Source organism: Numida meleagris, chromosome 22 (genome assembly GCF_002078875.1).
Source record: "Numida meleagris isolate 19003 breed g44 Domestic line chromosome 22, NumMel1.0, whole genome shotgun sequence".
Lineage (NCBI taxonomy): Eukaryota > Metazoa > Chordata > Aves > Galliformes > Numididae > Numida > Numida meleagris.
This window is the reverse complement of record NC_034430.1, coordinates 1,566,352-1,638,440: the sequence shown is the minus strand read 5'-3', so window position 1 is coordinate 1,638,440 and position 72,089 is coordinate 1,566,352. Positions and strand designations below refer to the sequence as shown.

The 72,089-nt window shown below is 43.0% G+C and overlaps 1 protein-coding gene across 6 annotated transcripts; it reads right to left on the bottom strand.

Moving 5' to 3' along the window:
- On the bottom strand, positions 29,897-67,534 carry HNRNPR (heterogeneous nuclear ribonucleoprotein R). 6 transcript variants are annotated; one of them, XM_021375175.1, is made up of 13 exons: positions 67,377-67,517; positions 61,077-61,263; positions 58,730-58,848; positions 58,222-58,329; positions 57,541-57,654; positions 52,496-52,672; positions 50,879-51,014; positions 49,595-49,800; positions 48,752-48,901; positions 47,106-47,227; positions 44,238-46,913; positions 41,968-42,053; positions 29,897-31,161 (listed from the first exon to the last, which is right to left on the bottom strand). In XM_021375175.1, exons 1-11 carry the CDS (start codon positions 67,449-67,451, stop codon positions 46,301-46,303), a joined length of 2,007 nt encoding a protein of 668 aa, XP_021230850.1. In that variant the 5' UTR covers positions 67,452-67,517; the 3' UTR covers positions 29,897-31,161; positions 41,968-42,053; positions 44,238-46,300. The 6 variants fall into 6 exon arrangements, with proteins under 6 accessions (XP_021230850.1, XP_021230849.1, XP_021230851.1 ...); XM_021375174.1 differs by having other exon boundaries at positions 41,968-46,913; XM_021375176.1 differs by lacking the exons at positions 29,897-31,161; positions 41,968-42,053 and having other exon boundaries at positions 45,616-46,913; positions 61,077-61,245; positions 67,377-67,534.

Here is a 72,089-nt window from a genome sequence, read left to right as displayed (position 1 = left end):
GTGGCAGAGCAAATCCGGCCGTAGAGGCTTTGTTGGTGGTGCAGATGGTCCTTCTCCTGTCCCAGATGGTATTCTTGAGATGCAGTGCAAGAGAAAACCTCACTGCTGTTAGCTGCTGGCACCCAATTTCAATCTGAGTTGGACTGCTAGGCTGGCTTTATTTTGTTCATTTTAGAGGGTTACCTGAATATTCAGAAGTAGCCAAGTGACTTTCCATCAGGAGCAGGAGGCTGACCTGTCCCTCTGTATATCAAAGAGATCAGATTTACATAGAAATCAAACACATAAAGGTAGGTGAGATTAACACCACCTGCTGCAGGTGGCGCGAGGAATAAGCCATGTAAAGAACCGTGCAGCCATGTGATAAACCTGTATAAAAAATGAAACACCGGATGACAACATTTGCTTTTTCTGGCTTTGGAGTGAAAATCCACAGAGGCTGAATGCATTTCATGGAGTTTCCTCCATAATCAGGTGGGAAAAAGAGATGTTACATTTCAGTAGATCGGGGATAGTAGTGTTCAGAATATCATTCTTTTGCACACACTCTCAAGCCCTAATCTGCGTTGGAGCCTCACTCCCACAAAACTTTCTGATTCACTCTACTGCCAGTGGGGTGTGAATATTTTCTATGCAGTGCAAATGTTTTCCTGCAATAAGCCCATCCTTTTCTCTGACAGAGGATAAAAAAGAGAGGATCAGCTCAAATTAAATGTCAAACCCTGGAGTATCTCACTCTGAAACCAAAATGGCTTTAGTCCAAAAAGCATCAGGCTGTGAGCTTCGTAGAGTAGGAAATGAAAATGGGGTATAGCTGTGATTCCTTCCCATATGCTCTAATTCCATTAGGCATTTAATTCCGATCAGATGGGGAGATCCAGGTGCTGTATCACCCTACATAGTGCAGGCAAGGCAGCATTAGATCTAACAAGCCTATGCTAAATAGAATGACCACGTGAACCAGGGCAGTTGGGACACTTCTTGGTCCCTGTGGCTGCTCCATGGGCATTTTTTCAGGACAGCATTATTATTTAAATAGGAACAAATAGAAATTGAAACAGAAACATGGAAAGAGAATGGAATAGTTCAGTTGGAAGGAATCAACAAAGATCCCAAGTCTGACTGTTAGACTACTTTGGGGCTGACCCAAAGCTAATATCCATTATTAAGAGCAATATCCAAATGCCTTTTAATCACAGAAAGGCTTGATATGTCAGCAACCTCGCTAGGAAGTACAAAGTGTGATTCCTGAGACATTGTGAGGCCTCACTGCAATGACCCTGCCCCTCGTATTGATCAATAATGCTTTATTTATAAAGACATTACAGTAGCTCATCAATATCTGTGGGTGCCCAAAGGCTCTGTTTTGGTGTTCTTAATGCAGCAATAGGAGGTGAACAAGCAAATGTTCAGTGTTGTAAGAGAGGGATGTCTGTCAATCAGTCTGCTGCCCTTGGAGACAGCCATGGTTTCAACCACGCTGTTCTGGCAAATGCTGGGCATCAGCTCACTTTTCTGGAGGAAAACATAAAAAGTACCAATAATAGAACAGCCACTGATATTTTCCAAGGGCTGTGTCACCACAGAGTTTTAGGACATTCCCAGTACCTGAGTTAGCACACCAGCCTGGATCTTACTCTGTGCAGTCCCACTGCTCAGTAGGGTGTGCACCCATGGGGGCCCTGGCTGTATCCCACCAGCACCGTCCTTGTTGCACGGCTGGCAGGGCCCCTTTTGCTGACCTCTGAGAACACAGGTTTCTTTCATAACTACTGTTAAAAACAGACCACACACACACACAATCAGTAGTGTCAGTGTGTCATACAATCATAGAACTGCTCAGGTTGGAAGAGACCCTCAAGATCGTCGAGTCCAACCTCAACCTATAACCATACTACCCTAACTCTAACAACCCACTGCTAAATCATGTCCCTGGAAACTGCCATTTTTAAGCCACTTTGGCTGAGATAACTGTGGGTCCAAGTCCAAAGGCTAAAATAGAAGCTTTAATTATCCTTTTTAAATATAGAAAAACTGAAGCATGAGAGGTCATAGTACAGTCATAAATGTCAATGTGAGAGACTTGTGCCGCAAAAGACATGATAGCGTGGGATTATTGTGAGATAAAAGGAGACATGCTTGCCATTTACATGGCCCAGAGACCGATTGGTGGCATCTGCAGCCTCCACTGCTTTAGAGAACTGGGGTTCTCACCTCCACCTGACTTAAAATTTCCCTCTTCTTAGAGTTCATGAGCAGATGTCTGAGAGGAGAGGTGGGATTTTCACCTCTTTGTGAAACACGACTGCAAATAGAAGTGTGCACTTGGTAGACATGGGGCTGTCCTTGTTTTATCCTGAGAGGAGTCAGCTGGTGGGAGATCTATAGTGCTTTAATGCAGGAGAATTTTTGCAACATCCAATTCTGAATCAAATATTCCTCAGAACTCGTTTATTTTTCCTCTATAGTTTTGCAGTCTTCTTCCCACTGTTAAATGGAAAGATGAAGATGACTGCATCGTTTATATTAAAAATACATTGACCTTAAGCTTCCAATTTTACAAAAACCAATTTACAGAAAAGTTGTATTTTAATTGCTCTTCACCATGCCAGGAAAAAAAAAAGTATCAATTTTAAGTCAGTTCTAACTGCAGTTTTTCTCAGTGGGAGAAGTGCATGCCCACCTTTTGTCAAGGGTGCTAAGTTTCATGAAGATAGAGCTGTAGATAACCATCACTGACACTCTACGAGGAACACCAATGTGGAGAGGGCTTTGGCACAAAAAGAGCCACGAATGCAATCTTTTTGGCAAGGATTACCAGGGGAAAAAAAAAAAAAACCCAACACAGAAAGCAACATCCGTCACAGCCATGTATTCCTTGCAATTAAATGACTTAGGACTTCATTTGACACTTTAATAGCCAATTTATTACAATTCTTTTTGCTATTTGTTTGTAAATTGCAGAATAATATAGGTTGTAAGGGATTTCTAGATTCCATCTGGTCCAACCAACTTGCCTAAAGCAGTTCGCCACCTTTGAAGTTGGATTAATTTGGAAATTAAATCAAGTTACTGAGAACTTGCATGCCAGATATCTTCAAGAATGGAGTCTCCATAACTGGAAGAGGAGCCCAACAACTCCCAGCATGAAAACATTTATTTCTGATATTGGTATTTAGAAGCCTGGAGATGATCATCACCAAAGGACTGGACCTTTGCAAGGCACTTACAGTTGTTACTGACATCATTTTTTTTCATATTTTGGAGTTTTTTTCAGCACAAACCAGATGGCATACATCCAAATTATTAGTGTCAGCTTTTTTGGGGCAGCACATGTTAGCCGGCATTTCTTGCTGTGTTCTCTGGAGATGCTTGATATAGTCCTGAGTCCATGTGCTATGACTCATTCACTAGAAGAGGCTGGGAGAGCTGTTACTGCTAGCTGCTTTGTAAGTTCCTTCACTTCTTTAATTTATCTTATGTGCCTGTGAGCTCATCTATATGCAAGATAAGATATCTTTGATATGATTCCTGAAGGCCAGCCATATCTGTAAAGATGGAGACCAAGAAGTCGTTGAGTAACTCAGCCTTCTCCTTGACATATGTCACCAGGTACACTGCCCCATTCAGCCACAGGCCCACATTTTCTCCAGTCTGTCTCTTGGTGATGTACTTGTAGAAGCCTTTCTAGTTGCCCTTCATTAGATTCAGTTCCATGTGGGGTTTGGCTTTCTTAAACCCATCCCTGTCTGCTAGACCATATCGCTATACTCCTCTTGGGTTGCCTGCCCCTGCTTCCACCTCTCATGTGCTTCTTTTTTATGTTTGAGCCCAGGCTTTCTACTGCCTTTTTTAGATTTTCTTCTTTTGGGGATTGACCTTTTTTGAGCTTGGAGATTATCCTCAAATATCAACGCTAAATATCAACCATGTGTCTTGGAATTCTCTTTTCAACAGAGACACATCCTATGGGATTCTTCTAAGCAGATTCCTGAAGAGGCCAAATTGTTTAGCTGAAATCCAGGGCTGTGGCTCTTCTTTTTTGCTCTGCTTACTCCACACTGGATCCTAAACTCCTCACTGGATTCTAAACTCCATCATCTCATGGTCATTGCAACCAAAGCCACTTTTACCTCCACACCCCTGACTATTTCTTCCATGTTTGTATCTCATCTAGTAAGGCACTTATCCTTGTTGCTTCTTCTATCCTCTGTACCAAGATGCTGTTGAAATGCACTCTCTCCTTCTGGCAGATGTGGTGGTGTACAAATCCCCTGTGAGGACCATGGCCTGCCAACATGAAACTTCTTCTACTAGTTCAAAGAAGGCCTTATCTACTGCATCTTCTCGATTGAGAGATACCCATAATAAGAGCAACTGTGTGGACTATGAACTACCCACTAATCATAACGTATAAACCCTTGACTGGCTCCTGACTTGACCCCAGGTAGAGCTCCCCGCATACCCATTATTCCCTCATATAAAGGGCAGCTCCTCCTTGGTATCCTTTCCCATCCTCATGGACCCTGTGCCCACTTACTCCAGCCAACCCACCATGTTTCCATGACCCCAGTGAGATCACAGTTCTGTAACCACACACAAATTCCTAATTCCTCCTCTTTGTTCCTTATGGTGCTTGTATTAATGTGGAGGCATTTCAGAGAGGCACCCAAGCACACTGATTCCCCAGTACAGGCTTGAGAGCCTTATTTATAGACCTTCACGTGTTTTACCAAGTACCCATCTTTTATAGAATTAAAACATTTGGTTGAGATTTATTCTTTCTGGGTTGAAATAAACCAATAGCCCTTTTCCCTCAGAAAACTCTGACAAAAAAAAAAGTAATAATAATTGTATACTGAGTTTCTTTAATTCTAACTTGATGTTTTCAAGCCTAAGCCTCGTCCAAGCTCACAGCCAGAAAATCAGCTCAGCGGTACAGGAGCTTTGTGTGCTTTGTGAACTCCATCTCTGTGCTTGGGAGTGATGGTGCAAGTTATTTTAACAAAACAATGTATTTGTGGCAAGGAGAACAGGAAGGTAAGTGTGGTACTCAATGAGGAGCAGCTGCTCATCTTCAAAACTTATAGCTGCATTGTTTAAAGCCATGTTTTCTGATCTTCTCTTCATGAAAGTGTTCCTTCTGAACATCTGGGTTGAATTTTTCATTGGGTGCATTAATTAACCACACTGCCCAAAATTTTGCCTGATGACATCTAGGTGATGATTGTTCTTAGTGGGTTACACGGGGTTAGACACAGACACGTTTTTGGGGGTTGGATCTTCCCTTGTGGGATGCAGCCACCATGGGAACACTAGAATGAGAATAGAATCACAGAACCCTTAAGGTTGGAAAAGACCTCTACGATCATCTAGTCCAACCATCCACCTCCCACCACCACTGCCCACTATGTCTAGAAGAAGAGGATTTTGTAGCACAGATTATATTTGTCATAGTAGGTATGCAAGCACATACAGAAAAAGCAGTTAACGCATGACACATTTAGGTTTTCTATACATAGAGCAGATGAACTTTGTTATCCATGCATAAATATAGATCCAAATGCTGCATCATAGGTTTCTTTTCTGCTAGAAATCAGCTCTGCAAGACTTAACAATCGCTCAGGAAGATTTTTGCAGTCAAATGCATCTCTTGGGAACCAGTGGATGCCTTTGGTCTGCTGTCTACAGAGTGAGTGGGGCTTTATCCCCCTGAAGTGCTTTGGTTTCCTTCATTCAAAGTAAACCTGCTCTAGAGGGGATCAGTGACTCCACCCTGGGTGGGTGCAAGGTGGTGGCAAGCAGGCAGGTCATCTCCATAGGGCCCCATTCATCCTCGCTGACATCTGGGATGCTTGCGCTCTCAACCAGCAAGTCACCCAGGCTAGAAATGCTGGGAAAGGGGTGACAAAATGAAGAGGCAATCACCAGTTCTTTTTACCAAGGTACACTGCTGCTGCCCTGGTTCCAAGTGTCCCCAGCATACCAGGGTCGAGGTAGAAATGGTAAATTTTGCAGCAGGTAAATATGAGGGAAATATGAGCTTCCAAGCCTCAGCCCAAAGCTTTGGTTGGGCATAGCAACACTTGGGTAAGTAGATTCCCACACCTTTTTCTGAAACATCTGTCCCTATGTGGAGGGAACACAGGTATTTTAGTTCCACCAGCAAGGAAAAATAGAAACATTTATTTTGGAACCGATGAAGAATTGTTTGATCTGAAACATGGTGTTTGCTTTCTGCGTATCAGGGATGGGAAGGGACCGTCTCCTTGATACTGTCTCTTTTCTCCTTGGTGGTCAACAGCGAGCTGGGTCTGGGGCAGGTCTTTCACAGCCTTTAAGAGATTGTGGCCATTGTGTTTACTCCACTCTACATATATTTCAAAGTTCCCATCCTTTCTTTATGCCTCCTTCTTTTCAAGACCAGGTTGGATGGGGCCCTGGGCAACCTGGTCTAGTCCCAGATCCAGAGGTTGGTGGCCCTGCCTGTGTGGGGGGTTGGAACTCGATGATCCTTGGGGTCCCTTCCAACCCAAGTTGATTCTATGATTCCTCATTTTGGTAACTTAAAGCAGCCTTCCAGATAACTGGATGAGGAAGTCTACATGAGCTGTTGTACCTTGTTGCTATCTTCCTGTTGCTGGAGTGCAGGTGATCTGCTGAGCTCACCTGCATGCCATTTCAATATAGAAGACACATCGTTTACCAACTGGATCCCTTTGTTATCAGTACAACAATTAATCCTTGCCCTGGAGTTTCTTGTGGTGCTTTCATATGCGGGCAACTCCATTCCTACAGACCAAGCTGAACATTTCTATCACAAATCACTAAATCAGCATGTATTTCACAGCTGTCCAGACCCATCTTTCTCATTGTCTTGCTTTGACTCATCATGAAAGGGCAAAAGCTTCATAGCTGGGATGGAAAGATGTTGCCAGGAGGTCCTTAGAGAATTTCTGCTATTTGATTCAATGCAGCCTTTACCCTTTACTGTCAGAGTATCTCACATCTCTAATAGATGATGGCAGCTGATTTCCAAGCACTTGGTCCTGGAGCAATTATTTGTACATTCCAGCAAGTTTTGCCTTCCTCTAAGTAAAAAGCAATGCTGTAATCTGTCTGATGTGTTACCATCATTTCTGCTGACAGCTTCCTCTTTTAAAGCTTCAGCATGGAGCCTGTGTTTTACACCTCAAAAATCAAAAACCAGCTATGAGACAAAGTAACCCTGCTGATTCTTATTATCCCACTTATTCCCCATGTAGGAAACACGGAGCAGATATGCAGAGAGCACTTTGAGATCTGAGTTCTTCCAGTGAGATAAAACCACCGTGAATGTTTGAGTATTGCCCAGTTGTGCCCAGCTTTGCAACCCTGCACACTTCTGTTGGTCTCAGGAGTTGTTCCAGGGGCCACAGTGTTGGTATCAGTGATTTCCTCAACAAAGAAGACAAAAAAACCATCACTGATTCTGGAAAAGCAGCAAAGAAAAGGCTCCTCAAGGCATCTCTGTATAGCTCTGCCATTTAAATAGTTGCAATATCTATTACCTGGAGCGTAACTTTGCAAAACTGATGTCCTGCACAGCCCCTCACTGTCTCTCTCAGTAAATAGCTCTATCCTTTCCTGGAAGGACAGGCACCCTCCTACACCTCTATGCACGCAGATCTTCCTATAGCATCCTCACTAAGTCAAAGTATTGCACCTGACTCTCAGAAAACAAAACGCTTGCTTGATGGTGCCCTTGGGGGCTGATATTTTGTGTTTCTTGGGACTTCTTAACCACATTCAAAGGAGTTCTCAGATGGTTTGATTCAGTGACATCATAGATCTTCCAGGAAAGGATTCCTCATCTGGAACATTTTGCTAATAATAAATGCAGTTGAACGAATAGTATTAAATTTGGGCTATGGTTTGTAGAGTGAAAAAAATTACAGATTTTGGCTTGGATGTGTGGAAGGTTTCCTCTGTCATTTGGGCAAGTGGCCAAGTAGATGAAGTGGCCTCTCCAGTGGTCCCAAAGCCCTAAGACTGGTCCCTGTCAGCCTCTTCTGTCCCAAATTATCCTGCGATCCACTAAGCAATCCTTTGCAGTTGGTAAAATAAAACATCAGACGTTTTTTTGCCAGGGTTTCAAATGCTATCCAGAATTTGCAGCAGCCAAGTACTCATTAAAGCCAACGAGAGCTTTTGGTGAGTATCAGAAAAACAGGAACGCTGAAACCTTGCAAGCAGAAAATGCTAAAGGACACGGAATGCAAAACACGAGTGCTCAACTCAGAATGTGCTGTACTCTTTTCACATAAAGTAGCACTCGGAACCACTCTGACACAGCATTTTCCATGCAACTGGAGCAACGGCACAGAGTCAGCATTCCTGGATCTCTTATTACTTATCCTCGAGGCAGTCCTGGCCCTTGGGCCATGGGCAGCGTGTGATGCTTCAGACAGGACAGCCACCACCCAACACGCTGCCTCTATCTGCACTGACACAAAGGAGGCCCCTTCCTCTCACCAGGAGTTTGAGAGGTGAATCACATCACAAATCCCAAATCCCAGCACTTCTAGGTACCACCTCGGTACATCCTTCAGCCAAATGCTCTCATAAAGTCTCTATTGCTAATCATTTCATCCTGAAATGCTACCTGAATTGATATTGTCAGGAAAAGGAGAAACCAATTGAACCAACTGCTGGCAGATGATGGGGAGAGACCTCTACTGCCCCAGACGAGAGGAGAGTGTGTCTCAGTGAGGATCACTGAGACTTGAATCCCTTCAGGAACTGCCTCAATCAGCTCTGGAGCTGCTGTCACTTCTCAGAAGAAGAGGACACAGTGAGGAAATGCTCTTACCATAAAGTAATGGGACTCACAATACCACTGTCCCTGAAGAACCACCAAGAAATCAGGGCATGTACACCATCACCTCTGATTAAATGAGGGGTTCAAATATGCTTTCATGCTGTGGCTTTGCTTTTAGCCAACAGCTACATTTGACCTGAGGGTGCGTGTGACCATCTTCCTCATCTGGTTGCTCAGTCCTGCTGCATTTCAGCTGCAGAACATGCTGAGTTCCATTACATGGGATCACTGCAACGCAGAGCGTAGGCTTATTGCAACACATATGTACAGCACAGGGCACCTGCAGATGGTGCAGGACAGGTCTGGGTGACAAAAGAAGCATCTTGCCAACTTCCATCCGGCTTCCTCAACACTGGGGTGAGGAGCTGACAACCAGGATGTGTGCCACCGTGGCTGCTCCCATCTCATGGCCAGCACAGGGAACCTGCTGAAATACAGCAAAGACATGTGGCACAAACTGCATGCTTTAATTTACATTCTTATTTTGAGGCAAGGGCAGAAATACCTCACTTGGGTCCTCAGCAAGAGCAGAAGGCCTCCAAGACCCATTCAGTCTCCATTCATTTGACTTGCTCAATTCTGCAGCCTGTAGTCCCAACTTGTGTCTTACATCGTTCTTATTACCGTCATCTTGGCTTGAAAGCGTTGTTTTCAATAGCTTTCCCAAGCATGCAAAAATAAATTCAGCAGTTTTTCTGCTGCTTCTTGGGTCTCGTCCCCATCGGCATCATGTCATGGATACCACGATGTGGGCTCCTGACAAAGGGTGGTCTCACGAACAAGGCGAGAGGACTCGCTGGTGACGCAGAACCACTGACAGTGATCCCGGGGAGACATGCTAAGAAACACTGCCAGAGCACATCACAACACAGAGTGACAGCTGATGGAAACACCAGCTGAATTTAATTGGCAATGGATGCAGAAGTGACAGCTCTGAAGATCCGCAACGGAGTGAAACTCTTCACATGTAGCAGGAGGGGGTGGGGGGCAGTTTGCTGCAAAAATAGTGTCTTTGACTCAAATTTAAATGTTGGAGCTGCTAGCAGGGACAGATAACTATTACATGCATGTGCACACATCTTTGCTGGGTGGAGTTCTGGTACTCCTATTTCAAATGGATAAAAGGTCTTTGAAAGGAAGAACAAGGAAGTAGGTTTGCAGTAAGAGAAGGCATCAGACCATAGAATCATTCAGGTTGGAAAAGACCTCTAAGATCACCTAGTCCAACTGTCCTCCTCCCACTAACACTGCCCACTAAGCCACGTCCCTAAGGAGTCATCAGGTTGGAAGAAAAATGAATGGAAGACCACAAAGGTGGAGAAGAGAAAAGGAACCCATTAGTTCCCTCCTTGCAATTCACAGAGTAGAGGCTTTTCAGTAAAGCTGTTTGGTAACAAGCTTAAAACCAGAAACAGAGCGCTTTGCCAATGTAGTTGTAGAACTTATCACACTAGAAAAAAATATTATAAGACCAAGGGGAAAAAAGTGTTCATTGGATGCTAATAAGCTATGGCTGAATTTGGTCCTCATTCTTGAAGCACTGACTGCCAGAAGTGTGGAAAGGATTTAAGGGCTGAGATTTCTCTTTTGTGCCCTATTTCTCGTACTTCTTCCCTAAATATAGGATGCTTGTCTCTTCCAGAAGCAGTTTATTAGCTAGCAGACCTCAGTGCTCCTTTCACCCTCTTGAGTTCAGCTTCTTGCTGCTGGGTACTGAAGTATCCCCTCTTCTTCCCAGGTGGGAATGAAGGTTGTATGGAAGCTGGATAACTGATGCCCAACTTGTGCACTTCCACACATCGCAGCCAGGCAGGAGGCAGCAAATCTCAGACACCAACACAGATGGCATTCTTCATCTTCCAGGTCACCTTTCCTTCCTTGGCTAAGATGGAAGTGCTAACTCTTGCAGGAACCTTGCAAACAACCACTCATGCTGTATTCAGGAAAGCAACTCAGGCAGCCAAAAAAGGAGTGATGGAGCAGCTCCTTTGCTGGTAAAGGAGCAAGAGCCACGTGCTCTCATTCAGAGCACAGCACAGACTTGCTAATCACTTTGACCAGTGCAGACAAATAACCTCCTGCAGACAGCCAAAGGACAATCCCAGCAGGAAAAGCCAAAAATGAGCAGAACCCAAGTGAGACTCAGTCTAGGAGGTTAACGTGCACCTGCCCATGTATCTTCCAAGTCATGGTCCTTGTCTGGCAAAAGAGAGAAGGTTAAATGGGATTCCACTTTGCAGGGCTTTGAAAAATGTAAATATATACAAGGAGGCTGTCTGGATAGCAGGGTTAGGAGTTTCCTCTCCAGAGAATCCTGCACTGAAGATTAGTGGACAGCTCTACACTATGACTCCTCAGCCACGCTTGGGTTTTCCTTCAACCATATTTGTTCAGCAGAGACAGTAGAACTGGGACAACAGCACATTTTTTGCTGATATTGCTGCCAAGTCGAAATAAAATATATATTTTTCTAATCTTGCAGTCTGTGAATTACAGAGACATGAATTAGAATTAGCTCTAGAGCTTGCAAGGTGGGTCGTCTGAGAAATGGTTGATTTTTTGTGTCCTGCTGTGTTGTATGAGTGGAAGAGCGAGGTACTGGCTGAAATGCTGGGAGGGTGTTTGCAACAGGGCAGCCTTGGCAAGTCAAGCTGTCCTAAAGACAAACTACCTAGCTATCATCTAGTCATAATGTGCTATCTTCTTCCAGCCTGGCAGCAGAACAGAGTTGTATTGAACAAAATGAACAGGCAGCATCGCAGAGAGTACAGGGCTAGCAGATACTGAAGGTTTTTAATTTGTCTGACAGCATCTCCAACCCTGGTTCTTACCCCTTGAATGGAAGCAAGGGATTTGGCTGAAACACTGGGCACTTTTTTCTGCTTAAAATCTGTCTTGCTGGCATTTCGTGGGCAAACAGGATTCAATAAAGTCATATCTGATTCTTCCACCTGCAGAAATGGACTTTGTCTCTTCCTCCAACAGGAAATGAAAGGGAACATTTTGAGGCAGAAAGATGAAGGCCAGACCATGGACAAGATCAAAGACAAGATGTAACCATGAATGTCCTGTGCAGAGACGGCAGCAGTGCCAGTGGGTAGAAAATGTCACCAAGCAATTAGCAAACAGCAATCACTCCTTCATGCCTCTTGTGTTTTGAAAGAGCAGTCACAACCCTGGGAGTGTCGTGCCCCTGAACCAGAAAAGGGAGAGAGCAGCAGCTGGATCGTGGCTCTTCTTTAGGGTATGTTAGACAGGTTGGCAGAGAGAGGCTGAGCTAGCTAACCTAGAAGGCAAAGGATGACTCAAACCGAATAAATCTGTAGCTCATAGATAGATTCACCTTGGAAATCAACCAGTGAACGCCCCAACAGCCTCACTGTTGGACTGGCAGGAATAATTAGCACTGCTGGATCAAGGGTTTGACGAATAGGATGATGTGACACTGGTCAGCTGTAGTACTGAGTGGTTGGTCACTGAGATCTCTTTCAACACCACTGCTTTTGGACAGAGGCAGGACAGACCAGATTTGACAAGTGCCCTCAAAAGACACATCCTAAAACCACCAGCAGCATTCAAAGCTTAGGAAATTTCTAGTGGGTCCTGTTTCTTTTGGGTTCTATTTCTTCTGTGCCATTCTAGATATCAGCCACAGTTCAGCAAATAACACTGGGTAGATGGACAAAATCTGTATGTTTGAATGACTAGACATGGGTAATATCTTCAAATGTTCTAATTATGTTTAAAAAAAGAGAGAAATTTGACAGACAATTTTCCAGTAGACCTACTAAAGCTTTGATTTGCTTTACTACGGTTCTTGTATCTTCAAACATTTTCCTTTTCACAACATCTCTAGGCTGATGCTGATTATTTTGACTGCAGGAAAAAGCATGATTTACCCAGCTGGCACCCGGTGTTCACCCATTCTCCTCACTGGGAAGGGATGAGCAACTTCAGCCACCTATGGGACCCACGGATCAAAAAACAACCTGAAACTTCTCCTTAACTCCTTGGTTGTATGGGGAGGCAGAATCAAGTGAAGTGCTACTGCAAAGACTTTTTTATGGTGGTACAAAGGAAGAACCCAAAGGCAATCTCCAGAGCACTGAAAGCTACTGAAGGCATCCACTAGCTACAGGGAAGAAAGTTCATTTATTCCCAGTCATTACAGTAGGGATTTCTCCTAGCTGGGAAAAAAATAATAATAATAAAAATAAAAATCACTTACATGTCTAAATCCAAATGTTCTTTCTGTTTTGCTAAGCACAATGGTCAGAGCTGGGAACTGGTCACCAGTTCTCTTCCAACCCAAACCATTCTGTGACTCTGCGATGCTATGATTACAGAGTATTTCCTATTTTGCTGACTGTCAGCCACCCAGATCTCCTGCAGAATACTGATGTTACCCATCAGGGACAGAACTTTGGTGCTCCCAAACAAAGACCTGATTTTTGAAGAAAGGTTACAGAAAAGTTCAGCTTGAATACACTGATATCAAAGATATCAGCAGCAGGTTTTCTTGTTGACAGATCTCCTTCCCCGAAAGGCACTTCCCAAAATTCAACCACAGAAGGATGCTCTGAAATATTTTAAAATCATTTTGATTATAAAAGCAGCTCACCAGCAAGCTCTGGGATCCCAGAAAATTTCTGCCAGCAAAAAGCACAGGGAAAACTACTGCTTGAAACAGGAATACCAGATACCCTGGAAATCACTTCTATTAGAAGATGAGGACTCGCTTGCTTTTTCTGAGTCGGTGATGGGAACAGCCATGAAGGTGTCTATAATGGGAAAAATACCAACAGAAAATGACTGCTAAAACAATGACAGAAGGAAATACCTGCCAGGATGGCAACTGCAGACAGGAGCATCCTTGACGTGCACATCTGGATGCCTGGAAGTGCAGCTGGGCTCCTAAGAACCTGAAGATATCACCAACAAAAGGCAAAAGCCAAGAACTGCAGCAAAAACTCATTGTCTGAAAGGGAGGACGTAGGTTGGGGAAGTAACATTTTGTCTGAGATAATTGGAAATGCCATCATCTATTGGTTATCTCAGGCAAAGCATAGGAACAGGCTCTGGGAGCTGCTGTATGAGACACTGTTCACTTCATCTTTATCATCCTTTTAGATGAACCTCTCTGATGAATTTCTGCCCTTCAGGTTTACCAAGGAGAATACAAATGAACTAAGCTCTAATTTGAATACAGTGACCTAACTACCCATTTTTAATCCATTTGAAACCCCAAGAACTGTCCCCAAACCAGAGTGCATTCCTGACTTTTTCTCCTGACAGCAAAGACATCTCAAGGAGCACTGATCTGCAGATTTCCAGGACCCCTTATTTCTTCTTTCTTTGGGAGTTCCAGCGAACCCAGTTAGCATTTAGAGCTGCATTGATAAAATCATTTCGTACGAACAACAAAACAGAAAAGGAAAATTGGAGCCCTCACATGGACTGAAACAGTCTCTCTGACTGTAAGGCTCATTCATTAATTACTAGAAAGGGTGCTGTGAGTACAAAGAGTCCAAAACGCTTTACACAGGTGGGCGAGTCTCATGATGTGCTGCGAGGAGGGCTGATCTCTTGTTCTCTCTTGCTGAGAAAACAGAGAGGCATTTGGAGCCAAATCCAGAGCAAACTGCAGCACTGGTGCCAGGAGACATCTGGCTTGCTAAGCACTACCACGGAGTTCTGCTAAGCACTACCACGGAGCTCTCAGGAATAGGGTTTGCATGGCTCCGGAGATGCCGCACGTGGTGGCATTTGGTGAAGGTAACCAGGAGACCCTTCCATGGAAAACTACCTATGAAAGTTCTCTACGTCACCCAAACCTTGGTGCAGAGCTCAGGCTTGGACCCTATATCCCCTCTTAGAATGCTGCTTCTCCTCAGTGACCTTAGTGTTGAGCTTTGCCATCTCAATAACATCCCATAGGAATAAACCCCAGTACAGCACTATGCCAGTCATTATCCAGCAGATGTTATCACTGCATTTTTGTTACCATTTTCCTTTTCTGTCTCCTTAAACAGTTTTTATCTCTGTCTTAGCTCTGTCTTCCCCACAACTGATTGCATCACTTCTGGAATTTTACTGAATCGATGACATGGCTTAGAATCTTAGAATACCCCCATTTGGAAGGGTCCTGCAAGCACAGAGTCCAACTCCTGGCTCTGCAGAGGACCATGTAAAAATCAAACCGTACGTCCAAGGGCATTTTCCAACTCCATCCCACTTGGTGCTGTGCCCACTACCCTTGGCAGCCTGTTCCATGCCCACTGTCCTCTGATGCAGAACCTTTCCCTAACCCCCACCTGCCCCTCCCCTGACACAGTGCCATGCCACTCCCTATAGCCGTCACCAGTCCCAACAAAGGACGTCACTGTTGGACCCCTCTCAACCATTTACCAAAAGGTTTGGGGAGAATTGAGAGGTCTTCAAAGCTAGCTGAGGGGAAACCCACATAGAAGGAGGGCGCAAGAGAAGAGCTGGGAAGCTGCAGACCTGTTAAGACTAACCTCAGCCCCTGGAAAAGCTGTGGAGAAATTTGTCCTGGGGAACATGGAAAGGCAGTTAAGGAACAAACCATGTGCAGTCAACGTGGGTTCATCAAGGGTAAGTCCTGCCTAAGGAATGTGGTCTCCTTCTGTGATAAGGTCACTGCTGGGTGGATGAAGGGAAGGCAGTGGATGTCATCCTGGATTTCAGTAAGGCCTTTGGTGCCATCCCTCACATCACCCTTCTGCACAGATTGTCCAAGTGGGAGACAAACATGGTCGTGCTGTGCTGGGTGAAGAGGTGGCTGAATGGCAGAGCTCAGTGGGTTGTCGTGAGCAGGGCTGCATCTGCTGGTGGCTGGTCACTGGCAGCGCTCCCCACAGCTCAGCTCTGGGGCGAGCCCTGTTCAAGACTTTCATCAATGACCTGGATGTGGGAATGGAATGCATCCTTACCAAGTTTGCTGATGATACTCAACTGGGAGGTGCTGTTCAGTTTCCAGGAGGACGAGAGGACCCTAAATAGGCATTGGGCAATCAGCAGCAGGATGAAGTTCAACAAAGGAAAATGTTAAATTCTGCACCTGGGATGGAGCAGTGCTGGATTCAGGCACAGCGTGGGAGATGAGTGCCCAGAGGGCAACTCAGCAGAAAGGGACCTGGGGGTGCTGGTGACAGTGAGCTCAACATGAGCCAGCAGCGTGCGCTGGCACTAAGAGGGCAAATCCCCATTAAACACAGCACAGCCAGCTGGTCAAAAGAGGTGATTATATTTAGCGCTGGCACAGCCTCACCTTGAGGTAGTGTATGCAGTTCTGGTCTCCACAACAGACAAAGGATGCTGTAACGCGATGGAAAGCACAGCAATGACAGCAGAGCAGCAAGGACCCAGGCTGCAGCAAGTGAGGACTTGCTCATATGCAGCAGCCGTGGGCACAGAAACAAAGGAAAGAAGCTGCTTACCTTCAGAAGGCCTCAGGTACACAGGGATCCCCAGTGAGATGCCCTAGCCTCCACTGCCAGCCCTTAAATGAGGTGTGGGAAGGGGTGCATCCTGGCTCCACCCAGGGAGCCCGGGTTGGCCCTGCCTTCCCACCAGGTGCTCAATCACTGTTTCAGGCTGTGACTTAGCATCTCCACTACAGATGCAAAGGTTTTTAACAGCATCCAGAGGAGCGTAACAAAGCTGGTAACAGGGCTGAAGACATGACCTACGAGGAGAGGCTGAGAACACTGGGGTTGTCCAATCTGGAAGAGGAGGCCTCATTACTCTCTGCAGCTTCCTGAGGAGAGGAGGTGCACAGGAAGGTGTTGGTGTCTTCTCCATTATAACTGATGGCAGGACATGAGGGAACGACACAAAGCTGCACCAGGAGACATTCAGACTGGACGTTAGGAGAAATTTCTTCACCAGGAGGCTGCTCAAACACTGGGACAGGCTTCCTAGCGAGGTGATTGATGTCCCACGCCTGCCGGTGTTCGAGAGGCATTTGGACAATGCCCTCAGTGCTATGCTTTAGGTTTTGGTCAGTCCTGAAGCGGTCGTGCGGTTGGATCTGATAATCTTTGAAGGTCCCCTCCAACTGAACTACCCTACCCTACCCTACCCTACCCTATCCTATCCCAACCCATCCTTCTCCTTTTTGAGGGCTGGCCAAGGAGCATCTGGGATGTGCAGAGGTGAGGAGAGGCTGTCGATTGCTCTCCTGGAGCTGAACGTTAAGGCCTACGGGGAGCTCCACACAGAGACTCCTTAACGCTGTGCTTTGGCAAGAAGTGCTGGGAGATAGGAAATACCTGCTCTGAGGGTGGGACCAGATTGGAGATAAACCCAGAGAAGCTGCATATGGAGGAGCTGCCCAACCCTTGGTCCTTCCCTGCTGATGTCACATCCCTCAATTTCAGAGGATTTATAGGTGAGAATTAAAACCAGCAGCAACTCAGTGTGGGCCCCCTGTAAACTGTATATATAGTGCCATGTTTTCATTAAAAAAGTGTGGGCTTCAGTGGCATCTCATTGGTCTGGGAAACTCAACGTCCTGTTACAATGATAAAACTGCATCTTGCCATATAAATTACTGTTCTAGCATCTTTAAATGTTTCACAATCACCAATGAAAAGCAGAAGGAAGAACTGAATTTGCGTTCTACCCTGTTTTTAAAGATGGCCTGAAACAATTTAAAAAATCAATACATTTTCTGGCTTGTTCTCTCATTAGATATTCTGGCTCTGTCGACAGCATTTTTCCTGGAAGATGCTAAGGTCACTTGGAGAGCTGGCTGGACTGTAATAATAGAGATTTCATGCAAATGAATGACAAAAATACCGTCTCTAGATATTCATTGTTTGTGAGTTTTAAGTGTAATGAATCGGACCTCGTATTCAACTAAGGAACATTTTCTTAAGCACTGTGCTATTTCTGCTGCCACAATTGCTTACTCTGGTGCTGAAAAACCTGTATCTAACTTTGCACATCCTGTGATTTTCCTGAGGAATCAGAGAGACGAAGGGAAACAACAGATATTTTGCAACGATGGCCAAAGGGGCACGTTTCAAGCTCTCCTTCCTCCGGTGCTGTGGCTCCTGCCCGGACACCTTGCTCTGCCTGTTCACATGTGATAGAAGTGAAACCGCAGTACCTAAATCTAGGAAAACCAGCAGGAAATTTCCTTTCCATTGGTGACTTCTGACAGTAGAGACATCGAACGCAGTGTCATGTCGTCATGCCCCATCCCCTAAAGGTATCCATCCTCGGGCACCCGCATTTGAAGACTCTTCAAAAAGAACCAAAGTCTCTAAGACTCCATTCTGTCATTCTGGCTGTGTCCTGCCCTTGGTTTTATTGCTTGGGAAGGTGATTTGAAGTGTCTGTGCTTCAGCACGTCCAACTCAGTATTTTGACAGGCCTTGAGGCGCCCTGCGGTGGCAGAGCTGATGCAGCAGCATCACCCATGGAGCTCCACAGCTGCGTGCTCCCCGACCACACCGGCATCGCTGGATGGGTTGTCCCAGCACAACCCCACCATGGCACAAGCATCTCAGGGCTGAGGAGGGTGAGAAGCTTTGCTGCGACAGCTGTGGCTGTGCTGAGTCTGTCTGGGATGGAGTTACCTTTCCCCACCTCAGCCCATGCACTGCTGTGCTTTGCTCTCATGGCTTCCAATGGTTTTGGTATCACAGCAACCAACGCCGTTTCTTCAAGTCCCCACCCAACGGCTGGGGCAGGTTGGCCCACTGCAGGGCTCCACTACACCCACCCACCGTGACTGTGCATCTGACTGTGCTGAAGCTGTCCTTTTGGTCTCCAAACAGCCATTTAGAAAGACCTGCCAGAACTGAACCGCGTGCATCTGCCACTGGGCTCTCCTGTGGGCTGCTCAGGTCTTCTCTCTTTCCCCACTGCTTCCTCTGAAGAGTCAGCGCTGCCATAACACCTGGCATAGCCATAAATGCAACAGCAGGGCTGTGTGCTTTCTGCTAATAGCCCGACCCCAATGTTCAGGAACCTGACCAGGCCAGCTGCAGCCACTCCCTGCATGGCAAGAGCCCAGGGCATCACCTGAGAAAGAAAAGGGCCCCCAAGCAGCAGCAGCATCAAATTCCTGGCACCTCCTAGATGATAGAGGCACAAATGCCAAAGTATTTTCTGTAACAGGCAGCACTGTCAGCACGTGGCAGGAACCAAGTGCTCTGGGCTCGCAGAGCCCTTAGCTAGATTTAGCAAATGAACCAGTTTCTGCCTTCTTCTGCAGGGAAGATGCTGACACCCTCAGCGCTGGGCAGTAACACACATTCATGTCTCAGCAGATGGTGTTAGCCCCTGGCTAAAAGCAGCCCCACCCCCTATACAGGATTGGCAGTTCAGGTATCTTTTCCAGTTTGCAATGCAGAATTTTCTGATAGAAGAGTTTCATATCATTTTTCCTAGGGTTGCAACTACTGCTATGGAGGAGGACATCAGGGAACGGTGAAAGGGCAGCTGGGAGCAGGGTGCCTCTCCCAGTGGTCTTTCAAGCAATTGCACCTGAAAGCTACGTGACAACCTCCTGCCAAAGCCAACTGCCTCCTCCCCACCAGTCGAAGGATTCCCTTAGGTTGGCACAAATTAGGTGTACGCCAGCACTCAAACAGTAAGGGAATGCTGAAGGGCTAATAAGGGAGGTCAAGGCTCCAATGGAAAAGGGAGCTGTGCCATTTGCCGCAGTGAGGAGTGTGCCACAGACATCAGATAACCAGAGCTGGTGCACACTGGTGCCACCAGAGGCTGGGCAGGGCATGGTCAGGCAGGGAGGAGTAACAGATCTCAGGGATAATTCAGCTTGGCAGCCAGGAGCTCTACACGCAACACAGTGATATCAAACCCTAACCCACCATGGTCCTTGTTCTTCCCCAGGACCTGCAGTACAACTTGAGTTGGATCACAGACCTCTCTCTGCTCTCTACTGCAAAAGAGCCCCCATCAGTCACAGTGTTGGACAGAAAGTTGACTGTCCCTGTAAGCAGCAAAGCTATCTTCCAAATGGCCAACTGCCAGAGAAGAGATCCATCTCTAATCCACCCGCCCCTCTCCATCTTTGCGCTTTCCTCCACTTCTGTTTCACAAGCACTAGTCCTCTCACGCTCCCATGATCGAAGGCAATTAATTTTCCTCCAATAAAAAATGAGGATAAACTGGCGGAAATCCTTGGAGCTTGGCTTAATTTCCAGGAGAAATCCCAGGAGCCAAGAGGGATGCACCCGAGGAGCAGGAACAGCCAACACGGGCCTTCACAAAGGCTTTAATCCCACACTGGCAGCGATGGGAATAACAGGAAGAGAAGCAAGAAAGTTTGAGTTGAACCTCAGTTAGGAGGGAGAGTAACATCATTAATTAATTCAGCTGGAAATTATCAGGAGAGCAAGGATAAATTTGGTTTTTTTTGCTTGTTTGTTTATTTATCCACTGTCTTTACTAGCCAGGATGTGCTCCTTGCTGCTCACCATACAGCCCTCCCACAGCCCGTGCCTTCGGTCCAAGCCCCGTGCATCCCCAGGAGATGCAGCTGTTCCTGAGCAGAGATTACTGCGGCCTCTTTGAGATGCTGACTGTGGAGGAGCAGTGCCAAGTTCTGTTTCTTTTTCCCATAGAACCACAGAACCGTTCTGTTGGAAGGGACCTCAGAGCCATCCAGCCCCACTCCCTGCTGTGGGCTGGGTGCCCCCCACCAGCTCCAGCTGCCCAGGGCCTCATCCACGGCCTTGGGCACCCACACTGCTCTGAGCATCCCATCACATCTATCACCCCCAGGCATTTTTTTTATCCCCGTTTAGTCAGGTCTTCCTTAGGGCAAACTATAACCGAGCTAACCCATTCAGGGCTTCTTCACTTCGTCATCTCTTCATAACCTCTCCAAGCTGATAATTTTCCATTGTAAATGCCACACTCGGGCATTCCCCTGAGTGGAAATGTCTACTCCTATTTCAGAAGCGATCAGACACCAGACAGCACCTGAGGCAACAGAACTTCTTTGCAACATGAAATTGGTCAAGTGGAAAAACAGAGTGACCTCCTTCCTCAGCCAAACTCTTGAATTCTTTGTTTCTGAAGCCTGAGATTCCATCTGGGGATGCTTTAAGGAATGGGAACACCATTGTGTGCAAGCCCATGCCTGCCTAGGATGTGTGAACTTCTTACTCGTACTTACGTACGCTTCAGCATCGTTAGCGGCGAGGCTTTCCCCAACAAAAAGATGAAAGAAATTAAAAAACAAGATGAAAAAGACAAGGGACCTGTTTCCTAGAAACAAATCTCTTCTTATTTAATTACACGGGTCCAAAAACCTTAGTGCTACAAAACCAGCTTCACAGGGCACACATCCATGATAGTAATTCTGTACTTGCCTTGCTCTCGCTTGCTCAGGATACCAAACTCCCTATGGTCACTGTTGGAAAAGCTCCTCTCCACCTCTGCAAGCCCTGAGCAGCTCTCCCTTCTTTCTGAGCAACAGATCCAGCACTGCATTCCTCTCCCCACGTGGTTCATCGGCACAAAGTGCTCAACTCCAAAATGCTCCAGAAGTCTCCAGGATTGCCTGCACCCTCCCTCAGACACTGCTCTCCAGCCCAGCGCTTCCTGTTTTGTCTCTGTGCAGCGATTATTCCAGGGCCAGGATGAGAACAGGCAGTATCTCTGCTGAGCAGCATCCTGTTGCTTTCAGATAGATCCCCAGTTTGATCAGGTAAGCCCGAATTTTCAGCTTGTCTCTACAGTTCCTCCTAGCTTAATGTATTTGCCAAGCTTCTGTCTGCCCTACATGCCATAACGCCACTGGTTGTTCATGAGAGCACATAAAAGACAAATTCAACCAGGTTGCTTTTCCACGCACCCCTCACCTTCCCCTTTTCCTTCTCTCAGCATTCCCAATGTCCCTCTGCATCCTGAGTTGCTTATAACACTGCTCCTTCAGCTTAAATCCTGTAGTTTAATCTCAAGAGGGCTCTGTTATTTGTAGCACCGCTTACCTAACTTCAGTTTTTCATTGACGCATGGCACCACTCCTATACCAACACTGAAGATGCTGTGTTATATACCATGTATCCCAGTATTGGAGTAGGGCACCAAAATGACTTCCTCGCACCAGGTGCCTGTGTACTCGCTAATCACTTCATCTAAACCTCGGTTTTAGCATTTCCTTCTGCCACCTGCAAGAATGAGCCACTTCTAGGGCTACTGGGTGTTAGAAACAAAGCACCACTGCTCCTGCAACTTGGGATTCTGCGCAGCAGTCTCAGCTGGCCGCCTGTATCCCACCAGCTATCGCAGAGGCACCTGCTTCTAAACCAGCTGAGAGCTGAACAAAATCCCTTTGAGCTACAGCCATGTAAATGATGTCCACGGCCTTCTGATCCCTCCCCACTTCTCCCTTCCTCGTGCAGATCCGACAATTTCTGCAGCATAAGCAGCAGGAGATCTCCTCTCCACAACCGCCCTTTCATTCCTCCAGTGCAGGAAATCACAGCTAATGCTGCTCCATCAGTGCCTTTATCTCCCAACACCTGCAGCTTTCTATGCAACAATTAGCAAGAGTCAGCACTGCAACATCAAATATAGCAGAGCTACAAGCACCTGCCTGAGATGAGCACTAGCAGTTGGAACGTGTCGGTACTTAGATGCTAGAAGTCCTCCCGGTGCCCCCCAGGGCACATTTTGTTATTCCTTTCTTCATAGCAGTGTGCTATTCAGAAGGCACGGGCTGTCGAGTCAGCCCCATCTCCATATTTGTGCTAATGGTCCTGCAACAGCACCCTCAGAGGTGTACCAGAGGGTTCTGAGCGCACTGTTCACCCCAACTCTGTACACAACCTCCTGGCCATTCCTTGTACCTTTATCCTGCTCATATCTCAGTCTGTCCCACATGTCAGCCTCTTTCCATGGATGCAGCAAAACCATACGCTCCATGGATGCGTGACTGCGAGGCACCTCCCAGCCCAGCCTACAGGAGGGAGCACACACAACGGCCAGAGCAAAGACTGAAGCTCAGCAACAAGCTGTGCCTGGTGCAGGACGAGCAGAGAGGCGACAGGAACATCTGAGTTGTCCAAGAACGTTGGATTAAACATCCAACCTGCACTGCACTGCATTCCATTGTACTGCATTCCATTTGGGTCAGGGTTGCATTGCATTTTTGCTCAAGGCTGCGCTCCAGTTGCCCCCCAGTGCACGCGGCAGCTACAGGGCAGGGAAGTATTTTTTACATGTAACGTATCTGTAGCTGACTGCTGCTTCTTGCTTTCCACGTTAATTCTGAGGCCTTTTCTTCAGCCTGCCAAGTTTCATCTCAACAATAGCACCTGGAGATACATCACTGCATGGGAAAGGTTTACTCAGCCTTTCAATCAACTCAGGTACCCTCTTCACCATGCGTCAGATTTGCTTCCACAGCAGATAAGAGGCTATATACGGGGCAGAGCCTATGCCAATACTGATTCAGGCACGTTCACCATCCAAACCTTCCTGTGAGCTCCTTGGTTGCTTTCTGAGGGTGGCTGCAAGCATAAGAAACAAGCACACAGGCTCACAAAAAGATGGCCCTATCAGCAACCTCATAGGAAAGCCTTTTTTTTTTTTATAATTGTTTTCAAAAGCAGCTCTCAGGAAGCGTCACATCCCATGCTGAGGATGGTGCAGTCTCCCTATCCCCACAGAAGGGATCATCTTCTATTCTCACTCAACACATTTACATTTCTCTTAACTTCTACTCCTGCAGACCCCAAAATAATCCAATTCCTCCTCTCTAATGTGCAGTCTTCTCTGTACCACTCTCACCTGGATCCTACGCCACAACGCTTGATCAGAACACGCCAGGATTACACAGAGAAAGACCACCACGTGTCAGGCACTTTCCCTGTAAAATTCTTTTCCCAACTCACTTCATCCCAAACCACCTGGATGGAGAAGCAGAGGAGACACAAAGAGAAGGCCAACAATTCTCATAGGTTATTGAACAGCTCCTTTGTGCAATAAAAAGTGGGAAAAAGAAAAATCTATCTATCTATATGTGCTTTGTGGAGTTTCCAAAGCTATTGCCCTCCTTAGCCGCAGCAGCACGCTGGAGGTTCTTAATGAAAGGAGCCAGCGTTCTTATGTCTTAGGTCAATGGTCTTTGTCATTGTTGGGCAACAGCTACTGATGTGCAGCCTGTGCCAGCCCTGCACGCTTTTTACAGGAATAGCAAATGTGGGACACAGGCAGCAAGCCCAGTCTACATCCCCTCCTCACCACAGCATCTCACGGCCTTGGCAAACAGCACTGACCCCAGTGGAGCAGTGGCTGAGCCAGGTCCTGAGCGATGGCAGCCTGCCACATGATGGAAAACTGCACCACAGCTCAGTGTGCAGGGAGGGGGGTCCCTGCCTGAAGGCCACTTCTCCAGGCACAGCCACCAGACTTTCTGCAGGTAGCTTGCGTGTATCATCACTAGGTATGGACATCATATTCACCTCTCTGCATCTGCACATTGCAGGGCAGCCATAGTGTCTTTGCAGCACTCCATGCTGCCTGGTGCAACCAGGGTCCATGCTTCCCATCTCCAGGGAAAGTATCTTTCTTGCTAGTAAACAATGAAAGAAGAAAACCCCAGCATTGGGTTACTCCTATTGCCCAGAGGAGTGTGGGTGCCCCATCCCTGGAGGTGCCCATGGCCACAGATGGGTCCCTGGGCAGTCTGACCTGGTGGGGAGCACCCAGCCCACAGCAGGGGGTTGGAATGAGATGACCTTTAAGATCCCTTCGGACCCAAGCCACTCTACCCCTCAAATATTTCAACACGCTCAAGCTGCCCCAGGATTTCTAATCTTATCTGGGACACTTCGTGCCCTGCAGGAGGTACCCCCCATTTGCACAGGGGTGCAAGGAGCCCCAGCACACCCTGGGAAGGGGAAGCAAATGGCAGGCAGTGCCACGGGGTCCCATCAGGGCACAGCAAACGGAGATTTTCACAGAACATCAGTGTCGGGACCTTCTGCCTTGAAGGCATTGCAGGCATCGGAGTAGGAGGGAGTCGGGGAGAAAAACTGAAGTGTGGGAGGCAATTACAGCAGCCACGCCAGACAGATCATCACGGCAGATAATGCTCGGGTAGAGGAGCTGTCACCCAGACAGGGATGGCTGCACAAAGGGAACAGCGAGCTTTATTATGGTGTGAGCATCCGAGCACCACCAACAGTTAACTTCCAGTTAACAGTTAACTCCCAGTTAACCAGGGAAATTACACCAGCAGTGAATGCCACACACCAGGTGCAATGAAGAACAAGCATGTTTGTCTTCTAGCTGTTCTGAAGCTATTTACGAGTTACAGGCAGGCTAAGAGAGGCCTAAATCCAAAGAGGTACATTTGCTCAGCTAACTACAATAATTCTGGAGAAAGAAAAAGCAAAAACTTCAGTGAAACGTGTATGCTGTTGTCTTGCTACCTTTTCCACACACGAGCCTGTACTGCTAAGCTTGAAAATGAGAAAAGATCACACACTGTGAGTGAGGAAGTTAGAGCAGCCCATCCTCATTGCAATATGGGCAGAAAGAAGGCGACACTACACACGGGATTGTTAGGTCACAGATCTGCAGGCTCTGCTTGGGTTTCTGTTCCTTTCCAGTGGTGCAATACCCAAATGCCTTTCAGCCACTGCCGAGCACCAGGCTGCTGACTGCACAGAATCCCGTCCTAGAGCTGCAAGCTCTCAGTGCTGACCAACAACAGCCTGGACCAACCCTGCTGTCTCATACACCAAGTCAGAGCTGGTTTTCCCATCTGGCACAACTCCTTTTTGTTGCCCAGACCCTCAAATTCCAAAGTCTTCAGCCCAGTTCTCATCCCCACAACCCAGTATCCTCAGAAAACATGGTTGCCCATCTGCCAAGACCTTCTCCATCCCTGATCCTGACTTCTATAAGGGACACAGAACTTCCCTAACGTGGTTTTCTTTTTTCCATTCTCCAATTAGAAAAGCTCATTAAGGACCTTGTGAAGTGCCAGAAGTCTATCCCTCCCATACAGGCTGCCTTAATTATCAAAGCATCATCCCTTCTTGTGATCCATCGATGCCATCTGTCAGGCATTCAAGCCCCCCTCCTCTCCTATAGAATCACAGAATCGTTTGATTTGGAAGGGAGCTTCAAAGGCCAAGCAGTCCAACTCCCCTGCACTTGGCTTTGTTGAATCTCACACGGTTCCCCTGGGCCCACTGCTCAGCCTGTGTGGGTCTCTCTGGACGGCATCTTGTCCCTTGGGCATGTCAACCACACCACACAACTTGGCATCATCTGCAAGCTGCTGAGGGCGTGCTCGATCCCGCTGTCAGTGTCGCTGGTGAAGATATTAAAGAGCACTGGTCCCAGTACTGACCCCAGGGGACACCACTGTCACTGATCTCCATCTGCACATTGAGCCATTGACCACCACGCTCCGGGTACTATCTTGCAACCCGTTCCTCATCCATCCAACAGCCCACCCACCAAATCCATATCCTACCAACTTAGAGAGAAGGATGTTATGGAGGACTGTGTGAAAGGCCTCATTGAATTCAAGACAGACGACATCAGTGGCTCTTCCCTTGTCCACTGATGCAGTTACACATCACAGAAAGCCACTAGATTGGTCTGGGAGGACCTGCTCTTGGTGAATCTACACAGGTTCTTTCGTATGATACCCATCTCTCACATGTGTTTTAGCATAGTTTGCAGGAGGATCTGTTCTATGATCCTACCCAGCAGAAAGGTTGGGTTGACAGCTTGGTAGATCCTGATACTGTAGTACCACAGAAGTAGAAGAAGATAGGGTAGCTCAGAGAGCGGATGTGCTGAAGAAAGCTGCAGGTCAGATCTTCATTGCCTTTGAGGGTTTTTTGTTGGTGGTGGTTTTTTGTTTTTTTTTTAAACTTCATGGAGTGATAATCATAGAATCTTTTGAATTGGAGGGGGGCCTTTAAAGATCATGTGATCCAACTCACCTGCAATGAACCAGGACACCTACACCTCAATCAGGTGCTCAGAGCTTGGTCCAGCCTGACCTTGAATGTCTTCAAGGACAAGGCATCCTGTTTATATCCCTCCACTTTCAAAACCCTGAGCAGCACTTCGTGCAGCAACAGGGTTGCACAGAACCTTCCAAACCAGAATTTCCATTTTCTGATATCTGGCATCAAGGTATCAGCTTCAAATGTAAATGCAGACTCCAATTCACAAGCTTTGAAATTCAGGTTACGTGTGAGGAGCAAATTCTTCACTCAGAGGGCAGTGAGGCCCTGGCACCGCTGCCCAGAGCTGTGGGTGCCCCATCCCTGGAGGTGCCTGAGGCCATGGATGGGCCCTGGGCAGCCTGACCTGGTGGGGGGCTCCCAACCCACAGCAGGGGGCTGGAACTCAATCTTTAAGGTCCCTTCCAACTTAAGCCATTCTATGATTCTATGTTTTGTACATCCAGGAAGGTCACGATCTAAGAGATTTTATTATCACCACCATCATTTTATCCCAATATCCTGAAGGAAAACTGTGTATCCAGCTCAGGAAACAGCTTGGAAGGAGCTTCATCACGAGGTAGAAAAGTTGCATGCAGGAAGGAGTACAGGAAAAAGCAACAGGTACCAAAAAGTGGAAACAGTGAGGTCTGAAGCAATGAGAGTGATTATAGGATGTACTTCTAAACAACGACAGGTCACATCCACAGATCAGTGTAACTCAGCATGGCCACAATAATCCAGCTACAAGCTCTTTCGCCAGCAATCCTAAAGAAAAGATTGCTAGACAGCTTCTACAAAAAAAATAATCACTAAACATCAGCAACAAATCCAGGCTCAGACAGGACGCTGATCATTAAAAGCAGCACAGGTCAGAAAAAGCAAGAGTAATGAATTTTAACAGTTATTTTGCCAATTCCATTGCGAATCCCCTCCTATGTGAAAAGGAGCAGAACCTCAGACAATGCTCTCAGGACTGCTGCTAGTGTGACCTGAGCAAACACTGCCCCATTTCTCCTTGCACATGAACAGACCACGCAGAACAAGCTGTACCCTGCCTAGGTGTCATCTTCCCAGCAGCGAGACTCCCACACTTCTTCACATTTAAGACTTTTTTTTTTTTTTTTTTGTCAAAGTGGAATCTTCCTCCTTAGAAGGAAAGCTGACAAATACTTGGCTTCCGTGCTTTTTCTCTGACGGGTTAAAATCCTAAAAAGGAAATGATTGGACCTTGTCAGTGCCTGGGAAGAGGACAGATCAGCGAGTCCATGTTTCCTTATGCACATCTTTAACACATCTGCCCTCGCCCATACACATTTCACTTCAGCAAATATGTGATAATATGACAGAAAGCACATTTCAATTTAAATTCAGCAGATGGAAGCAAGAGGTCCTGTAAAGAGCTGTAAGGAACAGACTCAAAAGTTTCATGGCTTTCAAGAAGTGGGAGCTATGCATCATTAAGAAGTTTGGCTACATCTGATAAAGCCGAATTGCCAGAAGAAAAAAAAAATACTGAGATCACATATATTAAAGCCTGTCCAGTAGCAGGGGTAGGTACCTCCATTCCTCAAAATGTGGTAGAAACTTGAGCAACACCATCAACCCACGGCCCACAGAGCTAAGAATTATCCCCAGCTTTCTCGTTGCTACAGCATATAGCTTACAGCAGCAGACTAAGGGAGGAGCTGCACATTGAATGCATTCCCCTCAGCCCTTTCTTGAAATGTAATTTACACATAAGATTTAATTCCAATTCACAGGTCACTTTGGAAAGAGCAGGAATTCACACTGTCAACCATAAACATACGATGTGTTTATTCGTGCTCCCATGGGCTCCAAGGGCAGCGGATGGCTCCTCATCTGCGCTCAGCTAGCGATCCCTCCAGCCCTGTGCTCCGTGCAAAGCAGACCCTCTGCAACCCTAAGGAAGTGACATTCACAGGATGGTAATATTACAAGAATCAACCTAAAATGTTTTGGTAATCGGTCACTTAATTTAGGCTGAACGTAACTGTTAATCTCACCGTCCCCTCCTGCCTGCCAAGAGCTGCATGCAAACATTAGGTCACCCCACGCCCAATCCAGGTGGCCACGAAGGTATGTGTTTGTTTGAAGACAGAGCTGAGCCAAAATTCAGAACATCTGGACTTTTATTTTATTTCATGTGCTTAACATGTTTGGTACAGGATTAACTATCATTCTGCTTTCGTGGTCCTGTCTCCAAAACAATCTTGTGCCAGCTCCTGAACTCACATGTCTGTGGGAGCCGTTTTTAGGAAGCACTCGCTCCTGCTGCTCAGCAGGACTGACACACTGCATGTAAAAAGGAATAAGCATGGGGGGAAAAGAGCATCAGAGTGATTCTGGAAATGCCTGCACAGCTGAAATGAAAAATGAAGCCAGACTGAACAACATGACATGGCAGAATACTTTTCTAGAAGAAAGGAATTCTTCAGTAATTACACACATGCACACACACACAGATTACCACCTATGCCAGTACACAGGCCCACTTGCTCCTTAATGTCTGAAAAAAAATGAAGTGGAAGACTGCAGAGACAGAGAGGTGCTGCACATTAAAGACCACTGGGCGTGTTCTGCTCTTCTCATTCCTCCAGGGTGGGGGGATCTAACCAGCCAAGATTAAGCCAAACCCCTGTTATTCACGCAAGGGCAAGGCTACTCCTACATTCATACCACTGAAGTATCCTACAGGATTTGGCATTTCACAGGATGCTAAATTCTAATTTATCACTGCTTTCCAAACGTAACCTCAGTACGTTTTGCATCATGAGAAGTTTCTTCAAGTTTGCTTAAGATCGTTTCCCCTCTGCACAAGGGCTCTCCAAGAAAAGTCTCAAAACAGAAGATCTTTAGACAGAAGGGTTTGCATTCTGCCATGGCAGCTTAAAATAAAATTTCCACCCAACTGAAGCGATTCTGAATTTCTCCGCTCCTTTTCCCCGCATGATCCAAAGAGAATACATCCGTGAGGACTAGCAACACAAGAGAACACTCAGACCCTTGGAAAACACCCACAAAGTAATGACTTCAAAAGATATTTATTGGAAAAAGATAGACATTACAAAAGGACCAGGTAGGAAACAATTATACAATGCACGTGCAGTTCATACAGTACACTGTCTAGAGAGAAGACTTGATACACACGTAGCACACCCACCTGGAACTCCTCAGATCACTTGCCATGGCAGGCAGATGTTGGGGTTCTTCTGGAAGATTAGCTAATCCGTGGTACACTTTACATTACTGCAAAAGTATAGATTGCACACAATTTTATTGACAGTTTAAAAAAATATCATATTCAAGAACTTCTCCAACATTCTTCCAAGTTACAGCATTAAGATACTGGATCTCCTAGATTTTTTAAGTCAAGGTGATGCAGATTTCATATTTCCATGCTACGTATTTTTTCCCCCCATGAACTATAATACCTGTTGTCTACACATGGTTCTACTTAGCAAAGCACACCTGAGACTCTTTGCTAAGTTTCCTAAGGAAGGAGTCCAGGGAGCTAATTGTCTGTCAGAACAAGACTCAGAGGCAAGTCCTGACAACCCAAGTCAGGGAACTGAGACACAGCTAACACTTCCATTGGGTTTCTGAACAAACACAGTCTGAACTTGTATGAAAATAGGAGTATTTGTCTTTAAAGCACAGCTAATAGCCAGCAGCAGTCCCTCACCATAAAGCAAAGAGGACTCAGCTGAACTCTAAGACAGTAATTCTCAATCAGTAAAATGAGCAGAGAATGACACCGAACTGCAACTGACTGTTTAAAAGACAACAAATATAATTACAGCATATCCCATGTTCAAAGGGCCCAACTCCTGGCTCCATACAGAAACATCTAAAAATTCAACCACGCATCTGAGAGCATTGTCAAAAGGCTAAAAATCTTAAACTGATTTTCTCCCCAGTGCTAAAAACATGCCCTGCTTCTTCACGGTTTCAGCAGCTGCCTGATCAGTTCAACATCTGTCCACAGAACTCTAAGCATTGGGCCAGGAAAAAAAAAATCAGAACAGATTAAGGGCTTGGTTGTCCACCCCCTGCCCACACCTCTGAACTTACCTTCACTGCAGAACAGCTCTTGGACACGCTATGAAAACAAATCTTTCTATCGACATCGAAATATTCATCAAGTACAGAGGAATCTACAGCCAGAAGTCACACGCTGCACATACGCCTTCCCTATTTATGTCAGACTACGAGGACTAGACACAAATACCTGCCATCAGTTCACGTTGCAAATCATTGTTAGTGCTCATCACAGTCTCTGTCCTTCAGCATCTAAAAACAGACCAGAGTTGAAATAATTACACTTTACACAAGAGAAAATTGTTATAGCAGAGCTCAGGCACTCCAGTCCTACACCAAGGAAAAGAAGTGGGAGGTTAGCAGATACGAACGCAGAAACGTGATCTCTCAGTAAAAACAGTGTGTGTAAAACAGTTGAAAATCCCAGCAAAGACTCTGCTGTCCTCATCATTAATGTGATAAAGAGTTTTATAGAGATTGCTGGTAATACTATTATATAAATAGCCAATCAATTGTCAAATACACAAGCAGTTTAAGGGAACTGCAACTAGAGCAAGGTGCAATATAATTCTCCTGCCTCTCTGGGAGAATAAAGCCACAGGTAATTGAAATGAAGCACAACAGCTGTCAAATAATCTGAATTACTGAGGTATACTTGGGAAGATCTTGAGCAGTTCTTCAAAATAAACTGTTTCCATTTGCACAGACACCTATAAACTAAAACACAGGATTAAATCTGGAAACAAGAAAGCAGGCAGTGGTTACCCAAGTTACTGCTTCAGCTCACTAAAAGAAATGGGATATTCTTGCCAAAGCTGATTTAGGCTATTTTACACTTTACTACTTGAATACCAGTTTATCTGGGACTTGGTCCAGTGCAAGTAAATAAATATCCCCATTCTTCAGTTTCAGTGGTGAAGCTTTCTTCTTTTTAACAGTTCTTCCTACTCTACGTTGGAAATTTCTTTTAAGCACAGAATAAAGACAAATCCACTAGGAACAGGCAAAAGATGAGAGTGAATGCAGTGTATTCACAGGAATGACAACCAACCAGGCTTAGAAGGTTCCTTGTTGCCTACCCAAGTCTTAGCAATGCCACCTGCCAGAAAGGCACTGCCCTGACAGCATCTTCTGAACCTAATGGTAAAAGCAGCAAAGATAAAAAAAAAATAATTTGGGAAAAATGAAGAATTTTGAGATTCAGGAGCTACCTGGACATCTTGAACCCTAAGGAGATCAAGGTTTGCAGAGCCATGCACAACCAGGCTGATCAACCTGCCACGGCTCAGCAGAAGAGATTCAAAAGAAAAACTGTCACCTCAAGTGGACCTGACCAATGTTCCAAGCAGCAGCAATGGCTGATGGACTTTCACCATCAGCCTGTAGGGATAAAGCTGTAATGCTTGCTCGAACAAAGCTGAAATCTGAGTTAACTAGAAGAATAATCTGCATTAAGAAAAAACAATACTGATTACCATAGCTAGGAACCAGACAAGCGTGCAAAACCCCAATGCCAGTAAAGATTTGATATCATCTTCTCTGCTGTCTCCTGCATTGTTCTGCAAGATGGAGCTGTCATCAGGAGCATTAACAATTGCACTCCAGGAGCGTGAAGACCTGAGCAGAGCAGGAGGTATCACGAGTCACTGAAGCACACCCAAGATGTGCAGCAATGCCCCAAAGCTGCACCAGGCAGCTCCACCTCAAGGCCCTGTGAGCCCCATCAGGAGGTTCTTCAGCTGCCATGATCAGGAACCCACTGCAAGGAATGAAAGGACTCTCAGGCTTTTACTTTGTGTGAACGTGAGCAGGAGACTGGAAGGGCCATTCCAAAAAGAAAGGGTCACAGCCCAAATGGAGAAGGATCACAAAATATCAAGACGTAAAAAGCTACAAGCAAAGCTACTTGGTTTTGGTTGCAGATTTCTTGGTTAGGATTTTGGCAAGAGCAGGAAATATCCTTTCACCGAGCTCATGGGAGAAAGGCCCCACATGTACCAGGCTTTGCACATCTGTGAATGAAGCAGGAGCTGCAGGCAGAGGAAACTGCTGCAAATCTGAATTTCAGGTCCACCTTTCTCACCTGGCACAGCACAGCAGTACCAGTAGCCATCTGAACTCAGAAGAGAGCCAGTGCACAGAACAGACATAATGCTGGAAGGAAGGGATTTGAAACATGAATATATAGGAGAACAAGCAGACATTGGTGCTTAATTTTCTAGAACGTGTGTCACTGCTGTCAGAATCCACGTGACTGTAGAATTCCAGAAAACATGGAAAATCATTACTCCACGTAAGCATTCTTCCACTTCAGTGGAATCAGATCTTCAAGGTGTTCGTTAACACGCGCACTCAGCCCTCTCAGCAGTCAAAACATCAGCCATCCATCAGCCTTGTGCTGAGCCAGCTCAGAGCCAGGCTTCAGGAATCAAGCACAAGATGCGTACGACCTCATTGCTTGCAGGGTTATATCCACCCTGGAAACAGCTGAGACACTTCCGTGCACAACCCGACATAATACAAATTTATCAGAGCTGGAACATGATAAACCAGCTTGGTTGAAGGGGACCTCAGCAGCTCCACTCAGGGATCCCTGCCCGCTTCCCTTAATTACATCCCATAGGAACATCATTACTGAAGGAATCTCATCTTCTCATAACTTTCTAGGTACCAGGGTCCAATAAATTTATTAACTTCCTTCTCCAGTCTGTATGTTTGCCTTCCCCCTCCCCAGTACTTCCATCTGGAATATCATCAAAACACCAACACAAGAAACGCATGACAAAACCAAAACTTCCAGCACTGCAAATGGCACTAGGGCCAAGAGAGAGAAGTCATGCTGTATCTTACCAGCCTTCTGCTTCCAACTGCCTGCCCTTCTCTATCCAGAACTATGCAGTTCTTCCTTACATCAAGGATAAACACAATACCAGGGCTATTCTTTTGTTTTCCTTTGTCTCTCAACTCAAATCACGCAAAATAAATAGACACTGAAAACTGTGAGGTAAAGCATGATCCATTTTCATTTTGCTCTGCCTTTTTTTTTTTTTTTTAATCACACAGTATTATGAAGCCTCCCAATTACTGCACGTGAGCCTTGCAAAACAGCAGGTACCCCTCAGAAGGCACTGAAGTGACTCAGATGTCACCAAGTAAAGGTGTTTTCCTGCAAACACGTGGGCAATTACATAACCATTTCTCTATTTCAGCTCTACAAACTGCTAATTAAGGTCCAACTTCCTAAACATTTCAATGGAAACATCAGGAGAAAGTGAAATGTCATTCACTTCCTTATTCAGTTTTGCTGCTGTGAATGTCTGCATGGAGAATTAGTTCTAAGCCAAAAGATAAATGCAAGTCAAGGCTTCTGACTGCAGTGCATGACGAACCGCATGAGGGGCTGATAGGGACAGAGCCTAAGTCCAGGAAACCTAGAAAACACTTAGAAAAGAAAAATATTTTTAAAAACACGACAATAAATATTGAAAAGAAACTAGAGATTCCTATGATTTGCGTCCTCATTTCTCCACTTGACAGTTCCTTTTCATTGTGGTTTTTTTCCCCCCTTCGAGTTTGCAAACATTGAAAAGCCATCCTTAGCCATCCCAGAACACCCAGGGCTGACGCGACCTGCTACAGCACAGAACTTCTTAAACCAGGATACAACTGAAAATTTGTGTGCAGAACTGTAAAAAGCAATTAAAAATACTTCCAACAAGAAGTCTGCCTGAGCTATTTTCATGCAGAAAGCACCAGGCCAAAATTAGCCTTGATGTAACTGGTGAAGAACAGTTTGATTATACTGGGTATTATTCCAAGAAGGTTAAGAATGTGATACACAGCACACGAAACCATGGTGTGATTGGGATCAGTGCTCTCTTAAGCCCTTTCCCTCTCGTTTATCGTTCTGCAGAACACCAGCTGATGAGATGCATCAGTCAGAAGCTGAAGAGCAGCTCCACGCTGCAGGCCTGCCCGAGTTCTTCAGTATCACCCACAGCATTTCTGCAGGCTGGGATTCACCCACGGGTAAACGTGTTCCTTCTCATTTCTTCACACATTCAAAAACATTTCCGGGATTCGTTTCACTCGATGCTGCGGCACAGGATTAGTACCCTGCCACATCCACAGAGGTTCCAACACCAGAGCGGGTGTAAATGAAGTACTAGGAATGAAATGTATCCAAAAAAACCTGCAATCAAACTTCTGAAGTATAAAGACAATTAACTTACCAGCTTGCTCAATTCATATGGCGTCATGAACATTCTTCTGGGATAATGTGAGACAAGATGAGAATAGAAGCTAAAACATTATTAGTAGATAAAAGGGACCAGGCACTTATATACTGAAGATATAAAAAAAAGTTTTCTTTTTTTTTTGAGCTTAATTTCCAATTGCTGTGCAGACAAGTATCATTTCTAAAATGTTTTATTTGTGCGATTTACCAAAAAAAAATTTTACACAGCTCTGGACTTTTGCTTCTTCTTTCAGTTCTACCATCACTCCTCTTCTTCCAGACAGCACACACCTGCAGTGGCTGAATTGTTGTAATGACAGAACTCAACCAGGAATATAATTAGCAGAGGGTCTGAGTACTTAATCACATATTACATCTCGTTTTTCATCAGGTAGTCTTATCTCCATCAGTAACGAGTCTTTTCCAGTCTGTTGGTATTAAAGCCTGATAGTGTTTTTCTTTGAGACAAAAATTATGTAGTCTCAATTTGGTACAGAAAAGATTTACTGCTAACACAAGCAAAGGCTCTGTGTATCAGAAAGTCTGTCTGCTAAAAACCAGTGTGGTCTGTCTTGTTCTATGCTTCCCCCTGGAGGTCCTATCACAGATTTCCGTACTGCGGTCCCTACTGCACAGAAGATTCATAAATTCAGATACCATCACCTACCAACAAATTCAGCAAATGCCAGCAGAGAATCCATGTGAATTATTCTACATCCTTACTCAAGAGCAAAGCTCAGTCTCCAGACACAGCTGTATCCAGGACTAGATCCAGCTCAGTACCTGAATGATACACATTTTTATATATACAAAAAAAAGTTGAAGTACATTTGTGCCCTGTACTATATTAGTTTACTCACTACTGGAAGCTTCATAAGAAGTACAAGATGTTTAAATAGATAGGAAGCACGTAACTTGTTAGCATTTCAAGCATGCAAGATCTCAAGCTGAAAGGCATACAGCTACAAAAGACTGCACAGACCTAAGTTACTGATATTTGCTACTACCCTGCTGGTTACCAAGCCTAGAAGCAACTTCTCCCTTTTGAAAGTTCAGATTTCACACTAAGCAAGACTTCTACTACGCTTGCACAGCAGCTTATTCTGCACCCTCGCTGAGAAAGGGTGCACTCCTTCCAGAAGGAGGAATCAAACAACAGAGGAAGAGATTACAATGGAAAGATGCAGTTCCTATTAAGCATTCTTGAAAAATATTTTTTAAAAAGTCCTAAAAACAACGTGCAGCTTTATCAGCCCATCTTCTCCCTACCCAAACACTGCTGCTACTTTGTCCTTAAGTATCACCTTTAGAAAATCTAAGACACAAGAACAAAGAAGAGAGATACATCACCTGACTGCAACAGGCTTCTTTTGATGCAGCTTTAGTACAATCTTGATGCTGGTGCTTGCAATCCTTTGCCCATGCAAAAATTCTCTTGGACACTTTTATTCTAGTTCAGGATTTTCAGAGACTTCCCGTGTGTTTTTGTTTCAAAAATCAGAGATGACTTAACCTGCCTGACTTATCTAAGAAGTGCACGGTACGGGGCACTCTAAGAAGACCTGCTTTTGTGATGAGCACACTGCTGTGGAAGAAAGCTGACTCATTCCAGGAACAAACTGTCCAAATACGAACTTCAGGTACATCATAGGGAGACTTCAGTCAAACAGCAAGAATCTCTAGTGTGCTGCCTGTCTACCAGGAGATTTCACAGCACAAAGTTAGAGCACAGCCCTACTGAAAGTTGCTGTAATGAACAAGAGATACCACATCTTGACATCTTTCCATTCTTTGGGTGCAATTCCCTGTTTCGCCCACACACCCATATCACTTGTTTTACTCCCTATCTTTAGCTGGCAGAACAGTAGCCACTACCTGCACCATGTGCATCCCACTCCATTATTCATTCTTGTGAGCCTTGAGTAGGGGGCATTACCACCAGATTTTATTATCATTTAAATAAAGAAAGGCAGTATTCTTGCTCTTCCCCATGTCTCATTCTCAATTCTGTTATCTTAGTGTTACCTTAGATCAGCTCCCCAGCGCATACTAAGCACTAGCAAAAGAAGTGCCTGCATTAGCAAGAACTGCTTTCCTACACTGACAAACTGAAACATTTGTAAAACTGAACCATTGGATACTCATCTATCTGAGATGAAAGGAATCACTGTTTGGAAGAACTTGCTTCTCGCTCCAGATGGTTGGTGAGATGAAGAGTTCTGGCAGAGGCAACAGAGGAAAAAGTGAAAACCAAAGACCAGGTCCTAAACTGGTAAAAACTCCAGTATTCAGATGGTGAAGTTTCTTCAGATGAACAGGTCTCCAACAACTCAGGCATGAAGGAATGTCCCCACTTTGGCCAGTGGAAAGGAAGGCATGATATGATCCAGAATTGCACTAAACAAAAAGAATTTGGCTCTTTCAGCACTTTTAGTAACACTGTTCTTGCACACCTTTTTAAGCACGTAACCTGCAATTTATTTTCCTAGTATGCCGGATTCAGCAGATGTGCAGTTCTCTGTATCACTTAAACATTAGTTAACCAAAAGACACATATGGCATGGAGAAGGGGTATCAACTGCAGAGTATATATCTACAATGTGCACCTGAAAAATCAAGATGCAGAGGCACAGAAGTAGGAAGAAACAAGCTGCTTACTGTAGAACAATGGCTGAGTATATAAGAATAGTAAACAATGCTTGCTGCGATTTCTTGGAAAGGAACAATGTGGTTAAAGACATGAACAATGTGGTGTTTCAGTAGTACTCACAGTTTTATTCACTTCTGAAAACTATTCTGCCATCTTCCTGTGGTAGCTGTATTTTAAGACAGGGATTCTTAGAATCTGCAAGTAGCACAGCTCAACACACACACTGCCTTCATATTGCTACCTCCTAAAGATGCAAAAATGCAAAGCAAACAGACTTGGCAAATGCATAAATTAGCTGTATTCACACCTTGGCTGATGAGAAAGGGTTTATTACCAAACTGAAATTTCCTTCTTGAGAGTTCAGGCAGACAGAAGTGCAGCAGGAGGAAGAAAGTGGCACAATGAGAGTGGACCCTCAAGACTGTCACAGTCCTCCTCTGGGAGCTCTCCAGGGGTTCCCCAACCTGTAGCTCTCTGGAAACCACCGCATACACCTCGCAGTAGAAGTCTTGCACAGCTAACCCTCATATAAACAACACTGGAAGTGCAAATCAACAGAAAATCTTTATGCTCAAAATATGTTTACAGTCATGTACTTTCAGTTACAGGTGCCAGTACACAAAAGACAAGCCTACCAAGAAAAAAAAAGCCCAAATAAGCAATCTTTCTCAGTCTGTCAAAACCCTCTACCTTGCAGTAGAAGTCATCGTATAAATTATCCTACTTCAATCCCACAGCACTCAAATTTATGGCTTCTATATTATAAGAGAACAGAAAACTATGGATTGATGAAAAAGGTTAAGTAGTATATTAAAGGAATAAACATTTTAAGTATTGCCTCCGAGAAGGATGGTGATTCCAGCTCCACAGTTGGACTCTAAACTTCTGTAACACAATAGCACTGTTCAATACATTTCTTAAACTAGTTCAAATTTAATTAAAACCCCATTATTACTAATTCCTGGTTGATGGAGAAGGGGGAGGAACGGGACAGGACAGTAAGAGAAAAGCATTTACTGCTACTGGGGTTCAAGCATCCCTTGCTGAGTCAACCCACTCTGCTGTTCTTGCACTAAGATCTTGTAATATACTATAAAATCAGTCTGAGATACTCAGGTGCTAGCATGTTTGTATCTCATTCAGCAACAACTATCTATATAGCCAGTCATTTGATGTTCTTCCGCTGCTTCTCTAAAGTTGGAGCTCAGTTGCTAAAGATACTTGATGCAATTTCCAACGAAGCTGTGGAAGGAGTTCTATTCTTCAAAATTGCCTCTCACACCTAAAGAGCCTTGTGAAATATGGAACATACAGTTTCCTCTGTACGTATCCTTGCTCAGTGCAGTGATTTTATTTAATCCATAAGTGTATTTACATTAGCGTATTAGAAAGATGTTAAAGCCTCTCAAATACAAAGGGCTCACTAACATGGAACACCTGGATCAGACAATTTAGTTAAGCTTTGGAAGGAAACGTGGAACTGCCTAAGAAGCCTTACATCTGGCTGACAGACATCTCACGAAGTTATCCTCATGTGATGCACAATATTCAGAGCTCCTGTGAAGACATCCAAAGGAACAGTTTGTTTTGACTGTAACTAAGAGTATTCTATTCCTCAGCACTCAAAAGATCCACCTTAAGGAGCGCATCCTGACCTCCAGAGCAGGTTTCTAGTACATTCTCCCCTCAGAGCAAGATCACAGAAGAGCTCTGGAACAAAGACCTGATGAGGAGGACCAGCCCACTGCAAACATTTATCTTCTGGTAAGGTTTATACTGAAGGCAGACAAGAGGATATTTTTCTTCAGAAGTAAGACCTCTCTCACAGCTTGTGACAATGAGCTGCAGGCTTAGACTTCCTCAGCTCTGTAGCTTCTCTACCCTTCCAAGAGGCCTGGACCTTTTCTCTTTCCAACATTTTCAAAACAAAGATAAGCAGAACATATTTGTTTCTGCTCCTTTGCCTCCAAACAACCTAAATACCTGAGATGCACAATCACAGGCAACAATCCAAGCAGAAACAATGACACAGCAATCACAGGAGCATTAGGATGCATTCCATGCCTTGTGGCAGGCAAGAGGGAAAATAAGGTGATAAATATGAACAGGCCTCATTTGCTGTCTCACAGGAAGAATCATTTATCTTGGTTTTACTGGGTAAATGAAGGTGAAAATGACTGATAATTAAGTTGATGGTAATGAAAACATATTTTGTCAAACATAAACAACTTATGAGGTTCTCTTCAGTTGCTTACAACCTCTTCCAACTGTTCAAAGCAGAATACTCCACACTGAGCATCTACCCTCATCCAAGTTCCCTGGGAAAATCATATAAACTAGAATGATTTGGCTGTTGAGATCAATAGTATTTCAACAAAATGGCACGTTAAATGCTTGCAGGTAAGCTGCTACTCCGAGCACTGAACAAAACAAAAAGGAGCATGAAGCTCATCCAAATCAAGAGAAAGAACAACATAAGTGCAGTTGATTTTGAGTGAAAACACCTAAGGATGAGTTCAGGATCTATGGTCTTATGAAATAGATATGGAATGTAAAGCAGGGCATTCTTACACACTTTGGTGTTTGCTCTCCAGGTGCTACCAGCACTGAGTTACACTAACTCTTTCCCTCACTCATTAATACACTGTATTTTGAAAACTGATTACTTCAAGTAGGGTTTGAGATGACACCTAACAACAGGCTTCACAGAATTCTTAAAAAAAGAAATCACATCCAGGAACTGCTTAAGAAAAGTAAACATAGGAAACATCAAAATATCAAAATCACTGTATGTACAATTTTCATCCAGTTCTTCTGAGCGCATGCATGATGATTCTGTCTTCAATTATGCACTTGAACTATTTTTAAACACAGCACTTTTAGTCTGTGCAGTGTTTCACTGCTGCAACTTCTGCAGAAGTAGAAGCACAGCAGGGAACTTAAGAAGAGAGAAGACCATTCATTGTTAAGACAGCTGAGTGTTCCCCCAAATTAAATTTTCTTTCCTGTCACAAAAATTATGTTACTTCCACATCACTCTTAAAATTCAAGCTAGGTATGCATTTACTGCATGCTCAAATTTAAATGTGTCGAGGTGCTGGAATAATGTCACATAAGCAGGTACTGGTGCATTTGATACTCGTTACTTGGAATTAAAATGGGAAGATAATCACTTCTCTCAGTCTGCAGTTGAAGTTGGGCGCAGCTGAGTGTTTTCAAAGCAGTGTATTCCAAGGTACACATGGGAATAATTAAATATATTTTCATACCCAAAATCGTTACAAATACCTCTACTCAACCAGCTACATTTCTTCTGTACTGGTGTCACTGCTAGAACTGGCATGCTCTTCAACTTCTTGGTAATGAATGCCTGAACTGGGAATCCTCCTACAGCCCACTAAGCTCTTTCAACTTCTCTGCTCTTTTCCAAAGTATTGCATTGTGCACTCAAAGTTTTTAACACTCCTGGTGGAGGAAGGAAATGTGCCAGATGAGCAGGTGCCATGAGGGATTCCTTCTATCAACACGTCCAAGTACTTCAAGTTTGATCTGTAAAGCTTCCAAAATCCATTCTTCAGCTTTTGCTATTTGTCTACAATACATATAAACATACCTTCCACAGGAAAAAAAGAAACATAATAAAATTTAACTCCTATTCTGTTGTTTTCTACTGGGACCAACTACAAGTGCCCCTTACTTCAGCAGAAATTCTTTCCCAACTACTGCCTTATAGGATTGTCATATTCAGAAGGTAAATGATCCAAACTCATGATATGCCAGTTTTGGTTCTCATTTTCAAGATAAATTTTTATTGCAAAGATCTACTTGGACATTTTTACAGAGTTCTTAGACTTCAAAGAAGTGTGCTCTAAGTTCTTTGCTTTTTCATGATAAGAAAAAATACACATCTGGCTTTGATTACAGAAGAAAAAAAAATAAGTGTTCAAAACCATTTATGCTTCCAGCATCTCTAAAATAGCATCATCCATTTTTCTTTTGAAGCACCATCACCTTTATTTTCAGTGCTTGGAATCTCTCCACGGCAGTAGTAGATTTTCAACAATATTCCAGTGATCAGGTCTGTGGAGATTATCTCCTCCCCCCAACCCAACCTCTCCCACCCCAAGCCCTTTAATCTTACTGAAGTAAATTAGAAAGAAAGTTGTCTTACCGATAACTCCAAGGTTAATGTCCCTTGCGAACCCCACCTAGCAAGTCGACATCATGACATGTCAGGTCAGCCTCAATCACGCTTCCCTGATAGTCAGGTAAAAGGAAGGAGTTAAAATACAAAATTGACACTTGCACATTTCTGGACATCAGAAAATGTGATGCAATATATTCTGAACTGTCTTTCAGAGCTTCTGGTAACCTCCAGATTGTACAAAAATGCCTTCAGTGGGATTATGCTATTCTAAAATTTCAGGAGTTCCTGATCCATAACCAAACATCGCAGATACACCTTGACTGTTTTGTCCGAATGAGAACAGAAGTTCAAGATCCCCTTAAATGATTTTTTTTTCCTTCTCTCCAGTTTTCGTCAACTAAGTTATGCCAAACTTAGCCACGTGGTTTCAAAATGTTTTAAGCCAAACTACTTCATCCAAACAGCCTCCTTCAAATACTAAGTTAACAGAAGCTCAGAGTTCTTGGGATTTTTTGTTTGGTTTGGTTTTAATAAACAAGAAACACAACTCAGTACACTCTTTCTATAAGGCTCTGAGCTATCTAAGTAGTCCACATGAATGACCATCCAATCTGGCTAACTTTCATTATGCAAATAATCCTTCATCACATAAGCACTCACATATGATCAAAGACTGCCCAGGAAAAATGTGCAGGACTGGGTCCTTGCTCAACACATGGGCCAGGCTCATAATTTCTGGATGACTATTAAGCCTTGCTGAGAATTAACACATCCGTGTTAGAGTTGCAGGCCTAGGTGCCAAACACTTCTTTTCTACGAGGTTGAAGACTTTTTGCTCAATACCTCAAATCAATTTTCCTGCTAGCCTTATAATAAGAGTGTCTTCTGTATTTTTTCTGTAGTTCAAAATACAGAAATGGGCTTTATGTCCAAATGCAGAGAGATCAAAAAAGGGTCAGGTTTTTACAGTCACCAGTATTTAATGGTGAACTTCTACTTAGACTTGAGAGTTTATTTAGAAAATGCTTTAAGCAATGCAGTTGTCGCTCCTTCTAAGAATTATACTATAGATGCTGAGTCCTGAAAATAAACAGTTGCTACAAAAAAAATTAAACCCTTTAATACTACGGAAAATGCAGATTATGCTTAACAAATTAGTAAAATTAAAAGCTGAATTTAGTAAATTGATTATGTTAATAATGTGCGAGTAAGCCTATAACAACGTAACAGCTGTAAAATCTTTTGCTTAGAAGTTTTGGAATTGCTATAAATCTAGCAACCTACTTTTTTATTACTTATAAGTCAAACATCAATACAGACATTTAAGCAACTGCTATAAATGAGTGATCAAATAATTACTAAAATCCCATTTCATGGCTCTTCCTCCAATGCCAGCAGGACACTGATAGAAGCTTAATATTGGCTTACAAGTTGAAATCCATTTTCAAGATACTTTATAAGAGGAATTTTGCTAAGTTATGCTGAAGAAAAGATCAAAACAGATGCATGAAAGTAAATTTATGTTTTCCTTTGACTATGTATCAGAATTGTGCTGAGAAGATTCTTCCCTTGAGTGTCTCTCATCACATATAGTACATTTTCCCACTGAGCTACAGTATTTTTGTCCCATGTTTTTTTTATTCCAGTAATTTTGTTAGATAAGTTCAAGTTCATTGTACACCGCTACTGGACTAAGCTGTAGCACACGTGATCTCTATGGATTCAGTGGGGTGCTGTTACAAATTTAAAAGGTGAACTTAAGTATCCATCAATCACATCAATTGCAAAACTCGATAATATTGTAAGTATAAACTTTTATGGATTTTCATTTTCAGTTATAAAAAATGTATAGCTCAATTGTCATATTCAATAAAAATAGTAGGATAATTAGCAATTTTGGCAGAAACAAATACAAGATGCAGCTTTACAGTTCTTGAGGAAGACGATTTTTGTTACTTAGGTGCCTTGTAAACATTAGAATTGAAGTGTTTCACTTCCCAACACCTCCCTCCCCCCTTAAGCATGCACTGGGGCTTCACCTCTCCTGGGCTAACTCTGGAAATCCACTCTATGAGAGTCGCTACCTTTCTTCCAGGATGGACAGTACTTAAAATTTGATTCCAATTAAATTGCCCTAATCCAGATCCCCTTCACAGTGACTAATGAAATACAAATATCTATAGAGACTACAGTGTTCTGCTCAATATTGCAAAACTTATGTCATTACTATAAAGTAATACTAATAGAACAGCAATTCCTTGTATTATAAACAAAATTACAAGCCATATCCTTACCACAAGCAAAAGCCTGAAACGCATACCCAGGCAATACCCCTCTGACTTCACTGCTCAAGTAAGGAACAGAGAGGACAGGATTTGGCCCCATTAACTTTATGAAATAAAAAACAAGAACAAAAAAGAAAAAAGGCTTTAACATACTAAAATACTAACTTTGGAAAGCATTTTTTTTTTAAAATTCATGACCAATTACATTAATTTGAAAGGGAAAGCCTGACAAAGGGGCAAACCCATTTTTGAAAACCAGATATACATCCTCGCTTCAATTAAACTCAAGTCAAACCATGCAATTATATACCAGTCCCACCACAAATAAAGCGTGGGAAGGCTCATCTCTTTGTTAGCATTCTGACAAAATACAATTCAAAGACACCAGACAGGAATAGAAGACAAAGGGAGGAGTATGACCACTGAAGCTTAACTCGCCCAATCGTCTGTTTATAATGCTGTAATCAAGTATGAGCAACGTATTAGATTTGGATATTTAGAGGTCCAGCAATAGTTTTCTTTAGAGAAAGATTAAATCCTTTTGTTTCTCTTTCTTGAGAAGCAAACGTTCTTCATTGGGGTACAGAATGGCTCAGATGCAACAGAAGAATGTCATGACTCGCCAGTTAAAATTGACATCTGGGAATGTCCAAGACAAGGGTCAATAAAAGCAACACGTAACACCCCAATAACATAGCTAGGAATCTCCCCAAAAGATAAGATGTAATTTTTAAACAGCCTTTATTACAAGGCATGAGAATTCTAAGGCAAATTGTTCATCATGGCAGAACATCAAATTAAAACATCAAGATAGAATTACGGAGAACATGGAGAGTATGTTTGTGTTATCTGCAGCAAAAAGTTAGTTTACTGTGCCACAGTACCTGATTTCTTAATTCTCATCCCTACTCAAATACTGTCTTTAATTGAATTGAGAAGCTTGAGATCAAAACCATTTCTGTGTGTTTGTACACTGAATAATAATACAATGTGGCTGGATCCTAACAGAATAGCCTCTAGAGGGACTTCACAGTACATAGCAAAAAGGAACAAAATTAACACCATTGTAGGCTCTGCTTCCTTCTCCACATTAGAGAATTATATTTGAATCAGATTTCCATGACTGTTTGGATTGTACATTTCAACACTTAAAACAAAAAAAAAAGTTTCAAAATTAGATGCTGGTAAGTTACTGAACAGCAGTTAAACAAAGAGTGCCCTTCAGGCTATTTGTAATTTCTCCTAGTTTTCAGTCTGATGTCCACAGTGCTACATGTTGGAAAGCACAAGAAATTTTGCATGAATTTGATCACTCACATAGGCAGTTATACTTTGAAAACAATGTTTTTCGCAAGAATTACCAATGAAATAATGTTTTAGGACACAATTGAATTTGAAATAGGTAATGTTTTGAATAGATTTTTGAGTTTTATTGAAATCTTACATGAACAAGAAATTGGAAATACAATCACATCAAGGAACAAATTGCCACGGCTTTGACGTTTTAAGCCAAACAAATTTTGTAGGGCAGATTTTCAAAAAGGTGTGAAGTTATAACAATTTAAAAACACAGTTAACCTACTTCTAGGAATGCAAAACATACAATCATGTTATTTTCAATACAAGAAAACTTAATTTGTTGTAATTTCTTAAAACTACTAAGACAAAGCACTAGCTTTTACTTTTATGTACAGCATACTCCTATGTAGTCTATCCCAAATCCAAAAAAAAAAACTGTCCAAAAACCAGAGGTTCTGCAAAATCATGATTGAACAGTGTGCCATTCCTGCTTTTAAACTGCTAAAATGAAGCCTAAAATGATAAAAGCATTGAAACCCCATATGGAGTTCAGGAATTCTGCAAGCCCAGTAATGTCCAAGTGCATTTATGAAAAAAAAAAAAAAAGAAAACTAAGAGACTCGAGTATATACACAATAGAGTGATTCTTCAGCCCAATACAAATGGCAGCCAATCGCTACTGAAGGATGAAACATTAAGCCAATTTTGTTTTGAAGTATGTAGAGCTATAGCCAATTCTATGTTTCCAAAATTCTCGATCCCTCCTCACTTGTCTACTTCCACTGTTGCCCATAAGTATCCTGATAAAATTCCTGGTTGTCATTATTGTAACCATAGTTACCGGCATAGTCACCACCTTGCTGGAGCGGCTGCTGAGCGATGGGTTGGGAGCCCCAGTTCTGCTGGTTGTTGGTCTGACGGCGCTTGGAATCAGGCTGGTTGTACCCATCTGCCTTTCTCTTGCCTCCTACGTTGCCCCCACGGTTGCCCCTGGCTCCACGAGCACCGCGTCCTCTCTGCTGTTGTGCAGGACCCCCTCTCCCACCCCTGGCTCCTCTTGGCGGTCCCATGGGTGCCCCCCTCTGTGAATAGCCAGCTCTACCTCTTGGTGGTGGTGCTCCCCGCCCCCTAGGTGGTGGAGGTGCACCTCTCCCACCCCTTCCTCCTCCTCCTCTTCCTCTTATAGCATAGCCATCATCATAGCCGTAATAGGGATCTTCATAGCCACCACGGTAGTCATGATAGTCATAACCATAATAATCATCATAATAATCTTCATAGCCATAGTAATCTGGGGGATAGCCATATCCACCTCTCCCTCCACGGCCTCTGCCTCTAATAGGAGGTGGCATGCGAGGCGGAGGGTAGTAATAATAGTCTTCATACCTATTAAGAAAAAGAAACACGCATTAATTTATCTTGAAAAGCCTCTCAAAAGAAAGTATAAATTTCCCCTTGTTAATTACCAACATACATCATGGAGAAAAAAAAAGTGATTCCGTTTCTTCTAAACTATCTTGTATTTTAGAGCACAATTTAATTTTGCAGGATTCTAGTATTTCAAGAATGAACACTCACGCAGTACTTCTGGAGGCCTGCCTGGCAGCCTGACGTTCTTTCCTTTTCTTATCCGGTGGCTTTGCTAACACTATTTCAATTTCTTCCCCTTCTATCTCTTTTCCATTCATTTCATTCATAGCCTGTACAAAAATTAGAAGAGAAACAAGGAAAACTCATTTCCAGCCAAAAGGAAACTAGAACTTTTGGGGGGGGGGGAAAAACAGTTGGGCTGCTGCTGAGTGAACTACAGGTCTGTGCTTCTTAAAGAGAATTCTTTCAGGTTATTCTCTCAAGCCCCACTTTGTTCAACAGTTACAATGAGGCCACATTTAAAAAAAAAAAGTTCTTTGTATTATAAGGTAAAAGAATCTCAAACCATATGGAGCATTGTATTTTAAAGTTATAGCGTTACATCTGATTTTTATGTTCCTGTACTCTCTAAAAATAGTTCAAAGAGTTCTCACTACACATACTGACACGAACACTTAGTGTACTTGCAAGCAAGGCAGAGTGCACACACGAGAGAAAGTATTTGGACTTCCTAGCTATCTGAATGTACTGAAAGAGTGTCTCTGAGGACAGCAAGTATTGTTCAGAGTCAGCTGAGTGTAAAAATGAAGGACACATACTTAAGGGGGCTAAAAAGAACAAAAAACGCTGAATCTTGGCTACTTCATGAAGTAATACAGCAATCCTCAAGTAAAAGGCAATGTGTAATTTGCAATTATCAAACACATGCACAAACAGAACTCAATATATATATACAAAGTACAATTAGCACTACGTCTCCCTGTTCCCTACCTGGAATTACTGCCTTGCACTGAACATTTCTGCGTACAAATATGCACATTAAAAAAAGACTTCCTATGTCTGTACAGACATATGCTTCAAAAACATTAATGATAATGGTTTGTTTGAAAGAAGCTATGAAAGTACAATAGCCATTAGAATGAATTAATGAGTTCCACGCAATCCGTACCATAACAATGCTCCCACTGAAAACAAACAGCACAGCCATATACAGAAGTAACCCACAAAATTCACAAACCAATTCAGTGGTCATCAGCAGCAGTCAGACAGGGCAGATGTGGTAGGATTCTATTCCAGGTTCGAAAATGAAAGACCCTTTGAAATATGCAACCCCATACACTGTACTGCTTAAGAGACTCCAAGATGCAAAACACTTCCTCCACTGCCTTCCTGCCCCCACACCCTATTGCTTTCAAAAACGTTCTATAAAGAGGGAGTAACTTCTATTCAACTACCCTGCAATTTCCATGCAATATTTTTGCCATTTTAAACAGTCTTTAAATAAGGGTCTTTTGAGAGACAACTGATACCTTCTGTTGTTTCCTCAGAAAAACTGTCTAGGTTGATCTTTTTTTTTTTTTCCTCCTCTTCTCTAGACTCTCCTGCATTGGTCTATACCTCTTTTCCAGTCTACTTGTTAACTTGGAACAGTTTTGTTCCTTGCAAGTTTCACATCCTCCTAGCTACTGAAATCATAGGAACAAAATTATTAGCAATGAAATTTTCACAAAAGGAACCCTGTTACATGCACTCTAGAAATTGACTTAAGATATTTACTGTTAAGAAATTTCTAAAAGCATCTCCACAGAAAACTGCTCACATCTGATTTAGATAGGCAAGAATAAACAACCCACCTTCACTGCTGCACCTCTGTCCTCAAAATGAACAAAAGCATAATCCTTTAGTTTCTTTACTCTTTCCAGCTTTCCAAATTCAGAGAAGGATTTCTCAAGAATTTCTTCCGTGACAGTAGTGGCCAAGTTTCTTACAAATAAAACTTTCACCTGGTGATTAGTGAAAATCAAAGTCTTTAGAAGTCAAACAAAGAAAAACTAACATTAACTAGTAAGATGTTATTCCACTCTTCTACGCATTAAGAATTTTCAGGTAACCTTATAAATTCCGTACCCATTTCCAAAAAAGATTGCCTTAGAGTTACCTGTATAAAATTCCTACAACTTCTCTCCTTCCACACTTCTCCCTCCAAGACCAGAAGAATATCCAACACTGATTTTCTGCTTCTGGGATGCTACAAGTCCCAGTAAAATTTTAGTAATGCATCTCAAGGGTAGCAAAGATTTATTAGAAAAACACAGGGATAAAAGTCAGAATATCATTCCCTATGCTGCATTTCATCTTAATTCCACTCTGGAAAATAGTTTTACGAGTTATCCACCCCGGGGTGTATCAACACAAGCAGAATGGTAAAAAGACAGACTGGTGTGCCAATCCAGGAGGATAAACCCATACATTACTAATTTCAATGTGAACAAACTGAACAAGTTCCTCATGTGTTACACAGGCAACTAGTTTACAGTGCTCAGCCCTTACCAGTTTGGACGGCTTACTATGAAAGCATCCTGTGACTTCTTCCCACTCACTCAAACTAGTAGCATCACTCAGCTAGACCAAGTCAACTACAGCATAAAGAAATCCCTTCCAAAACACAAGAACATCCACATTCAGTTTTTACTTACCTTTGCCATGACTTCTGGATCAGGTTCCTCTACCGGATCAGCCCACTCCACTGTCACAACATTTCCCCAGACTTTTACTTTTCCACTCATCAAGCGACGTCGAGCTTGTGCTGCTGACTTGTGATCTTCATATTCCAAGAAGCAGAATCCTCGATTCTTCTTTTTATCATCAGGTTGATGATATAAGATTACATCCACCAAACCCTCTGAAAAACATGTCTTTAGTATTGAGCTTTAAAAGGGAAATAATCTGAAGTCTACTCTAAAATGTTTTCACTTGCTTTTGTTAAGTTCAGAGGCTGTGTATTACATCTGAAAGGAGTGGGGCATAGGCACAAGAAAACAAAACAAAGATATCCATCCAGTTTATCCGGAAACAGGTTGCCTAGTTGGTGAAAATCTCCAGAACAAACTTACCTCAAAACTAGGCCCTGCAAAATATCAACATGAACAGTTCAAACAGTGTCAGTTTTCCACATGGTTTTACCATTTTTACATGAATGAAAAGCAATCAATGAATATGTGGCATCCCCCCTGCCTCCAGGGGAAACTGGGTAGAATTTCATCAACATCTCTCCAAAAAAAATAAATGAGAGGAGAGACAAGTATTCACCTTCCGTTTTCACCACTTTCCTGCAGTACTAATAAATAGCAATCCTAAAAAAAGGAAGCAGTAGGTTAAAACTCTCCTACAGGACAAAAGCAGATCAAGACTTCAACTTCTCATAAAGCAGAAGCGTCCTGTCAGTGATGTGCCTATTTCTTTTCTTCCTACTTGCTGCGCATTCTGGGGAACAACAGTGAAGAACCGGGACAGAAAATCTGTCACTACTATTTCTACAGCAGCATTCCCTCTAAGATAATTCACCATTCCCTTCTTCCTGTCAATCTTCAGCAACATATTTGAGACTCCCACAAAAGCTTCTCAGGTGTGAAAGCTGAACCTACTGAAGATGCAGTTACAAACGCAGAGCCTTCAACACTAGCCTAGAACAGATGACAGAATTGGGACCTCCACTGTTTTTCTGAGCACATTTGTGCTGTTTCCAATGCAAATTATCTTAACAACATCAATCGTTTAACAGGCATTCAAGCAGGTATTAGCCCCTTTATGGTCCACCATAAAGTATATTTGATACATAAAATTGCTACCAGACAAGCTCTTGGAACCCCATTTGAAAATTATTTAAATAATATCTGAAAGCGTCCCACAACTACAGCTACAGAAGAGGCTGAATGGTATTCTCGAATCAGTGTGAGAAAAATCATTAAGAAGGTCTTTACCTGTGACTTTATTAAACTCTTCCAAGATGTTTTCCTTCGTCTTGTTCTTTGGAATTGACCCAACAAATAATCTGTTGTTTGCCACGGAGATGCATACTCCAAGGTGCTTCCCAGGACGGATTTCGTAGTTGTCACACTGAGAAAAATAAGAAGCCATTCACTTGCATCATCCAGTACAAAATGGTTGAAAAGACCCCAACATCAGAACTTGAAGCAGCTGATATTATATCTTCATACAGGATACAGTGAATTTGCATTGCAAAAGAATTTCTAGAATTGCAATATTTGGGTCAGTGTCCACTTGGACACTGCTGAGTTTAGGTTATCCACAGAAAATGTTTAAACTACCAAGAAACTGATGCACAAGATCAACATTTAATATACAAACCGCATGGGATGAGTTCATTCACCTCCAGTTTATCTCAGTCTTGAAAGCTACTTCTAGACAATGAGCGACTGCTTCCTGTGCTTGGACTCAACATCAGTCACTGCTGTTACTAATACACACATGCAGAAGATTATAGGCACCTTGAGTTCTTCTACTTCAATTGCTTTTTATTATCAAGCACATTTGCTTCAAGATCCTAAGTGCCCCTGCTTTTTAAACCTTCCCCACTCTCATGGCATGGATTTTTTGGGCCCTCTAAACACTAAAGGCCTTTATATTGTTTTATGTTATAAGTTCTTTCCTTTTTTTAGAAAAAGGCTTCCCATAAGAGTTTCTCCTACATCCTCATTAGTTATACCCACAGTTGGATCACTCTGAACAACCCTCATACATCTTTAAAGGCAGGATACTTCAATCTTAAAACAAATTGAAGACATTTTTGTTTCTAAGGAGGATTTTCAAACAGGACCTGGTAGGACAGAAGTTTATTCACCGGACAGCTTCTGAAAGTCTCATTTAATTCTGTAAAAGCTTTCAGCCATCTAAGTGTGACTTAGGCATATTGCTAGCAACGACTTCAGTAAACTTGTTCACATTCAAGAATTCGACAAAACTGTCAATTTTTACTTCAAATAAAACACTGATTCGTACATAACGCTATAAAACTTTGGAAGACAGGTTAAGGTCATAGCAGCTGAACACGAAGTTTATCTTACAAAGCTTTTGTACCTAAATATCAGCTCCTGTTCCCACTGGTACCTGGAATCCAGATACAGGACATACAGAATACATTCACACAAATTCACTTTTTTGGTGCAACACCCAAGGAATAGAGGCCAGACATTCACCAGCAGTGAAGCACTTGATACATTTTCCTGTTACTTGAGCATCCTCCCCTTCATTTCCCCCCGTCGCTAAAAATTTAAAGTAAGAAGGCTAAGCAGCTTCAACTTACGAGTTACAAGATTCAAAACATCCTTTTTCCTTCTTAAACCTACCATCTTCAAACACAAACTCAAGAGTAATCAAGTAGATTACAGCAAACTGGAGCCCTAGAAGTAGACTGTTATTTGTATACACTAAATCAAGCCAGGAGACAATTTTTGAAGAAAATAATGTTTTGAGTCTGCTGCTGATTGTTTAGTGAAACACTTCAAACATTTCACTAACATACTCCCAACATGCTCACTGCTTACATTACATCATCCAATTTGAAAACAGTTACTCACCAGTTTGACTGCTTCCTGAGCTGCATCTTTGCTACAAAAAGTAATGAAAGCATAACCTCTGTTTTGACCAGAAAGAGGATCCATCATGAGGCGAAGATCCCAAATGGGACCAGCTTTCTCAAAGAGTGGTACCAATTCATCTTCATACAAGTCTCGCGGAATCTTACCAACAAAAACCTAGGAAGGAAGAAGACACACAAAACCAAAGCTTAGATTTTTGAATAAACTTACTTTTAGTACTTCAAAGTTCTAGGAAGGGAAGTAATTTGCATCAGAAACTATCACAGCAGAAACACTGTAGCCTTCACTGGCAATTGCATTATTTTTATCTCCTACTAAGGTCCTCTAAAATCCCAACATTAGTACTAGATTGTGGATATAGAAAACCTGGGTTTGTAATTTATATGTAAGAGGCTGTAAGTTTCCACCACTGAAGAGGAAAATAGTTCTTACCTGGTCACAAGACCTTACAGGCTACCTAGTCAGGAATCCTGCAATATTCCAGACCAAGCAACTCCTTACTCTTGCAGTATTTTCATATCATTCCCTAGTCCAATTTTGATTAGAAAGATACAGAGAGGAAAAAAACAACAACACAAAACACTAGAAATCCTTAATAAGTTGCCCTAATGCACGTTTTCACTATTAACATATACTCTTATCTCCCTTCTGTATTTGTTTCTGCTTACACCAACTTGAGTTTTTGTCTAAGAAAACCAGGAAATCTCATTTTTCTTTCTTACACACAGCAATGCCTATTACACTCAGTATGGTTCATCAATGCAAGGCACACTTTAATGTCACATTGGTGTATCTTGGTTTTAATTCCATCACCTAAGCATTAGTCAGGTCTTCATCTTTCAAATTAAAAGAGCCTCTCCTGTGACACTCTCCCTATCTGCTTAGCAGATAATTCCAGCACTTAAAGACACGCAGAATGCCTGTGTAAGCATTGATATGAACAAACCTATGGGGGGGGGGGGGGGCGAGGGCAGGAGATAACCTATTTAAGCGTGGAACACAAACCATTTTAATTGAAAGAAAAGTTAGGTCTTTTACATGTTTCTTTACATTACACAAATATTCCTGAAATACAGTTTCCAGAATGTTTCTTTAGTGTAGCTTAGGCTCCCTCAATTCTCAGAGTGTGAATACCAACTGGTCATGGTTTATTTGCTACTGAGGAAAAAAATGAACAGATTTATGATTACTGATCATAAATTTAATGCCAGAGCCAACGGATCTACTTTTCAGAGAAAGAAAACCCTGCAGAAATCCCTGCAATAGCTGTTTCCATTTGTATTACCTAGAACATTTCACTCCAAAAGCCACGTACAGTTTTCAAAGACAAAACATGACACCATAATGGGAGTACACACGACAGGAACTCCAGCCTACTATTAAGACAGGGAAACTACCAGCCAAAGAACTACCTCATTTTTCTATGCTGAAGGCTTCTCCTTCCTACTTTTCTTCCAGTTTCCTTGACTTAGTCTCCTAATACCATTCTACAAACTTTAGACTACAACCAATTCCACAAGATTGCTACAATGGGTAATATACTCCAGAGGCTAAAATGAGCAAGAGAATGAAGGATTTCATTCTAACACATTCACCCATGACCTACATCCCAAAGTAACTTTACATACGTACCAGGAAGACTAAACGTCTCCATGGGAATAATGATACATCTAAGTGAATTTGCTTTAGGCCTGTAAACCTGAATGTATTAACAAACTGTAAGATCAGCATTAGACATGAGAAACAGCAGGTGAACATCTTGAAAGAGTTAGATGAAACATCTACAGTAACCTTTATTATTCATTTAGGTGGGTTGATAAGCTTGAAAAGATGCTGAAATACTACTGAATATAAATATGTCTTGCTTCATATTTCAGTTCCACAAGACTACTACTACAAAAATCAGAAACTGGCATTATCAGTGAAACAACATGGGAGAACTTGTCTAAGTAGGATTCAGCTGCCTTGTTTCTGTGCCTCTGCTGAGATCACTTTTTCCAGTTTTGCTTCCAGAGGGACCTGTACAAAGTGCTCAATTTTACTTCTCTCACTGCTGTTTTAAAAGATGAATCACGAAAAGAGTCCTTTAACTAAGATAAATTTCAGTGTCACGAGCTAGCTTCACAGAGCATTATTCAGGGGTGCAATTCACTGCTACACTCCACATGATATATCCTTCAGTTATTTCCACAACCGAGCCTCTTCTATGGTCACTGCAAACTAACAAAGAAGCGTTAGGGTTAACAGCAGCATTTCAAGAGTTTCTTCAAAGCATCATTTCCAGGTCATAGCACTCCTGATGCACTTTGCAGTCAACCCTTTCTAAATGCCAGATTTAAATGTGAACTAACGTAGGCTGCATGACTACTTCAACTCTCCAACATCTGCAATCTTCTTAAAAAAACATACTGAAACAAACAAGAAAACCCTAGAGCAACACAAAAGCCTTTGGAACCCTACAGTTCTTCCAGTATAAAAGTGTCTTTTTTTTTGCTGAAAAAAAAAAAACAAAACAGAAACACACAGCAACAAACTTTCTCCCTGTGCCTGCTGCAGCGCGGTCAAGAGCTGGTATTTTACAGTTACTAGTGAATCCTCCTGTTCAAGTCGTGCCTTAACAAAGTATTTATTCATTTACATCAATAATTGAAGGAAGGAAATCAAGTATTCATCAGCCACTTCCTTAATTTTTTTTGATGTAACAGAAAGGACAAGTCATATTCACACAGGGCTTTTTTTTTTTTTTAGTCTCTTAAGAAATAGATTACAAAGACTTCACTTTTCTTAAGTTTTAACAGCTGCAAGCATCCTCCACCAGATGGAAGATTAGAAGTGAAAGTACCTATTTTAACCTGGTAGGCAATACAACTCAACCTAACCAGCTACTACTCCCAAATACAGATACGCTGGATTTACCATCTAGCACATCCAACAGAAACACTGAATGCTTGTCCCGGCTGCATAAAAAGTTTCATCATCATCCAACTAGTAATGGGCTTACAACTGAATTCTTTTTATTCCTCATCTCCTTAAATAAACTTTTCCTTGCTGTGATGGAAATTAATCAAATATTTATAACATTTGCTTTTCTTGTCTGCACATAATTCTGAAATTACTACGTACAAATTACTACTGTCTTTGCATCCTCTTGTTTTGCTTAACCACTGCTTTTTAGGTACCTTGAGTTGCCATTAAGTCAACTTAAATTCTTATTATTTATACAAAACTACTTTAAGATTGCTGAAAATACCTTGTTTTTCAGCAGTGCTTGTATATACACTTTAGTAAGATGATGAAATGTAACAAGACTGGAGAAAGTGAACCTAAGTAGAACATGATGAGTGGTGCAAGTTACCAACGACTATCTTTCAGTGTAAGGATCCATTCCACTTTAAAAAAAAGAGTTCCACCTTAAAAAAAAAGGCCTATTTGATATACAAATACAGCAGAAAGGTCTGATACATCTGGTGAAAAAGTCTATGCAGCATGCATTTTCTTGAAATCAGTACTTGCATATCCTTAAAAAGAAGTTTGCCATTGCTGACATCAGTGACAGCTCTGGCATCAACATACCTCAGCTGGCACAAGCCACGAGAGCTTTATTTATTTTACTTAAAATAAGTTTCCAACATAAAAGAGTCATCACCACAATCCAAAAGGATACATCTTGTGTCTTTACATACTCTCAAACACAATACTAAAAGAAAAGCTTTTACACTACCATACAAGCAGAACTTAGAGGAAAAAAAACCCAAGAAGGAACAAACATCCAACACTGCACACTTTGCTATGGGAAAAAAATGCCAGAACAGTATACAATCTCTTGGGTTAAAACATGGTCCATAACATCCACCAAAACATAAGATCATGTTTTAAGTCTTGATTACTATCTCTCTGAGCTCAACAGCAACAGCTGAAGACTGAATTAAACTTCTGGATGCTTTATCAAAGTAAGGTGATCAGCATCTTAAACAAAACTTAGCAGTAATCAGGCTTGAACCGCTACAAACGCCAGCATTAGCTCAGCTGAGGTATGATTTTTGTAACCAGTTGGCTGGGTTTTGCTACTCACTCTAGTCCTGATTCATAGAAGAAGTATTTATGTTCTTAAGGGTGTTTCCAGAAGTCACCCATTCTAACAAGCTTCAAGAACCTTCCAAGTATGAAAACATACCCTCAATGCAATCAACACAGCCAAAGCCAACTTCACAGCTTTCCTTTGATCTCCTATAAAGACTGATCATCACCAATAGGACAAAATACTTGAGTCTTCAATCAAGTATTTTCAGTCAGTAGGCACAGTGCAAAGCAACACTTCATATCATCATGTATCACATATCATCATAAGTTGGTAAAACAGACTTCTAAGCCACTTTCCTGAACATGAAATGAAAAAATTTCCAAAATAAACAAGATATATGATTCTCTCAGCGTAGTGGTTTCACTATCAGATCATGAAAGCACTAAGGATGTATTCTGTAAAGACTGGTGATTATTAACGAATTATTTACTGCCACTGCAATCTAAGCTGACCTCTTCAAAACTTTGTACAGAGCATCCTAATACAATACACTCAAGTCTTCACTGCTTCCAATACAACACATGGAAATCTTTGCTACTGCCTCTCAAATTCCATTTATGTTGTAAAAAAAAAACAACTAGAGTCAAACACTTTCTGTTCATTTTTTTTTTTTTTAACCTCGCTGCACAGCTGTCACTTTTTAAGCTATGGACCATAGTCTTCAGTTGGGACGATGAAGTCTAACAATGTCAATATCCACCTTACGTTTTAGTAATTTTTACATAGTCTTGCCAGTATATCCATCTGCTTTTTTTCCTCCTCAGACAATAATGCTTTTTTCCTGGAGAATACTGAGGACTAAGACCGATGAAGATAAACAGAGAAGCAAGCTTTCCTCTACAATATGTTAAACTTTCCCTCAGTATAATTTATTTTCCAGTCTTTCCAACATACGTCTTCACATAAACATACAAAATAATTGTATCAGTCTGTGCATACTAACCTCTGTTCCGATACCAGGCTGAACACCAGAATACACAGTATCTGGAGGAGGGCCCCCATATTTTCTCTGTCCTGTAGTTACATCCAAAGTGTAACCAGTCCTCTCTAGCAAAGCCTGAAAAAAAAAAAATGAAAACCAAATCACAACAGCTATGTGGAGGAGGGTAGGGGCCACAAACAACAAAGTTTGTTTCAGCTTTGAGCTCACAGCAAAAAAAACTTATTTTCTTTTTCCCTTATTTTCTGTTTCAATCTGCAGTATCTTACGTAGTAGCCAAGGAACTCCAGAACTTCTTCTCACTAGCTTCCTAAGTCGGTTTTGCACAACAGAAAACCCGGGTCTTAATACATTCACCAAGACTCAATCTTGTTGAAATGTCCAATTAGTCTCAATTTTATCAGCTTGTAAGAACTAGTGTAGGAAGACAAGATAACTCTGAAACAAATAATGTTTTTTTTTTTGTTTGTTTTTGTTTTTTAAGATCATGCATTTTGGTAATTGTGCAATCAGGTACATCTACATCTCAAACAAGCGCTCTCTCTTATCAATCTTTATCTTGCATACATCCCTTTAAAGTCATGTGTGAATGATCTTATCCAAGCAATACTGATTTTCAAGCATTGAAATTACTTCAGCCTGTATACAGGTAGTACAGAACAGTCAGTATTTTCTAAACATTACCTTGATCTTTGCTTCATCTGGTCCCTTTGTCGATTCCTGTACTTTGCTGCCTTGCTTCTCTCTTTGCCTGTAGGTCTTCATAACTCCACATAAAAATGCACTTTTGTTCTGTAGATACAATTTACAAAATAATTAAATCGGGGGTATGAAAAGCTCTGGGAATCCAGCAAATCTTACACTCCATACTGTGAAGTCACCAGATAAGACAATGTCAAGTATCAAAAGAATCCTCGTGAAAAATACAACAATTAATTGAACAAACTTCTAAGTATGGAATTTCAAGCAGTATTTTTACCTTATGTTCTCAGTAACACTCATTTTTATTATCTAGGAGCTTTACTTTTGCACTCCAATACCCGCACATTTAGGGCAATTTTTAAACAGGCCCACGATCTGAGTTTGAAACATACAAAACATGAAAAGAGTTTCTAAGTTTCAGCTCTCCTGCCAGTAGTGCCAGAACACTATTTACACTTATGTGCTCACACTTCTGGAGCTCTCACCTTACCTGTACATGCGACAGGTCACTTTCTTTAAACTGCTGTAATACAGAGAGGGCTCCTTCTTCATTAAATTCCCTAAGAGCATCAATTGCTCTTTCATCAAGATCGACATAAGCTACCAACCCTAAAAGTTAAAGATAAAGAAGTTACAGATTTCTATTAAATTTCATACAAGCTAAGAACTATGCAGTTTGCTTTTAAAGTCCATAACAGAATTATATATTTAATATAATTACATATTCCTACACAAGTATATGAAAGAATATGAGTACAACAATGAAAAAATTTAAATTAAAATGTATATACCTAAGCATTAACTGAAGTGCAAGATTACACCCCATGTGTAACAGCTTCCTAACATTCGGAAATCCAACAGGGAACTCTGGCTCACTTCTAACAGTTTGGGGTTTGTTTGACTCTTAAGTTTCCCACCTCATTCTCTCGAATGGAGCTGTACTAAAGCTGACATGTGAACACTGCATGTATCCTACTGTACATGAAAAAGGAACTTTCTAACTGAAGATCGAACACTCACAAAGCACAAAATATTATTAAGTAGAACGGTTTGTTCGCTCTTTCCTCCCAACTTCAAAAAGCAAAATCAGTAGACTGCTTGTGTCTAAAAATTTATTTTGTTTTACTTGTTTTGTTGCTCCATGCAGTTCAAGAGCCAGAATTCAAAAAGGTATTATTTCGAGCCCTACCATGTACCCGAAAAGGCTAATGTTAATTTTACAGGTACAGACTCCCCCAAGAAACACTGGACCAGTTCTGAAGCACTTTTTCTGTTTCAGGATCTTTGAAGGTTTCTGGGTTTTTTGGTGGGTTTTTTGTTTTCCCCTTTTGCAATGCACTTGCATAAGCTGTGGAGTATAAGAACTTTAGTATTAACATCTGCACTTTTTAAACCACACAGGGAAATTTAGGACCAATAACTCCACATGCTTTGCAACAGCTCGATTTCCAGAATACAGATTTAACTGCTACTTGCTTTTAAGAATGCAAAGTAGTGCCAAGCCAAAGGACTACATTTCAGAAGTGATCCTGCATATTGGAAGGCACCTGTATCTTTCAGATGATATCTCAGCAGATCAAAAATCCCAAACTTTAACTCCAAATTTAGCTCTGGTATCAGAAGTAGAATGTTTCACTGACAAACCCCTGCACAATGTGAATGTCTTCGGTGGCTTTAAGGAAATGCAAATAAATGTTTTCAGGTTACTCGTGCAATGGAATTATACTAGGTAGTTAGGTTCTGGGCTGAAAAGCTTTTAACTCCCTGAAGAACTCCTCACGACACAGCCTAACTGCCACACAGGTTAGACCCCACAAGTTCCTCTGCCCAGGCATTTACACCTTCTCTCAAACCATCAAGTGTACATCGTCATGACCCACAGTTAGAAAGTGCATGTCTAAGTCAATAAAAGCTGGTAAAGGCTTGATGAAAGCTCACTGTGAATGACTTCCAAAAGACATCATTCACATGACCCAGAACGTCACACTGATGAAGGGATAAGGTGTTGTTTTTGAACTGCCTTCATTTAATCAGTGGAATTTTGATTCTTTGCAACAAAAACTGCCATCTTGCCACCAAGGCATTGAAGATAAGCGCATAAAGCAGTTCTACTGCTTCTTATACATTTGTTCACGGAACACACTCTAAAGAGGAAAAGGAAGCTTCTGTCTAAGGACAAAATAATAAGGGAGGATGGGATGTTACAAAAATGAAATAGAGAAACCTTGGTATATAAAGAAACCTTTCCTCTAGCTGTTGCAGAGACCACTTGCTACCAGCAAAATATTACTCAGTTTGCTAGATAGCTTAGTCCTCAGCTTTGTTAAAAAAGCAGTTAGTATCAAACTGAACTTTTCAATGGATTAAACTGTCCACTCAGAACTAGAGAGAACACAAAATCCACAGGCAGACTCAATTCAAATGTAGTCCCAGGCAAGACAAGCTAGTTGCTTCCCTCACTAGGTCACCTGTCCAGCCCTTGAGTGTTTAAGAACCACTGTGAGGAGTTGACAGTAGAAAAGTAAAAGCAAAATGATGATTTGGATTGAAGGAAAAAAAATGTACAGTTTAGTATGCTCAAACACATCTTTATTTGACAGCTAAGAAACTAGTGCTCTGTGCCCTAAAGCAACTAAGATAACACATACAACACTAAGGACGTGTCAAATAATTAGTCAATGTCAAACCCAATTTGCCTTTAGGGAAGTCAAAGTAGCAAAACATTTAGAGCTACACAGATCAAAAACAATGTATTTTAAAACCTTAATCTATAAAAATTTGAAAATGGTATGCCCTCACTTTCATAACCAATCAGAAACAAGAAATGCATATTATACCTGTCTGAAATATTTCATCAAGTCTCTCTGCCACCTTCTGTGGGAGGCCTGCCTCTATCAGTGTCTTGTAGTGTTCTGTGTGAGTTACACTGGAAGTATCCATTGGTTCTTCCTCTTCTTTTAACTGTACCGCATTACCATTCACCTGATTAGCCATTTTATTATGCTGCTGGAAAAAATTCAGGAGCTATATTACAATAAGCCAGAAAAAACTAGTTTGTAGGACAATGCATGATTTATCTAAACTAATTTGTATACATGCTGCAAATGACCTCTACCAGAAGTTTTATTTAATATTTTTTTTTTGGATGCAGCTGATCTAAGTTTCAAAAGAAAGTACAACCCTTAATACTGCAGAAAATGTACATGGAAGAATTTACTTTTTATTTCCTTAAGTGTACTTCATGTACATACTGATGTCTAAATTTTAGATTGTCAGCAAGTTAACTGGTTACCATAGCAGCTAGAATGCACTGGGATACGATAATAACATCCTTCAAAGAAGAATCAGAAGAGCTAGTTGCTATTTTCATTTCCCATTCCTCTACTTGTAAAACAATTGGTTAAAATTGAGCGAACACATAACCCTGCAGGGTAGCTTAACGTACAAAAATGTCAATACTTGTTTGCTAATTTTCACTTTCTTGGCTTGTTGCCATGCCTTCCTTCAAACCCGACATACTGCATAAGACTAGCCAAACACTTTCTCATGACACTAACAGAACTCATTAAGGATAGGAAGAGAAAATTGCACTCGCGAGCACATTGAAATTTCAAGCTGCAACCGAGCCGCTTCCAGGCGTTCAGTTTGACTCAAATAGGAGCTCTACAAATCACAACTGCTTTTTTAAAAACTTACTGGTTTAAAAGGAAGCCATGACTGCAGCATCTTCAGTTCAAGACTTGCTTTCAAGATTAACTGATTGCAAATACGTGCACTGACAAATGCACAGCTATCTTCTCAGACAATTTCAGCGGGCTTTGCCCAATTCATTAAAAACCGTTTCTCAATTAGCCAGCCAGCTGATACTTAGTACTCCCCAATACAAAGGCTGACAAAGGACAAATCAACTACCCAGCAGAGAACATTAGGATGATCAGTTTTTAAGTTCAGAAATGAAATGAGCCTCGGGCTTTAAAAGATAGGGAAGAAGTCAATGATCAGCAGTGAAATGATAACCAGATAGACACACGCAGCATGGCAAGAGCAATGTAATTAAGTACTAGAAAACAGATATGAAGAAGACTCAAGAACAAGTTTTGCTTTGTTTTTAAGACTCTGAAGCCTCCAGCTACTTACTACGCTGAAAAAACAAGTCTCCAAAGATAAACACACCTAAACCAAACCCATGTATACCCACCCCTTCTAGACTACAACTTTTTGGAAGGTAGCCTACGATTCGCAATCTCGAGCAAAAAAAAAAAAGTTTTTCTTCAGACAAAGAAACAATTTTACTACAACTACAACTGTCTTGACTTGAAGTTCAATTTTAGAGATGGAACGCAGCCTCATGTTATTTCTCTGTTAGTTGTCACTTCTTTATGCAATCAGCGAGGAAAAGATGTGAAGTCTTCCATAGCTCCATGGCATAATATATACATACATTCTGTTTCTTGACTCAGAAAAAGTGCTTTCTATCAGTTTACTCCAAAACAGAAACTTAATTACTTAAAAGCAAATGTGACTTTAGCCCAATTACAGAAGAAAAAATTGTTACTTTAGGACTACGGTAACCCTCACCTTTCAGTACAAGTATTAACTGAGCATTCAAAACACTAACTGAATGTCAGGTTTCCATAGGAATGGATACAAAAATAAAGGAAACTGAAAGCCAGACAGATGTCTTCTTGCTTGACTACCTCTGCAACATCTCAAACTTGAAACAGTGCAGGACAAAAGGTTTAGTTAAACTGACAATGCTTTGAGTATCTATCAAAAACGCGTAAGATGGTACACAGAAAAAAAAAAGAGATAGAAAAGATCTGTGGATTTTTGGCTTGTTTTCACCTCCTTACTGCTTTACAGAATCAGCTACTTACACACATCTTCTCCATACAGAATAAAAAACCTAGGAGGCTAAACCAAGGCATTAATACAGGAAACTATTTAAAACAATTACAAGTACCTTTTAAACTTCAATGGTTTATAGTGATGCTCCCTGCACATTTACTTTCTTTTTCTCCTGTGAGACCAGATTATTTACAAGTATCAGCTTCTCATAAATTTAGCACTGCCAAGCACATTCTTGGACTTGGGTATAAGTGAACAAAAGGCTGACAACTATTCTGTGTCAGGTAGAAACACCTCAACTCCAATAACTCAGACCCATGACAAGCAAGGTTTGCAGCCTAATGGCATGAGAAGATGACCTGCCCTCACCACAAGCATACATCAGCGCATGGAGCTCTATCTAACAGCTAAGTGTCAGATTACTGCACAGCACCACAGCTGACCAAAAGCTTTTCTAAGTAGGCTTTTAGACAATGCAAATTAAGCCTCAGCATTTTAATTCACTAGCTTTAAGATTCATTTTTCATTAATGACTAGCAGCCTCATAAAAAACTAAAGTCAAACGCTGTCTATGTCCACCAATCATGAAAGTTCAGTTTGGCTGCTGAAATTTCAGCTATTTCCTGTCCCACAATCTTAACTAAAAAGACTTTCTTAAAGAAACGTACTCTGTAAAGTTTTTAAAATGACACAGCTGTCAGAATATCCAAGTTCCAACAGCATCCAGAAGAAATGCATTTCTCTTCACCGTTACAGCAATAGATTCCATTCCAGCTTCGCAAGCTCAGCCTGAAGTCTGAGATCAGGTGGACTTGACTTTCCTGAGTGATCACAACAAGCGAAACCACGCCTCTTACAGCGCTGAAATCCTCGCTCTGCATACAGCAGACAGGCATGAGTGAAAGTCACCACTGAAAAAAATCATTTAGATCTCCCCCTGGACATCTGCTAGATGTCATCAAGACAAAATATTTTTCTACTAACACAATTAGTAAGGAAAAAAAAAAATGATTTTATTCATGTTTTTTATTCTCCTCTAAAAAAAAATTTAAAAGTGTGTTAAAGAGGAGTGATATCTGTGTTTGCACATACAACGTGTGCGTGTGGCCCAGCCTGTGACAGGCCACAAAGAAAAGCACGTGCACGAAGGTAAAGCTGTCAAATGCTGTGCTCTAGAGTCTCCTATACACTCAAGAACTCAACTATCCGGAAAGAGAGGGAGACTGGTTGAACAGCAGAGATTTTCAGTGTCAATTATAAGCAAAGGTTTATGCGTATATTAGTATGTGTCAGGATATGCATTTGTTTTTATTACATGCAGAAATGGATGAATTTAAAATAGCATACAGAAAAACGTGCTTACCGAGCGAGCAGCAGTAAATACACACTGGGGACAACTTTACATAGGCAGGGAGGGCTCCACTGGTACCTGAAATGTTGCCTAGCTTCAGCAGCTCACAGCTGCAGGGCTGCATGCAAGAGGGAGGTTGTGGGGGGGTGGTTTTGTTTGGAACTTCACATAGTTGTTAAGAGAGCTTGTTCTGAAGACCAGGAATACTCACTCATACCAGACATACTTTTAAGCCATCCACTATCTTTCACTTGGAATTTCTGGATGCTGCATCTCAAAAGCTGAATCTGCCAAGTGACTTGTCCCTTTTTTGGCAAGTAGAAGGTTAAAAACTTATAGATGCCTTTAAATTAGTCAGAAACAAGCTTCTTTTTCATGCTTAATAACTCAAATGGCTCTCAGTATTTTTCCCAGGGAAAAAAAAAAAAAAAAAGCAACACACACCTTAGCCTGACAGTGCACGGCATCCTGAATACAGAAACTCCATCTCAGCCTTACTCTGACAATCACTGAAGCAGCCCCGAGGTGACCATTCCCTCTATTTTATACCAAGGCTCTAACAGAGGTCGCCACCCACAAACAACGTATAACTCCAGCCAATTAATTACACATTTACAGTCTAGTTAACTGAAAACATGCTTAGTAACAGCTTCAACGAGCAGAAATGGCAACTTCTGGTAGAGGGAAAACAATACTGTAAACTACCATAGCCAACTTGACATTGATTATCCATCAACCCTGTTTCAGCCTTGCTGCTACATCACTTTTGATTTCATGAAGTAACCTGCATTTATTTAGCTCAGGTGCACTGGAAGCATAACGAATCTCACGCATTAAAATTGCACCCAAGTAATTTCTGCTTGCTTACATTGCTATTCCTCCTATTGAGTACATTATCTGTAGGTCCCTATCACCTATAGGAGTTAAATCAGATTAAAAATTGCATTAGGGTGTTCCCTTTATTACTACTTGAAGAAACTTTTTCAGATGAACCACAAGAAAACAAACATAGTCCCTATGAAGTTAGGAGTTATACTTGAAGAAGATTCTTGTCTAAGCAGAAAGAAGCACATGCACAAGGGGGAGATAAGAACTGGAACTAAAAGACTGAACTGGGAGTTTATTTAAACCTCACCTGTTCATAAGATATAGTGCTACACCCCTTTATTTTTTATGTGAAACCATTACTGCTATTCCCTTTGTACCACAGATTATTCCATCACAGAAAGTACATTTTAATAGCTTAATTATAATACGTTATTCATTAGCATGAATTGTGGGAAAACTTGTTTTGAAGTTATCACGCCCTGAAAAACCTACACATATTATCCCAGTCTCCAGACCAGTATCTCAGTGGCAGTCACTACAACTTCGAGGCGCTAGCACCCTCACCCTCCCAGCGTTTCCCAAACCATCACCTTACAGAATGGAAATATCTGAGAACCTCCATCAGGATGCTAACCAAAAGCCTAGCACAGCCTCCCCACCAACAGGTGGGTAACACATGGGTTAGCAAGGTGAACATTTGTTTCATTAAAATACACCTACATCAGTAACTACTGCGCTTTGCTAACCTCAACTGCAAAGCCTGTACATCCTCCTTCCTAACAGAATCGGCTGTTTCTAGCTCATCTGCTTGGCTGGGTCGTACAGAACAGCATTCAGGGCACTCCAACTCAAAGCAGCGTTTCACTACAAGCGAGCACTGTACTGATGAGTTTATCCTACAGGAATGTGGGTTTTGTTTTGTTTTTGTAGGTTTTGTTCTCTGACATAAGTTCAGCGTTAGAAGGAAGCTCAAACATTACACCAACAGCAATGACATTGAGACAGAAATAGCTTCTCGGATATAAAATTATCAGACTCTACCACACGGCAAACACAACAGTTTGCATAGATAAATAAAAACGATACCAAGATACAGAACTCTAGGTGACCTTTACTTTAGAAAGATACGTCAAAAAAAAACTCAGAGTCATACAAAATATAATCTCAAATTAAAAAAAACAAAAACAAGGAAAAATAACCCAGCTCCAGGAACATTAACATCCTTTGCAGCAGGAAAGCATCACTGCTGGGGGGGGTCCTCTGGTGCTGCGAGTGGGGTGAGAGAGATCCAAGCAACTTTCTTCAGGCAGTGCTGCAGCACAGCGCAACGCACGTGATCGGGCGCGTTCAGAACTCGCTGGGTAAGCAGGCCGTTAAGGCCCAGTAACTGGAGCCTCGTTTACAAAATAAAGGTAATAATAACGTATTTAAGCAAAACTTTGCAAGTTTTGGTGAAGACCTTTCTCAAAAGAACGTTAAGTGAAGCGATGCCCCAACAACAGGGGACGGGAGAACGTCTCCCTGCAGCTGTACGACACCGCAGGGTTTTACAGAGCGCTGCGACAGCGACGGGTTTACCGTCCAAGCCCCCGGCAGCCCGCCCCCCCCCACGTCGCCTCTCCGGCACCTCCGCTGCCCCGCGGCGGCCGGGAGGGGCCGGGAAGAAGCCGCCCGCGGCCATCCGCAGCCCCGCGCGGTTCCCGCTCAGCCGCACGGCTCGGGAGGAGCGGGGCATCCCGGGAGAAGCGCGGCATCCCCCGCCCGAGGCCGCGCCACCCTCCCCGCGCAGGGCCCGCTCCGGGTCGGCCGCCCGCCCCCGCCGGGCCGCAGGACCCGCCCCCAAGGCCGCTCCCGGCCCAGCTCCCGCGCACGGCCCTCCCGCCCCACGCCGCCCTCCGAGCGGCCGAGCCGCGCCCTGCGACGCCCCCACCCCGCGCTCCGACGCGGCGCGAGCGCCTCGGGCCCGCCTCCGCCCGCGCCGGGCCTATCCCGAGCCCACAGCGGCCCTCCCCGCCGCGGGGCCTACCAGGGAGCGCTCGCCCCCGGCCGCAGAGCACCCTCACCGCGCGAGGGGACTTCCCGGCGCCCCTAGCGCCTCTCGGGGACTCACCGGAGCAGGGCCTGCGCGGCGCAGCTCGGGCCCAAGCAGCGACGGCAAATGGCGCGCGCTCCTCCTTCTCCTCATGGACGGCGGTGCGACCCCGGCAACACGCGGGGTTTCCCGGAACTGTTTCCAGGGACCGCTGCTTCACCCACTCAGAACCTCCCGCTCTGGACGAGCAGTCGGCCCCACCTATAGGAAGCGGGAGGCGGAACCAGCCGTGACTCCCGAAGACCAATCAGAGGAAGACCCCGTAACCAATTGCGCGGCGCCTTCAACCCGGCGCGCCGGCAGGGCCGGAGCTGGGGCTTTTAAAGGGGCAGCGCCTCCCGCAGCTTTGGAACAAAGGGAGCGCGGGGAACGTACGGCGTCGCTCCGCCCTGGACGCGCAGCGCGAGGGCGGGCGGTGGCGGCTGGGCCCCGCCCTGGAGCCGGGGGCTGGTGGTGTGTGTCCCGGCGGGCGCTGCGGCGGTTGACCTGATGCTTCTTTCTCGGGAGTGCGGCCTGGTGGCTGTGGGGGGCCTTTCCGTCTCTGCCCTGCAGTGCTACCGCTGAGGGAAAGCGCTCAGTGCCCGACTCTTGCCGTATAAGGGAACCAGCCCCGACCGCGGCTGTTAGTGGTGGGGCACAGCCCGGAGGGCTCTGTGCGGGACCTCTTCTGAAGGACATTAGCAGGCGGGTCCTGCTGCCCAGGTGTGCTGTTATTAGCTAATTAGCCTGTGATTAAATAGAGCTTGCCTGCTGTTCCTTGTTTGATCAGGTCCTCAGTGTGTGCAGACTTGATGCAATAGTCTGTAGGAGAGCAGCTCAGTGGCAGTGGTGGTGCTTCTCCCCCAGGGCCTTCTCTCAGCTTGCAGTCCTAGAGCTGTGAGGAGAGTGGCTCTGAGCAGCTCCTGGGCTCCCAGAGGAGCTCCTTCAACAGCAAAATGCCTCTCCTGAAAGCTCCATGCATGTTAAGCATGAGTGCTCCCATCATGAACGTGGAGTATGGATGAAGTTGTATGCGTTGGCTGATGGATATAAAAGCAGCTTTGCAATCTGGAAGTTGAAGTCCATCTCAGGTGCAGGAGGTGCTTGATCCACCACAGATGGAATACTGTGTCCTGTTCCAAAAAGATGAGGATCTCCTAGAAATAGTCCAGTGGAGGACGGCAAAAGATGATTAGCAACCTGGAGCCTCTGCAGTCTGAGGAATGGCTGAGAGCCCTTGGACTACTGAGTCTGAGAAGAGAAGACTGAGATGGGATCTCATGGCTGTTCATAAATATCTCAAGTGTGGGAGTCAAGTCAATGAGGATGGACTTTTCCCAATATCATGCAGCAACAGAACAAGGGGCAATGGGCAGAAACTGGAACACAAGTTCTGTACTAACACAAAGAACTTCCTTACTGTCAGAGTGACAGAGTGCTGGAAGAGACTGCCCAGAGAGGTAGAGTGGAGCAGTCTCCTCTGGAGATACTCGAGACCCATCTGGATGCCTACCTGTGTGACCTACTTTAGTGAATCTGCTTTAGTGGGGAGGTTGGACTTTATGATCTCTGGGGGTCCTCTCCAACCCCTACAATTCTGTAGTTCTGCCCTGCTGAGCCTGCTTGGTGCTCATGGATAGAGCTGCAGCTTTGCGTATGGACTGCACTGCTCCATATATCCCATCTCCAGACTTGACTGTGAGGTCTCTTGTGGCACAGAGCTGCAAGGGATGCAATTACTGCCTCATCCATTTAAGTTCATCTGACTGGGAGTCAGTAATATGCTTCAGGAATTGCCACAGCACAAAAATAAAGAGGAATTGAGCGATCTGAACATCTGACTCTTCTCTAGTGCTTAAGAAATGTCCTGCAAAGCTCTTCCACTGGCATACCCTTTACACCAGATGACTGAACATAATGAGGCTACAGCAAAATGTACATTGAGAAAGGGCGCTTTTTTGGCAAAGCAGTAATCTCAGTTGTTGAGCACTACCATCTCTTACAGCGGGAACATTCCTAATGTGCTAATTGGCAAAATAAAAGCCTCGAAGGCATTGCTAACCCCTTCTCATCTGTTCTGCACTGGCATTTCCCAAGTCCCTCTTGGGTAATTAATTCTGTGCAGACAGCTGTGAGCAGTAGCAGGCTGTGGCTTTTGGTAGTATGTTTTTTTGTTGTTGTTCTCATTTCATCCCCAAATCCATATTGATTTGGTGTTAGGCTTAACAGGCCCTTGCTGGCACAGAACTTCTGCGTGCTATTTTTTTTCTGCTAAGAGCTTAATAATATATACCATTAGCAAACTGGTGTTTGTAAGGCAGAATTTGGAATTAAATATGGATTAACTTTTGAGCTGCCAGACAACCACCACACATTCTTTAACAGGATCTGGCACTATTAGTTTTTCACTGTAATGTGGTACGTAAACCACGTCTGTTCCAACAGTGGTTCTATCAAGCAGTCTAGTTATTTGGGTTCTTTCCTATGATGAGGTCTGTGAGCTTTGAAAGTCATCTACGGTGTGCTGCAGACTGCACTTACATTGGCTGTTGATGGGCCTGACCAAATTCTGATGTGAAATCACATCAGCATCCTCCTAGTGTGTAGGTTGCTCTGAAAGTAATGCCTCCTATTTATTTCCATGGAAACTCTGTCAGATACAAAGAGCACGATAACACTGTTTGATAAAGCAAATTCTCAGCTACAAAACACCATTTTTCAGCATAGCCACCACCGTTATTGATACATTTTTACCAGCACTGAACAAGTGCCTGTGTGCCACTCCCATTAAAATCTGCACCAGTAGAGGTGACCTACTGTCTCACAGCTGCTGTGATGGCATCGTTGCTGAAATGCACCACTCCAGTATGCTCGCACCCACTGTTTGGTCTCCATAAATGTTCAGCAAAGTTCAATGGGTGCCATTTTTTTTATATCTGATGTACATGGAATACCAGGAGCAAGCTGTGACCTGAAGGCAGTAAGTTAGTCCAGTGCAAGACAACAAGCTGAAACTGTAAGGATGTTTGAGGTGTTCTGGAACAAAGAGTAATTTTAAACATTTGGTAAATTTATTTATTTGTTGCTAGAAACTCCTGGAATGATAAGTTACAGGTCTGTGTGCAGGTGCTACAGGAACTACCAGTGTACAATAAGTGTTAATTTCTGCTGCGGAGAGCTGGCTTGCATGAGTCTGGGAAGGCACCAACAAGTGTTGCTGCCTCGTGGACACTCAGGCAGTTGTGTCCCTGCAGCCAGTAGCTGAGCATGAAGTGGTGACACCACAGCTCCTTGCAGTGGGGATGCCCATTTTTTTCTGATTCTTTGGGCAGTTGGGAGTGCTGGGGATACTGGTGAAGGAGGAAGGGCCGTTATTCCCTCCCTGCAATGGGACAGGCTTTCCAGCAGCTGTATGTATTTACCTTGCCACCTGCTGAGATTTTCCTATTTTCTTAATAGCCAAGGGTTGAGTTTTGCTGAGACTCAGCCTGTTTCCATTACTTTACCGCTTCTCTTCCAAGATTGCGGTGAAATTGCTTTATTTCCATATCAGTAGCAAGGTAACAGTTGCATCTGCTGTAGATTGCATGTGACCTGTTAACACATATGCCAAATATGACATTTCACAGTGCTTTAGATGTTTTATTCTGACAGATTATCGGTGCACCTATTAAGGATAATGTGCTGTGCACCTGTCTCCAGGAGACTTTTCTTACACTGACTGAGGGGCAATGCTGCTGTTATTACCATGTTATTTTTTAACACATAAGTTTATTTTGTCTTGCATTGAGGCAGTGCCTTTGATTTGAAGAAAAAGTATTTGCCTTGTCTTCTCTGGAGGACTAGTGTGACAAGAAGGCACAGGGTGACCAGACTGGGCAACATGGGTAACTTGTACTAACAAAGGCTTACTAAAGACTCGGGGTCTTTTGCAAATAAGAAAAATAAATTGGAAAAAAGAAAAAAAACAAGGGCACACAGCGCCATTTTCTCCATTCATTCAACCAAAAGCAAAAGTGGAAGGAGGAGGTCCTGCCAATTCAAAATCATGGTTTCAGGCTTTTATACCTTGTCACTTTTGTCCTTGTTACCCAGCTTCTGCAGTGGTGTTGGGCAATGAACTACAGGATCAAGGTAAGGACAGAGGGTTTGGGGGAAGGGATGGACATGCGTCTCATTGGATGTGAAGGCCACCCTAAGAAGCAAAGCTTTTTATTCGTGAATGCGTGCTGTAGGTGGCTGCTGAGCATTAGGGTATTATAAGTAGGATCAGTCCAGCCCTGAAGGTCAGTAGGATAACAAGGATGCACCAGTGCTGGCAGGAAGGGGAGAAGAATCCCCTCCTTTTTGTACAGAAGGGAGGGCTATTCATGGCATCAGCCATCCCAGAGCAATTAAGGAAACCCAGAACAAAAGCCCTTCTGTGGCCTATCGCATGGCTGCAGTTTGGAGGCCATCCAGCACCATCCTTACAGCTTACAGGTCTCAGGCTGCAGGTGTTGGCCACTCAGCATCAGAAATGCCTGAAAAAATTAAAGCCAATTTACTTAACTTTTGTCAACAGATTTGGTGTAGCTACTGTTCCAGAGGACTTCAGAGTTTGTAACACATCTCCCAGGGGCATGGTAGGTGATAGGGATCCACATCAGAACACTCACACCACCTCCCAGGTGCATTTCCCTCTACCACAAAGTGCACCTGGGCAGGGGCTCTGCTGCTGACCACACTGGTGTTTATAAGGCACAGCAGCAC

Coding starts and splice junctions, on each gene's coding strand:
- HNRNPR (XM_021375174.1), bottom strand. CDS start 67,451: ATGAGGAGAAGGAGGAGCGCGCGCCATTTGCCGTCGCTGCTTGGGCCC. Junction 49,801..50,878: donor AGAGTTTAATAAAGTCACAG/GTAAAGACCTTC, acceptor CATGTTTTTCAG/AGGGTTTGGTGGATGTAATC. Junction 47,228..48,751: donor ACAGAGGTGCAGCAGTGAAG/GTGGGTTGTTTA, acceptor ATTTTTGTACAG/GCTATGAATGAAATGAATGG.